The sequence below is a fragment of the Hordeum vulgare genome, chromosome 6H (genome assembly GCF_904849725.1).
Source record: "Hordeum vulgare subsp. vulgare chromosome 6H, MorexV3_pseudomolecules_assembly, whole genome shotgun sequence".
NCBI classification, from domain to species: Eukaryota; Viridiplantae; Streptophyta; class Magnoliopsida; order Poales; family Poaceae; genus Hordeum; species Hordeum vulgare.
The window spans coordinates 558705793-558777881 of record NC_058523.1 but is presented as its reverse complement, the minus strand read 5'-3'; positions in this window follow the sequence as shown (position 1 = coordinate 558777881).

Sequence of the window (72089 nt, the reverse complement as noted above, 5' to 3'; positions counted from 1 at the left end):
AGTTCAAAAACACTGGTCTTGATGATTATCTTGATGAACTTGGTATTACTCACGAATTGTCTGCTCCTTATACTCCTCAGCAGAATGGTGTCGTCGAAAGGAAGAACAGGACTCTGGTTGAAATGGCAAGAACTATGCTTGAAGAATATCAGACTCCTCGTCGCTTCTAGCCTGAAGCAATCAACACTGCATTCCATATCATCAACAGGGTATATCTTCACAAATTCCTCAAGAAAACCTCATATTAACTCCTCACTGACAAGAAACCCAATGTAAGTTATTTCAAAGTCTTCGGTGCAAAATGCTGGATTAGAGATCCTCACCATAGCTCAAAATTTGCACCTAAGCCACATGAAGGTTTTATGCTTGGTTATTGAAAGGACTCGCACACCTACAGAGTCTTCAACAACTATCACAACAAAGTTGTGGAGACTGTAGATGTGCGGTTCGGTGAAACTAATGGCTCGCAAAGAGAGCAATTGCCTTCTGATCCAGATAATCTATCTCCTGAGGAAGCGATAAAGCTTAAGCCTACTGAAGACATTGTCCCCACTGAGGAAATGGGTGAAGAAACGATCCCCATCGCTGATAAAAACCAAGAAGATGCTCCTGAGGAAATTGCAATAGCACCACTTCCTCAGCCCAGACAAAATCCTCAACAAGCACATCCGAGGATTGCAAACGAAGTAGAACTTGACAAAATCCTCAACGACATCAACGCGCCAGGTCCTCTCAGTCGCTCAAAAGCTTCACACTTAGTTAACTTTTGTGGGCATTTTTCCTTTGTATCCATCACAGAACCCTCAAAAGTAGCTGAGGCTTTTCTGGAACCAGAGTGGATCCAAGCCATGCAAGACGAACTTCTTCAATTCAAGCTGAATGACGTATGGGAGCTCGTCAAACGACCAGATCCTCGCAAGCACAACATCATCGGCACCAAGAGGATTTTCCGAAACAAGCAAGATGAAGACGGTCAAGTGGTGAGGAACAAGGCACGACTTGTAGCCCAAGGCTACACCCAGGTTGAAGGAATAGATTTCGATGAAACTTTTGCACCTGTTGCTAGACTTGAAGCTATTCGAATACTACTTGCTTATGGTAATTATCATAACATCACCTTATATCAAATGGATGTGAAAAGTGCATTCCTCAATGGTAAGCTTGAGGAAGAAGTATATGTTGCTCAGCCCCCAGGTTTTGAGGATCCAAAGAATCCAGACAAAGTCTTCGGACTCAAAAAGGCTCTGTATGGCCTCAAGCAAGCCCCTCGGGCATGGTATGATACATTGAAGGAATTCCTCATGAAGAAAGGCTTCAAACCTGGTTCACTCGATCCAACTCTTTTCACAAAATCCTATGATAATGAGCTGTTTGTATGTCAAATATATGTTGATGATATCATATTTGGCTGTACTCACAAAAGATAGGGTGATGAATTTGCCTACATGATGAGTGAAGAATATTAGATGTCCATGATGGTGGAGCTGAAATTCTTCTAAGGTCTTCAAGTTTGTCAACAAAGCAATGGAATCTTCATATCACAGGAGAAATACCTCAAGGATGTTCTCGAGGAAATTCGATATGCACGAATGCAAAGGTGCCAAGACTCCAATGCCTACCAACGGCCACCTCGGCACTGATGAAATGGTAAAGATTTCGATCAGCAGGTATACCGTTCTATGATTGGCTCCTTATTGTATCTATGTGCATCTAGGCCAGATATAATGCTTAGTGTTTGCATGTGTGCACGTTTTCAAGCAAAACCGAAGGAATCACACCATAAGGTTGTGAAACATATTCTTCGATACTTAGCTCACACACCAACACTAGGATTATGGTATCCCAAGGGCTCCAATCTTGATCTGGTAGGGTATTCTGATTCAGACTATGCTGGTGACCGTGTGGATCGCAAGTCAACTTCTGGCACATGCCATTTCCTCGGAAGATCACTAGTTTGCTGGTCCTCAAAGAAGCAGAACTGCGTATCACTCTCCACTGCCGAAGCTGAGTACATTGTTGCTGGTTCTTGCTGTGCTCAATTGCTATGGATGAAGCAAACCCTCAAGGACTACGGCATCAACATGAAGAATGTGCCTCTCTACTGTGACAATGAGAGTGCTATCAACATTGCATACAACCCAGTACAGCACTCGAAGACCAAGCACATCCAGATTCGTCATCATTTTCTTCGGGACCATGTCCTCAAGGGAAATATCCTCATCGACCATGTGAAGACTGATGATCAACTAGCAGATATCTTCACTAAGCCCTTGGATGAGAAAAGGTTTTGCAAGTTGCGGTGTGAGCTAAATATCTTAGAGTCTTCAAATGTTTTGTAAAAACATGCCCACATCCTAACACTTATGCAAAGTTGATGACTTAGATGTGCAACACATGATGAAACGATTTTCTTCAACTGATGAAGAAAGTCACTCTGAATGTGAAGAAATTAACGAAGAAATTGATTCTCAGGGCCCTACGACAATTGTACGCGGCGTCTGTAATCAACATTCTTATATGGTGGGTAACGCCACCGCCCAATGTGAAATTCCTCAAGTTGATTTTCTTCAAATGATCAATTTCCTTACAATGCATTTTTTTTCAAAACAGATGTTCTTCATTGTGATGATCTATTACAAAATCTTCAAAAACACTTGATGACTTTCATTTGCCTAGGTAGACTGTGATTTCTAGTCCTCAACAGCATTCACTTATTGCAATTTCTTCAAGTTGATGTTTCTGCTAAGTGAATGTGATCGGACCCTACTTTCCCTCTATGCTATACTTATCCAGTCTATTCAATTCTTCATATGCGTTCTACTTGAAACTTTGTTCAAAATCCTCACTGCATCCTTGTCAGCTGATGATTTTGTAACGAAAATCCTCAAATCTTCAAAAATTGTTTTCTTTAAAGGCACAGTAACTGAACCCCCACTTCCCACGATCGGATAACCACGATCTCCACTATCTCCACCTCATCGTACGGGAGCTACACGTGTCTTGCGGAGACGTAGAGGTAGGGGCTATCTGGTCCGAAACTTTCGCGCCAAATAGTAACTTCTGGGCTATAAATATGTCCTTATCCCCCTCGGTATCCTCTTCTTCGCCTCATCGCTCTTCTGCCACAGCACACTCCACCAAACCCTAGCGCCACCGCTGGTAGTCTTGTCGCCGGTGAGGAAGAGCTTCACTGCCTCGACCTTTTCGTCGCCAGGATCACGCCGGAGTCGGACCATCTACGTCCACCGCCGCCGTAGACGTCCTCTGCCTCCAAGTTAGGGTGCATTGGACACTCGACCGAAGAGCCTCTCCAACACTACTTTCTGTGTTCTTCGTTCGCACCTTCCAGGGTAAATATATCCCATTTTTACAGCAGATTAGATCTGAAATTTTACCTCTTCTATGTGAAATCTGTTTTTCCTCAAGATACGATGCGCACATGATTCCTCAAACACTACCTATCACCGCAATCATTGATGAACTAGCTAAGCATCTAAGATTTTCACGAGATTCCTCAATTGGGCGAATTTTCGGATCTGTACAACTCTGGAACCCAAGAACAGTATGCTTAGGCAAATTCGTCAACCACTGGCTATATTCCTCTAACTGTCAAACTTTTTCATTTTCTTCAAATCTGAGAACACATATGACCTCTCCAAATTCCTCGCAACTATACTCTGTTCACAGGTACACACATGTCAGCTGATGAATCTCTCGGTTTTCATCACATTAACTCATTTGCAGCATTTCTGGAAGAAACTCTTCAAGGCTCATCAGAATCCTCAAGAGTTCAAAATCATCAGCAAAGTCCTCAACTGAAGAAAATGGAGAAGAGAGAAAACAGAAGGGAGGAAAGAAACTGGAGCAGAACACAGCTGCTGATATCCCTGAGGACATATACTTGGACTATTGTATGCCTCATGAAGAACATGAGACAATGGCCAAGAGAAAGATAAGGTTGCAGAAGATTGAACGCAGATGGGCGAAGGAATGGAAGGAGTACAGGTTTGTGACTCCAAAATATGCAAAGAAATTCGCTTTGAAGCCTCCTGGCAGAAGGGCCCCACTTGAAGATCATCAAGTAGCATATCCCTCAAGTCTTATGACAATTGATGACTACCCAGATGAGAAAGAAAAGCATCTGGCCAAGCTCAAGAAGAAAGCAGAAGCTGCAGTGAGGAAATTTAATGAATCCTCGGCTGCTGCCTTCGGTGCTGCTAATTCCTCAGCGGCAGAAACCTCAGGCTCAGAAATCTCTCACACGCAGTCTGTGCCAACAAAGCAAAGGGCTCCAAAGCCTCAAGAGAAGTCTGTTCAGGCTTTTGTCACAAAACCCTCAGCTCCAAAACCCTCAGCTCCAAAACCCTCAGTTCCAAAACCTTCAACACCAAAACCATCAGCGCCAAAACCCTCAGCACCAATCTCCTCTGCACCAAAATCCTCAGCTCCACCTCCAAAGCCTCAAGAAAAACCAGTACAAAAGCATGTCGTGTAGCCTACGACCGCCAGCTCCAGATCCTCACTACCAGCTGCAACTAGCTCGGAGACAAAGTCTTCAACACCACTTGTGAAGACTTTGGCAACTACTGAACGTGCACCTCTGCCCAGCCACAGCAAAATCATCGTAGTCCCGTCTGCATGAGAGGGAAGTGATGACTATGATGATGAAACCCTGCAAGCCATCATCAGAAACAAGCAAGAAAGGGTAGCACAAGCATCAGGCAGTGTTCTTCCTCTGGCCATGGACCTCAAGGTCATCCTCGACTACATCAATATATGGTATGAGGACCCAAACACACCCATTGATGATTTGAAACTTCCTCCTGGCATCAGCCACATGGTGGCCACCTTCATAAATGAAGCCAAGTGGAAGGAACAGCACGCCAGGTAGGCAAAGGTTGCAAAGGCCAAAAAGGAGAAATTCCTCAGGCAGAATCTCCTCAAGCTGACTCCTGATGCACTGGTGTCCACTCATGCAGAGCTGCAAGTACTGACTGACAAGTATGACAGGCTGTCAGATCGCAAAAGCATCAAGCGCAATTTCATCAAGCTAGCCACTAGTGATGTTGATAAATACAACAAGAAAACCGCACAACCAGCACCAACTCCTCAGCCCCTGGTTGAGCAGCCAGCAGATGTATCTCCTGATGAGGAGGAAACTCCTCAAGCTGAGGAAGAACACCAGGAGCACCGTGCTGATGAACCGGCCATTGAAGAAATCATCACGGAGACTACAACTGATGAAATTGCAACCACTGATGAGACTGCTCCTGATCCAGCTCCTTCATCAAAGCAGGCTGATGACTCTGTTCCAGCTGGTTCCTCACTACCAGCTGAAGAATCTGCAGAAAGAACACCTTCACCAAAAGCTTCAAAGGTGAAGAAGATAATCCCGTCTGCATCAGACTCGAAGAAGACAAGAGCTGCTGAAAAGGAAGCAAAGAAGAGAAAAGCCTCCTCAGCAGTAGAAAAGACAGAGGCAAAGCGCCTCAAAGAAACTGAAGAAACTGCTCCTCTGGATCCAGTGCCTCTTAATGTCGCCCCTTCATATGAGATGGTCGTCATTGATGACCCAACTACAAGGGCTGATGAGGAAATGAAGGATGTCGCCTTTGAGGAACACACTGATGAGGAAATCCAGATTGATGACAGTCCTCAACCTCTTGTTCCTCGGACAGCGACTTCTCAAGCTTCAGCTGCAGCAGCTGATGAAACTGCTTCTGCCACAAAGCCAGCTGAAGAAAAACAAGCTGAGGAAAATGCACATTCTGAGCAGACTCCTCATTCTGAACAGGCTGACCCAACTCCTCAAGCTGAGAAAGAAGAAGAAATTCCTCAGCCTGAAGCTCAGCCAGAGCAAGAAGTACCAGCTGATGAAATTCCTCAACCTGAGGAAAATGCTGAAGAAAATGTTCCCGCCCAAGACAATGAATTCATTGTGCTCAACCCAGAGACTGCCATGGTTGTCTCCCCTCCCATTCCTCAGCAGAATCTTAAGCTAGTTCAGCGCCAACCATTCTCCAAGCGTCCAAAGTTTCAGAAAGAAGATTTCTTTGAAGAACGCATGTATTTCATCGGAGAGAACCCTTATGACAAGCCTCAAATGAGGCATCTGAAGTTTTCGACAAGGACTCAGATGAACTACTATTCTTGAGTGCTCTGTGGCCGCAACAAGATATTCCAGCATAGGCACATTCCTCATGTTGAGCTTGAAGCAATACCCTGCCTGGAACCAGTCCTCAGTGTACTCCATGATGCAGGTTTGCTCCCTATGTGCTCAGACATATCAGACTGGAATAGTGAGCTTATCGTTCAGTTCTATGCAACTCTGCACATCTCTGGCAACGCGGATGACATCAACACTTGGGTGTTCGACTGGATGTCCCAAAATACTCACTACAAAGCTCCGGCTTCTGAACACCTCAGAGAACTGCACGTACCAATTCCCTCAGATGGGGCAGTGAAGCTTTATGGTGAGCGTGAGCTGCCAAATGGAATGATGGAAGTCCTCATGAAGCCTTTGGCTGCAGGAAAACCCTCAAGAACCACATTCCTCGTCCATGAGCTCAAGTACACACCCCGGTCTGTCTACAGAATTCTCTACAGTGTGCTCGCGCCAATCAAAGGCCATGACAATGAAGAAGATGTTGTAGGCCTCATGAAGAATATCCTCTTCAACATCATTCATGGTATTCCTATCAATATCCATGATTTCTTCTTGAGGATTTGGCTGACAATGCCATGTGCCCCTATGATCACAAGATTTATGCCCCATGGATCATGAGATTCATCAGGACAAGGACAGGCATCAACTTCCACGCTGATTTCCAAAACCACATGGGTTATATGCCTCCTATCCGGGTAAACAAGAAGACTTTCGAGCCCATCGAAGGAAAAGGAAAATCAGTGATTGAAGAAGGCAGCAGGCCCCTTGATGGTCAGTTCAAAGAGCCAGAAGCATATTCTTCATGGGATGATACTGAGACTCGTCCAGCAAGCCCTGTTCCTCCTCGCGTGCTAACCACCAGAGAGCTTCTCCTCAGTCTTCACCAGAAGGTGGATCACAACCACAAATGGGTCAAACGCTAGTTTGGCGCCATTGTGAAAACCCTCACTGAAACTCAGAACTCTGTGAAGATTAATCATCACTATCTGCATGAGGTTTTCGATCGCACCTGGGCTACACTTGCACATCTGAAGACTCAGACTGAGCTTGAAGAAATGAACTTTGAGCAGGACTTTGACTGGTCGTGGCCTCCCAAGAGGAAGTTCAGGCCCATTCCAGTGCCAGACCTTGAAGACAGCTCCTTTTCTTCATTCCGCACCGCTGAATCTGATGACGAACAACTCGACACAGCAACCGGCCCAAGGAAGAAGACTACCCCCAAGAAGCGTCACGGCTCATCATCAACCGCCAAGAAATGAAGTCTTCACGGTCGTTAGTCCTCAGTTTGTCCCTTTTTGTCACTTGATGACAAAGGGGGAGAAACTCGAGAGTTAGTCTTCAAGCGGGATATTTTTGGGGCTTATGAACTATATTTAAGTTACAAACTCTTGGCTCTTCTGAAGTTTTGATGTAATGAGTTGTAACTTAAGCCCGATGGTACTGTCACGCTTTTGAACGTTTTTCTTCGCATGCTTATTTCTCAAAGTTTTAATACACGCATGATGGAATTTGTCAGATACCATTTTCCATCATGCATCTTCATTTTCTTCATATGATATGTTATATGTATGCATGATTTACAAGACTCAGGGGGAGACCTCCATGATATAAATCATCAATGTGCATCTGCTATAAAAGCAAAATCCTCAAGGTACGCACATCTTCAGGGGGAGTCTCTCTGAATCTTGTTTTCAAATTCCTCAAATGAGCATTTACACTTCATATTTTCGATCCCTGTTGAAGACTTAACCTAATTGTCATCAACCACCAAAAAGGGGGAGATTGTAAGTGCATCTAGTGCCCCTTAGTGATTTTGGTGGTTTGAAGACTTATAGGTTAAGTATCTAATGTGTTTATAAGTATACACAGGATCTATAAGTCATTGAGGAGTTTGAGATATTTGAAGAATATCGACCCCTAAAAATGTATATCTTCAGTTGAAGAAATTGATCTGAAGCTGAAGAAATGAATCGCGAGGAATCTGCGATGAAATTGATATTCCTCATGAAGATACTGATATTGAGAAGACCGGTGGTTCCTGAAGAAAATTATTCTGAAGAAATTGAAGCGTGAAGATGTACGTTTTCTGTTTTACTTTCTTCGCATTTGATGAATAGGAACACCGTACTGTTAAAGGGGGTCAAATTAACACTATGGAATGGATTTCCTCATGATGCTCAACCCAAGCCTAATCCTACCAAAAGACTCAAGTGAGAAATATGAGTGACATGAGGACTCTCACAGTTGAGGTTCCCGACCGTTTCGATAACCACGCCAAGTCACTGGTCTTATCCACTCCAACGGTAATATTATTTAAGGGCATTAGTGTCAAATCATGTCGGGATGATCCCAGGCTATAAATAGCCACCCCCCACAACCACTAGCTGGTTGGCTGCTCCGTTAGAAACTGACACTTGTCTAAGAGCAACCCAAATTCCTCAGAGCCTTCGAGAGTAATTCATCAGTGAGGAAATACACCACCCACCGAAACCACAAACCAAACCTAGTGATTGAGCATCACTGAAGAAGTTGTTCCTGTGTGGGACTGAAGCCTTTTACCTTTGAGGACTGTGCATCCTCCAGACGGTTAGGCGTGATGGTCTAGAGCAATCCAGCAGTCAATTGTGCATCGCCGGGTGACCGAGTTTGTGAGGGTTTGGAAGTCTGCCCTGAAGACTTACCACGAGTGTTGGGCGAGGCCTGTGTGTCCTTAGCTCAAGGAGAATACGGTAGGGACTGTGTGTCCCGGGACTGGGTGTCCTTTGGTTTCAATACCAAGCCGCTCCAAACCAGATGTACAACTGTCACAGCAGTTGGAACTGGGTCATCAACGACTATCGTCTCTTAGAATCGGGTTCTAACTCCTCAACTCTTTACTTTCTGTGTATTATGTGTTGATGACTTTCACTGTGACTGTTTGAAGAATTTGCTGAAGACTTTCTCTAAATTTCCTCAACCCCAAATTCTTCACAATAGTTAATCAAAATCAGTATTCTGCGTGCCTGCTTACTGTGCAATCTGTTTTCACATTCTTCACTCTGAAATACTGCTGGTGTGAACGTTTGCATGTCTGATGCTTTACTGTTTCCGCTATAAGTTAGTCATCAGTGAGGATTTCCTCAAAAGGAATTTCCTCAGTGATGAAATTCTAAAAATCTCCTATTCACCCCCCTCTAGTCGATATAACGCACTTTCACTATTACGACAAGTTTTCTATGCTATTAGTCACTGATTTTTGGTCCCGCTTTGATCAGAATGTTTCGGGAACCCGTGGTCTAGTTACAGGGAACTCATCAAAACTCGCAGTTTTGGCCTATTCTGGCGAGTTTTGAATGCTATAACTCACTGACTTCGGTTCCTATTGCGATCCGAATGTTTCGAGAACCCCGGAGTCCGGTTACGGGGAACTAGTCAAAACCCACTGTTTTAGCCTATTGTGGCTAGTTTTGTATGCTATTACTCACTGATTTTGGGTCCCGCTGCAATCCGAATGTTTCAGGAACCCCCGGGCACGGTTACGTGTAACTCGTCAAAACATCCAGTTTTGGCCAGTTCTAGCCAGTTTTGTATGCTATTAGTCACTCATTTTGGGTCCTCCTGCGATCCGAATGTTTCGGGAACCCCGGGGTCTGGTTTTGGAGAACTCGTCAAAACTCGCAGTTTTGGCCTATTACGACTAGTTTTCTATGCTAGTAGTCACTGATTTTGGGTCCCGCCACGATCCGAATTTTTTGGGAACCTCGCGGTCTAGTTACGGGGAACTCATCAAAACTCGCAGTTTTGGCCTATTCTGGCGAGTTTTGAATGCTATTACTCACTGATTTTGGTTCCTATTGCGATCCGAACGTTTCAGGAACCCCGGGGTCCGGTTACGGGGAACTAGTCAAAACTCGCTGGTTTAGCCTATTGTTGCCAGTTTTGTATTCTATTACTCACTGATTTTGGGTCCCGCTGCAATCCGAAGGTTTCAGGATCTTTGGGGCCCGGATACGTAGAACTCCTCAAAACATGCAGTTTTCGCCTATTCTAGCCAGTTTTGTATGCTATTAGTCACTCATTTTGGGTCCTCCTACGATCCAAATGTTTCGGGAACCCGGGCGTCCTGTTATGGAGAACTTGTCAAAACTCGCAGTTTTGGCCTATGACGACCAGTTTTCTATGCTATTAGTCACTGATTTTGGGTCCCACTGTGATCCGAATGTTTCGGGAACCGCGTGGTCTAGTTACGGGGAACTCGTAAAAAATCGCAGTTTTGGCCTATTGTGGCTAGTTTTATACGCTATTACTCACTGATTTTGGGTCCCGCTGCGATCCGAACGTTTCGGGAACCCCGGGGGTACGGTTTCGTGGAACTCTTGAAAATTCGCAGTTTTGGCCTATTCCGACCAGTTTTGTACGCTATTAGTCACTGATTTTGGGTCCCGCTGCGATCCAAACATTTCGGGAACGCCAGGGTCCGGTTATGGGGAACTCGTCAAAAATCGTAGTTTTGGTCTATTGTGGCCAATTTTTATGCTATTACTCTTTGATTTTGGTTCGAGCTGCAATCCGAATGTTTCAGGAACCCCCGGGTTCGGTTGCGTGGAACTCGTCAAAACATGCAATTTTGGCCAGTTCTAGCCAGTTTTGTATGCTATTAGTCACTCATTTTGGCTCGTCCTGCGATCCGAATGTTTCGGGAACCTCGGGGTCCAGTTGTGGAGAACTCGTCAAAACTCACTGTTTTGGCCTATTACGACCCGTTTTCTATGCTATTAGTCACTGATTTTGGTTCCCGCCATGATCCGAATGTTTCGGGAACCCCGCGGTCTAGTTACGGGGAACTCATCAAAACTCGCTGTTTCGGCGTATTGTGGCCAGTTTTGTGTGCTATTACTCACTGATTTTGGGTCCCGCTGCGATTCGAAGGTTTCACGAACCTCGGGGTCCGGATACGTGGAACTCGTCAAAACTTGCAGTTTTCGCCTATTCTAGCCAGTTTTGTATGCTATTAGTCACTCATTTTGGGTCCTCCTACGATCCAAATGTTTTGGGAAGCCGGGGGTCCGGTTCCGGAGAACTTGTCAAAACTCGCAGTTTTAGCCTATTACGAGCAGTTTTCTATGCTATTAGTCACTGATTTTGGGTCCCGCTGTGATCCGAATGTTTCAGGAACCCCGTGGTCTGGTTACGAGGAACTCATCAAAACTCGCAGCTTTGGCATATTCTGGTGAGTTTTGTATGCTATTACTCACTTATTTTGGTTCCAGTGCGATCTGAATGTTTCAGGAACCCCGGGGTCCGGTTATGGGGAACTCGTCAAAACTCACAGTTTTGGCCTATTCCGGCCAGTTTCGTACGCTATTAGTCACTGATTTTGGGACCCGCTGCGATTTGAATGTTTCGGGAACCCCGGGGGCCGGTTGAGGGGAAATCATGAAAACTCGTTGTTTTGTCCTATTCCTGAATTTTGGGTCCCGCTGAGATCCGAACGTTTCCGAAACCCCGTGGTGTGGTTACGGGGAACTCGTCAAAAATCGTAGTTTTGGCCTATTGTGGCCAGTTTTATATGCTATTAGTTACTGATTTTGGGTCCCGCTGCGATGTGAACGTTTCGGGAACCCCGGGGTACGGTTACGGGGAACTCGTCAAAATTCGTAGTTTTGGTCTATTGTGGCCAGTTTTATATGCAATTACTCACTGATTTTGGTTCCTATTGCGATCCGAACGTTTCGGGAACCCCGGGGTCCGGTTACGGGGAACTAGTCAAAACTCGCTATTTTAGCCTATTGTGGCCAGTTTTTATGCTATTACTCACTGATTTTGGGTCCCGCTGTGATCCGAATGTTTCGGGACCCCCGTGGTGTGGTTACGGGCAACTCGTGAAAAATCACAGTTTTGGCCTATTGTGGCCACTTTTATATGCTATTACTCACTGATTTTGGGTCCCGCTGCGATCCAAACGTTTCGGTAACCCCGGGGATACGGTTTCGTGGAACTCTTGAAAACTCGTAGTTTTGGCCTATTCCGACCAGTTTTGTACGCTATTAGTCACTGATTTTAGGTCCCGCTGCGATCCAAACATTTCGGGAACCTCGGGGTCCGGTTACGGGGAACTCGTCAAAAATCACAGTTTTGGTCTATTGTGGCCAGTTTTTTATGCTATTACTCTTAGATTTTGGATCGAGCAGCAATCCGAATGTTTCAGGAACCCCCGGGTTCGGTTGCGTGGAACTCGTCAAAACATGCAGTTTTGGCCAGTTCTAGCCAGTTTTATATGCTATTAGTCACTGATTTTGGGTCCCGCTGCGATGTGAACGTTTCGAGAACCCCGGGGTACGGTTACGTGGAACTCATGAAAACTCACAATTTTGGCCTATTCCGGCCAGTTTTGTACGCTATTAGTCGCTAATTTTGGGTCCCTCTGTGATCCAAAAATTTCGGGAACCCCGGGGTCCGGTTACGGGGAACTCGTCAAAATTCACAGTTTTGGTCTATTGCGGCGAGTTTTGTATGCTATTACTTACTGATTTTGGGTCGCGCTGCAATCCGAATGTTTCAGGAACCCCCGGGTCCGGTTACGTGGAACTCGTCAAAACATGCAGTTTTGGCCAGTTCTAGCCAGTTTTGTATGCTATTAGTCACTCATTTTGGGTCCTCCTGCGATCCGAAGGTTTCGGGAACCCCGGGTCCGGTTACGGAGAACTCGTCAAAACTCGCAGTTTTGGCCTATTACGACCAGTTTTCTATGCTATTAGTCACTGATTTTGGGTCCCAATGTGATCCGAATGTTTCGGGAACCTCGTGGTCTAGTTACGGGGAACTCATCAAAACTCGCAGTTTTGGCCTATTCTGGCGAGTTTTGAATGCTATAACTCACTGATTTTGGTTCCTATTGCGATCCGAACGTTTCGGGAACCCCGGGGTCCGGTTACGGGGAACTAGTCAAAACTCGTTGTTTTAGCCTATTGTGGCCAGTTTTGTATGCTATTACTCACTGATTTTGGGACCCGCTGCAATCCGAAGGTTTCAGGAACCTCGGGGCCCGGATACGTAGAACTCGTCAAAACATGCAGTTTTCGCCTATTCTAGCCAGTTTTGTATGCTATTAGTCACTCATTTTGGGTCCTCCTACGATCCAAATGTTTCGGGAACCTGGGGGTCCTCTTACGGAGAACTTGTCAAAAATCGCAGTTTTGGCCTATTACGACCAGTTTTCTAGGCTATTAGTCACTGATTTTGGGTCCCGCTATAATCCGAATGTTTCGGGAACCCCGTGGTCTGGTTATGGGCAACTCGTGAAAAATCGCAGTTTTGGCCTATTGTGGCCAGTTTTTATGCTATTACTCACTGATTTCGGTCCCGTTGCGATCCGAACGTTTCGGGAACCCCGGGGGTACGGTTTCGTGGAACTCTTGAAAACTCGCAGTTTTGGCCTATTCCGACCAGTTTTGTACGCTATTAGTCACTGATTTCGGGTCCCGCTGCGATCCAAACATTTCGGGAACCCCGGGGTCCGGTTACGGGGAACTCGTCAAAAATCACAGTTTTGGTCTATTGTGGCCAGTTTTGTATGCTATTACTCTTTGATTTTGGGTCGAGCTGCAATCCGAATATTTCAGGAACCCCTGGGTTCGGTTGCGCGGAACTCGTCAAAACATGCAGTTTTGGCCAGTTCTAGCCAGTTTTGTATGCTATTAGTCACTCATTTTGGCTCCTCCTGCGATCGGAATGTTTCGGGAACCCCGGGGTACGGTTACGTGGAACTCATGAAAACTCACAGTTTTGGCCCATTCCGGCCAGTTTTTTACGGTATTAGTCACTGATTTTGGGTCCCTGTGTGATCCAAACATTTCGGGAACCTTGGGGTCTGGCTACGGAGAACTCGTCGAAACTCGCAGTTTTGGCCTATTACGACCAGTTTTCTATGCTATTAGTCACTGATTTTGGGTCCCGCTGTGATCCGAATGTTTCGGGAACCCCGTGGTCTAGTTACGGGGAATTCATCAAAACTCGCAGTTTTGGCCTATTCTGGTGAGTTTTGAATGCTCTAACTCACTGATTTTTGTTCCTATTGCGATCCGAACGTTTCGGGAACCCAGGGGTCCGGTTACGGGGAACTAGTCAAAACTCGTTGTTTTAGCCTATTGTGGCCAGTTTTGTATGCTATTACTCACTGATTTTGTGTCCCGCTGTGATCCGAATGTTTCGGGAACCCCGTGGTCTGGTTACGGGCAACTCGTGAAAAATCGCAGTTTTGGCCTATTGTGGCCAGTTTTCTATGCAATTACTCACTGATTTTGGGTCCCGCTTCGATCCGAACGTTTCGGAACCCCGCGGTCTAGTTACGGGGAACTCATCCAAACTCGCAGTTTTGGCCTATTTTGCCGAGTTTTGCATGATATTACTCACTGATTTTGGTTCCTAGTGCGATCCGAACGTTTCGGGAACCCCGGGGTCCGGTTACGGGGAACTCGTCAAAACTCGTTGTTTTGGCCAATTGTGGCCAGTTTTGTGTGCTATTGCTCACTGATTTTGGATCCCGCTGCGATCTGGAGGTTTCAGGAACGTCGGGGTCCGGATACCCGGAACTCGTCAAAACATGCAGTTTTCGCTTATTCTTGCCAGTTTTGTATGCTATTAGTCACTCATTTTGGCTCCTCCTACGATCCAACTGTTTCGGGAACCCGGGGGTCCGGTTACGGAGAAATTGTCAAAACTCGCAGTTTTGGCCTATTACGACCAATTTTCTATGCTATTAGTCACTGATTTTGGGTCCCGCTGTGATCCGAATGTTTTGGGAACCCTCTGGTCTGGTTACGGGGAACTCATCAAAACTCATAGTTTTGGCCAGTTCTAGCGTGTTTTTTATGCTATTAGTCACTCATTTTGGGTCCTCGTGCCATCCGAATGTTTCGGGAACGCACGGGTCCGGTTACGGAGAACTCGTCAAAACTGTTTTGGCCTATTACGACCGGTTTTCTATGCTATTAGTCACTGATTTTGGGTCCCGCTTGATCCGAATGTTTCGGGAACCCCGTGGTCTAGTTACGGGGAACTCATCAAAACTCGCAGTTTCGGCCTATTCTCGCGAGTTTTGCATGCTATTACTCACTTATTTTGGTTCCTAGTGCGATCCGAACGTTTCGAGAACCCCGTCTTCCGGTTACGGGGAACTCGTGCAGTTTTTGCCTATTCTAGCCAGTTTTGTATGCTATGAGTCACTCATTTTGGGTCCTCCTACGATCCAAATGATTCGGGAACCCGGGGGGTCCGGTTACGGAGAACTTGTCAAAACTCGCAGTTTTGGCCCATTAGGACCAATTTTCTATGCTATTACTCATTGATTTTGGGTCCCGCTGTGATCCGAATGGTATGGGAACCCTCTGGTCTGTTTACGGGGAACTCATGAAAACTCGCAGTTTTGGCCAGTTCTAGCGTGTTTTGTATGCTATTAGTCACTCATTTTGGGGCCTCCTGCGATCCGAATGTTTGGGGAACCCCGGGGTCCGGTTACGGAGAACTCGTCAAAACTCGCAGTTCTGGCCTATTATGACCGGTTTTTAGTGCTATTAGTCACTGATTTTGGGCACCGCTGTGTTCCGAATGTTTCGAGAACCCCGTGGTCTAGTTACGGGGAACTCATCAAAACTCGCAGTTTTGGCCTATTCTGGTGAGTTTTGCATGCTATTACTCACTTGTTCTGGTTCCTATTGCGATCCGAACGTTTCGGGAACCCCGGGGTCCGGTTACAAGGAACTAGTCAAAACTCGTTGTTTTAGCCTATTGTGGCCAGTTTTGTATGCTATTACTCACTGATTTTGGGTCCCGCTCTAATCTGAATGTTTCGGGAACCCCTTGGTCTCGTTATGGGGAACTCGTCAAAAATCGTAGTTTTGGCCTATTGTGGCCAGTTTTATATGCTATTACTCACTGATTTTGGGTCCCGCTACGATCCGAATGTTTCGGGAACCCCGGGGTACGGTTTCATGGAACTCGTGAAAACTCGCAGTTTTGGCCTATTCCGTCCAGTTTTGTACGCTATTACTCACTGATTTTGGGTCCCGCTGCAATCCAAACATTTCGGGAACCCCGGGGTCCGGTTACGGGGAACTCGTCAAAAATCGCAGTTTTGGTCTGTTGTGGCCAGTTTTGTATGCTATTACTCTTTGATTTTGGGTCGAGGTGCAATCCGAATGTTTCAGAAACCCCCGGGTCCGGTTGCGTGGAACTCGTCAAAACATGTAGATTTGGCTAGTTCTAGCCAGTTTTGTATGCTATTAGTCACTCATTTTGGGTCCTCCTGCGATCCGAATGTTTCGGGAACCCCGGGGCCCGGTTACGGAGAACTCGTCAAAACTCGCAGTTCTGTCCTATTACGACCAATTTTCAATGCTATTAGTCATTGATTTTGGGTCCCGCTGTGATCCGAATGTTTCGGGAACCCCGTGGTCTAGTTACGGGGAACTCATCAAAACTCGTAGTTTTGGCCTATTCTCGCGTGTTTTGCATGCTATTACTCACTTGTTTTGGTTCCTAGTGCGATCCGAACATTTCGAGAACCCCGGCGTCCGGTTACGGGGAACTCGTCAAAACTCGCTGTTTTGGCGTATTGTGGCCAGTTTTGTGTGCTATTACTCACTGATTTTGGATCCCGCTGCGATCCGAAGGTTTCAAGAACCTCGGGGACCAGATACACGAAACTCGTCAAAACATGCAGTTTTCGCCTATTCTTGCCAGTTTTGTATGCTATGAGTCACTCATTTTGGGTCCTCCTATGATCCAAATGTTTCGGGAACCCGGGGGTCCGGTTACGGAGAACTTGTCAAAACTCGCAGTTTTGGCCTATTACGACCAATTTGCTATGCTATTACTCACTGATTTTGGATCCCACTCTGATCCGAATGTTATGGGAACCATGTGGTCTGTTTACGGGGAACTCATCAAAACTCGCAGTTTTGGCCAGTTCTAGCGTGTTTTGTATGCTATTAGTCACTCATTTTGGGTCCTCCTACGATCCGAATGTTTCGGGAACCCCGGGGTCCGGTTACGGGGAACTCGTCAAAATTCACAGTTCTGGCCTATTACGACCAGTTTTCAATGCTATTAGTCACTGATTTTGGGTCCCGCTGTGATCCGAATGTTTCGGGATCCCCGTGGTCTAGTTACGGAGAACTCATCAAAACTCGCAGTTTTGGCCTATTCTGGCGAGTTACGCATGCTATTACTCACAAGTTTTGGTTCCTAGTACGATCCGAACGTTTCGGGAACCCCGGGGTCCGGTTACAGGGAACTCATCAAAACTCGTTGTTTTGGCCTACTGTGGCCAGTTTTGTGTGCTATTACTCACTGATTTTGGATCCCGCTGCGATCCGAAGGTTTCAGGAACCTCAGGGTCCGGATACGCGGAACTCGTCAAAACATGCAGTTTTCGCTTATTCTTGCCAGTTTTGTATGCTATTAGTCACTCATTTTGGGTCCTCCTACGATCCAACTGTTTCGGGAACCCGGGGGTCCGGTTACGGAGAACTTGTCAAAACTCGCAGTTTTGGCCTATTACGACCAATTTTCTATGCTATTACTCACTGATTTTGGGTCCCGCTGTGATCCGAATGTTTTGGGAACCCTGTGGTCTGGTTACGGGGAACTCATCAAAACTCATAGTTTTGGCCAGTTCTAGCGTGTTTTTTATGCTATTAGTCACTCATTTTGGGTCCTCGTGCCATCCGAATGTTTCGGGAACCCTGGGGTCCGGTTACGGAGAACTCGTCAAAACTCGCAGTTCTGGCCTATTATGAACAGTTTTGAGTGCTATTAGTCACTGATTTTGGGTCCCGCTGTGTTCCGAATGTTTCGGGAACCCCGTGGTCTAGTTACGGGGAACTCATCAAAACTCGCAATTTTGGCCTATTCTGGCGAGTTTTGCATGCTATTACTCACTTGTTTTGGTTCCTAGTGCGATCCGAAGGTTTCGGGAACCTGGATGTCCGGATACGCGGAACTCGTCAAAACATGCAGTTTTTGCTTATTCTTGCCAGTTTTGTATGCTATTAGTCACTCATTTTGGGTCCTCCTACGATCCAAACATTTCGGGAACCTCGGGGTCCGGTTACGGAGAACTAGTCAAAACTCGCTGTTTTAGCCTATTGTGGCCAATTTTGTATGCTATTACTCACTGATATTGGGTCCCGCTGTAATCCGGAGGTTTTAGGAACCTCGGTGTCGGCATACGTCGAACTCGTGAAAACATGGAGTTTTCGCCTATTCTAGCCAGTTTTGTATGCTATTAGTCACTCATTTTGGGTCCTCCTATGATCCAAATGTTATAGCAACCCGGGGGTCCTCTTATGGAGAACTTGTCAAAACTCGCAGTTTTGGCCTATTACGACCAGTCTTCTATGCTATTAGTCACTGATTTTGGGTCCCGCTGTGATCTGAATGTTTTGGGAACCCCCGGGTCTGGTTGCTTTGAACTCGTCAAAACATGGAGTTTTGGCCATTTCTAGCTAGTTTTTTATGCTATTAGTCACTCATTTTGGGTCCCCCTGCGATCCGAATGTTACGGGAACCCTGGGGTCCGCTTATGGAGAACTCGTGAAAACTCGCAGTTTTGGCCTATTACGACCAGTTTTCTATGCTATTAGTCACTGATTTTGGGTCCCGCTATGATCCGAATATTTCGGGAAGCCCGTGGTCTAGTTACGGGGAACTCATCAAAACTCACAGTTTTGGCCTATTTTGCCAAGTTTTGCATGCTATTACTCACTAATTTTGGTTCTTAGTGCGATTCGAACGTTTCGGGAACCCCGCGGTCCTGTTACGGGAACTCATCAAAACTCGCTGTTTTGTACTATTGTGGCCAGTTTTGTATGCTATTACTCACTGATTTTGGGTCCCGCTGCGATCCGAAGGTTTCAGGAAACCCGGGGTCCGGATACGTGGAACTCGTCAAAACATGCAGTTTTCGCCTATTCTAGCCAGTTTTGTATGCTATTAGTCACTCATTTTGGGTCCTCCTACGATCCAAATGTTTCGGGAACCCGGGGGTCCGGTTACGGAGAACTTGTCAAAACTCGCAGTTTTGGCCTATTACGACCAGTTTTATATGCTATTAGTCACTGATTTTTGGTCCCGCAGTGATCCGAATGTTTCGGGAACCCCGTGGTCTGGTTACGGGGAACTCATCAAAACTCGCAGTTTTGGCATATTCCGGTGAGTTTTGCATGCTATTACTAGTGATTTTGGTTCCCAGTGCGATCTGAATGTTTCACGAACCCCGGGGTCCGGTTAAGTGGAACTCGTCAAACTCGCAGTTTTGGCCTATTCCGGCCAGTTTTGTACGCTATTAGTCACTGATTTTGGGTCCCACTGCGATCGGAACGTTTCCGGAACCCCGTGGTGTGGTTACGGGGAACTCGTAAAAAATCGCAGTTTTGGCCTATTGCGGCCAGTTTTATATGTTATTACTCACTGATTTTGGGACCCGCTGCGATCCGAATGTTTCGGGAACCCCGAGGTCCGGTTACAGGGAACTCGTCAAAAATCGCATTTTTGGTCTATTGTGGCTAGTTTAGTATGCTATTAGTCACTCATTTTGGGTCCTCCTGTGATCCGAAAGTTTCGGGGACCCCGGGGTCCGGTTACGGGGAACTCGTGAAAACTCGCAGTTTTGGCCTATTATGACTAGTTTTCTATGCAATAAGTCACTGATTTTGGGTCCCTCTGTGATCCGAATGTTTCGGGAACCCCGTGGTCTAGTTACGGAGAACTCATCAAAACTCGCAGTTTTGGCCTATTCTGGCGAGTTTTGAATGCTATTAGTCACTGTTTTGGTTCCTAGTGCGATCCGAACGTTTCGGGAACCCCGGGGTCGGTTACGGGGAACTCGTCAAAACTCGCTGTTTTAGCCTATTGTGGCCAGTTTTTTATGCTGTTACTCACTTATTTTGGGTCCCACTGCGATCCGAAGGTTTCAGGAACCTCGGGGTCCGGATACGTGGAACTCGTCAAAACATGCAGTTTTCGCCTATTCTAGCCAGTTTTGTATGCTATCAGTCACTCATTTTGGGTCCTCCTACGACCCAAATGTTTCGGGAACCCGAGGGTCCGGTTACGGAAAACTTGTCAAAACTCGAAGTTTTCGCCTATTACGACCAGTCTTTTATGCTATTAGTCACTGATTTTGGGTCCCGCTGTGATCCGAATGTTTCGGGAACCCCGTGGTCTGGTTACGGGGAACTCGTTAAAAATCACAGTTTTGGCCTATTGTGGCCAATTTTATATGCTATTACTCACTGATTTTGGGTGCCGCTGCGATTCAAACGTTTCGGGAACCCCGGGGTACGGTTTCGTGGAACTCATGAAAACTCGCAGTTTTGGCCTATTCCGACCAGTTTTGTACGCTATTAGTCACTGGTTTTGGGTCCCGCTGCGATCCAAACATTTCGGGAACCCCGGGGTCCGGTTACGGCGAACTCGTAAAAAATCGCAGTTTTGGTCTATTGTGGCCAGTTTTGTATGCTATTACTCTTTGATTTTGGGTCGAGCTGCAATTCAAATGTTTCAGGAACCCCCGGGTCCGGTTGCGTGGAACTCGTCAAAACATGCAGATTTGGCTAGTTCAAGCCAGTTTTGTATGCTATTAGTCACTCATTTTGGGTCCTCCTGCGATCCAAATGTTTCGGGAACCCCGGGGACCGGTTACGCAGAACTCGTCAAAACTCGCAGTTCTGGCCTATTACGACCAGTTTTCTATGCTATTAGTAACTGATTTTGGGTCACGCTGCAATCCGAATGTTTAGGGAACCCCGTGGTCTGGTTAAGCTGAACTCGTCGAAAATCGCAGTTTTGGCCTATTGTGGCCAGTTTGGGTCCCGCTGCGATACGAACGTTTCGGGAACCCCGGGGTACGGTTACGGGGAACTCGTCAAAACTCGAAGTTTTGGCCTATTCCGGCCAGTTTTGTACGCTATTAGTCACTGATTTTGGGTCCCACTGCGATCCAAACATTTCTGGAACCCCGGGGTCCGGTTACGGAGAACTAGTCAAAACTCGCAGTTTTGGCCTATTACGACCAGTTCTCTATACTATTAGTCACTGATTTTGGGTCCCGCTGTGATCCGAATGTTTCGGGAACCCCGTGGTCTGGTTACGGGGAACTCATCAAGACTCGCCATTCTGGCATATTCTGGTGAGTTTGGCATCCTATTACACACTGATTTTGGTTCCGAGTGCGATCTGAATGTTTCAGGAACCCCGTGGTCCGGTTACGCGGAACTCGTCAGAACTCGCAGTTTTGGCCTATTCTGGCCAGTTTTGTATGCTATTAGTCACTGATTTTGGGACGCGCTGCGATTCAAACGTTTTGGGAACCCCGGGGTTCGGTTGAGGGAAAATCGTGAAAACTAGCAGTTTTGGCCCATTCCTCACTTTGGGTCCCGCTGCGATCCGGACGTTTCCGGAACCCCGTGGTGTGCTTACGGGAACTCGTAAAAAATCGCTATTTTGGCATATTGTGGATAGTTTTATATGCTATTACTCACTGATTTTGGGTCCCGCTGCGATGTGAACGTTTCGGGAACCATGGGGTACGGTTACGTGGAACTCGTGAAAAATCGCAGTTTTGGCCTATTGTGGCCAGTTTTGTATGTTATTACTCACTGATTTTGGGACCCGCTGCGATCCGAATGTTTCGGGAATCCCGGGGTCCGGTTACGGGGAACTTGTCAAAAATCACAGTTTTGGTCTATTGTGGCCAGTTTTGTATGCTATTACTCACTGATTTTGGGTGCGCTGCAATCCGAATGTTTCAGGAAACCCCGGGTCCGGTTACGTGGAACTCGTCAAAACATGCAGTTTTGGCCAGTTCTAGCCAGTTTTGTATGCTATTAGTCACTCATTTTGGGTCCTCCTGCGATACGAATGTTTCGGAAACCCCGGGGTCCGGTTACGGGGAACTCGTCAAAACTCGCAGTTTTGGTCTATTGTGGCCAGTATTGTATGCTATTACTCACTGATTTTGTTTCCCGCTGTGATCCGAATGTATCGAGAACCCCGTGGTCTAGTTACGGGGAACTCATCAAAACTCGCAGTTTTGACCTATTCTTGCGAGTTTCGAATGCTATTACTCACTGATTTTGGTTCCTAGTGCGATCCAAACATTTCGAGAACCCCGGGGTCCGGTTATGGGGAACTCGTCAAAAGTCGATGTTTTAGCCTATTGTGGCCAGTTTTGTATGCTGTTACTCACTGATTTTGGGTCCCGCTACGATCCGAAGATTTCAGGAACCTCGGTGTCCGGATACGTGGAACTCGTCAAAACATGCAGTTTTCGCCTATTCTAGCCAGTTTTGTATGCTATTAATCACTCATTTTGGGTCCTCCTACGATCCAAATGTTTCGGGAACCTCGGGGGTCCGGTTACGGAGAACTTGTCAAAACTCGCAGTTTTGGCCTATTACGACCAGTCTTCTATGCTACTAGTCACTGATTTTGGGTCCTACTGTGATCCGAATGTTTCGGGAACCCCGTGGTCTGGTTACGGGGAACTCGTCAAAAATCGCAGTTTTGTCCTATTGTGGCCAGTTTATATGCTATTACTCACTGATTTTGGGTCCCGCTGCGATCCGAACGTTTCTAGAACCCCGGGGTACGGTTTCGTGGAACTCGTGAAAACTCGCAGTTTTGACCTATTCCGACCAGTTTTGTACGCTATTAGTCACTGATTTTGGGTCCCGCTGCGATCCAAACATTTCGGGAACCCCGGGGTCCTGTTACGGGGAACTCTTCAAAAATCGCAGTTTTGGTCTATTGTGGCCAGTTTTGTATGCTATTATTATTTCATTTTGGGTCGAGCTGCAACCGAATGTTTCAGGGACCCCCGGGTCCGGTTGCGTGGAACTCGTCAAAAACTGCAGATTTGGCTAGTTCTAGCTAGTTTTGTATGCTATTAGTCACTCATTTTGGGTTCTCCTGCGATCTGAATGTTTCGGGAACCTCGGGGTGCGGTTACGGAGAAGTCGTCAAAACTTGCAGTTCTGGCTCATTACGACCAGTTTTCTATGCTATTAGTCACTGGTTTTGGGTCCCGCTCTGATCCGAATATTTCCGGAACCCTGATCTGCAATCTGTGGCGTTAGCTAGACGAATGCTTATGACAACAAACCTTCTCCTGCAACAGCGCCAGAAGAATGCTGCTAGCACTCCTCGGCAATGAAATTGGAAGAATGTTGTTCATGGCCCCCAGTGCGTGGGTTCGCAGCAGTTTTCGAGGGTAGAGTATTCGACCCAATTTGTTGATAAGCCACAGGAGGTGAGAGAATACTCTCGAGTATTAGCAGCTGAATTTTTTGGATTCAACCACACCTGGAAGATTAGTATCTGGAAGCACAGTAGTAATAGCAAAGTAGTATGATAACAACGGTGTCAGAAACGATCTGTTGATGGCAGACTATTCCTAACGATTGTATCAATGGCGCCTTCGTTGCCGTGTCGACGGAAGTTGTCAATTCTCGTCAACGGTAGGTGAACCAACAGTGTAGCAGGTAGCAGCAATGTAACGAGTAATAGCTATGGCAAGGAATAGCAGTAGTGACAGCAGTAGCAAGTAGCAACAGTAGCAAGCAACACTAGTAGCAACAGTAGCAGCAGAGCAAGACAAGTAACAACAGTAGCAACAGTAGTAGCAGCAGCGGAGCAAGACAAGTAACAAGAGCAGTAGGACAAACTCGTAGGCAATGGGTCGGTGATTTGTTTGGATAATATTCATCATGCAACAACTATAACTCAGAGAGATATGTGGCTAGCTCCCGTTCGTCAATGTGATGTAGGCATGCATTCCGTGTGTCGTCATACGTGCTTAGGGAAAAGAACTTGTATGACATCTATTGTCCATCCCTCCCGTGGCAGCGGGGTCCAAAAGGAAACTACGGGATATTAAGGTTCTCCTTTTAATAAAGAACCGGACCAACGCATTAGCACTTGGTGAACACATGAACTCCTCAAACTATGGTCATCACCGGGAGTGGTTCCGGTTATTGTCACTCCAGGGTTGCCGGATCATAACACATAGTAGGTAACTACAACTTGCAAGATCGGATCTAAAACACACATACATTGGTGACAACATAATAATTTCAGATCTGAAATCATGGAACTCGGGCCCTAGTGGCAAGCATTAAGCATGGCACAGTAGTAGCAACATCAATCTGAGAACATAGTGGATACTAGGGATCAATCCCCATGAAAACTAACTCGATTACATGATAGATCTCATCCTACTCATCACCGCCCAACGAGCCTACGAATAGATTACTCACGAACGACGAAGAACTTCATGGAATTGGAGAGGGGAGAAGGTTGATGATGACGATGGCGACAATTTCCCCTCTCCGGAGCCCAAGACGGACTCCAAATCTGCCCTCCAGATGAAGAACAAGTGGTGGCGGCGCCTCCGTATCGAAAACGCGACGAAAACTTCTCTTCTTATTATTTTCTGTGACGAAAGGCAACTTATAGAGCTGGAGTTGGGGGCGGCAGGTCCCTGTGGGCCGCACAAGCCTGCCCACTGCCACGAGGGGGTGGTGGCGGAGCAGGGGCTTTTGGCCCAATAGCCCACCCCCTGAGCTGGAACTTGGCGCAGATATTTTTGATATTTTCCAAAACTGCTCCCCGTAAATTTTCAGGACGTTTGGAGAACTTTGATTTCTGCACAAAAATAACACCAAGGCAATTCTGCTGAAAACTGCGTCAGTCCAGGTTAGTTCCATTCAAATCAATCAAATTAGAGTCCAAAACAAGGGCAAAAGAGTTTCGAAAAGTAGATACGATGGAGACGTATCAAACCCCGTGGTCTAGTTACGGGAACTCATCAAAACTCACAGTTTTGGCCTATTCTGGCGAGTTTTGCATGCTATTATTCACTGATTTTGGTTCCTAGTGCGATCCGTTCATTTCGTGAACCCCGGGGTCTAGTTACGGGGAACTCGTCAAAACTCGCTGTTTTGGCATATTGTCACCAGTTTTGTATGCTATTACTCACTGATTTTGGGTCCCGCTGCGATACGAATGTTTCTCGAACCCGGGGGTCCGGTTACGGAGAACTCGTCAAAACTCGCAGTTTTGCCCTATTACGACCAGTTTTCTATGCTATTAGTCACTGATTTTGGGTCCCGCTGTGATCCGAATGTTTCGGGAACCCCGTGGTCTGGTTACGGGGCACTCATTAAAACTCACAGTTTTGGCCTATTCTGGCGAGTTTTGCATGCTATTACTCACTGGTTATGGTTCCTAGTGTGATCCGAGCGTTTCGGGAACCCCGGGGACCGATTACGGGGAACTCGTCAAAACTCACTGTTTTGGCCTGTTGTGGCCAGTTTTGTATGCTATTACTCAGTGATTGTGGATCCCGCTGCGATCCGAACGTTTCAGAAACCTCGGGGTCCGGATACGCGGGACTCGTCAAAACATGCAGTTTTCGCCCATTCTTGCTAGTTCTGTATGCTATTAGTCACTCATTTTGGGTCCTCCTACGATCCAAAAGTTTCGGGAACCCGGGGGTCCGGTTACGGAGAACTCGTCAAAACTCGCAGTTTTGGCCTATTAGGACCAATTTTTTGTGCTATTAGTCATTGATTTTGGGTCCCGCTGAGATCTGAATGTTACGGGAACCCCGTGATCTAGTTACGGGGAACTCATCAAAACTCGCAGTTTTGGCCTATTCTGGCGAGTTTTGCAAGCTATTACTCACTGGTTTTGTTTCCTAGTGCGATCCGAACATTTCGGGAACCCCGGGGTCCGGTTACGGGGAGCTCGTCAAAACTCGTAGTTTTGGCCAATTCCGGCCAGTTTTGTACGCTATTAGTCACTGATTTTGGGACCCGCTGCGATTCAAACGTTTCGGGAACCCCGGGGGCCGGTTGAGGGGAAATCATGAAAACTCGTAGTTTTGTCCTATTTTTGACTTTGCGTCCCGCTGCGATCCGAACGTTTCCGGAACCCCGTGGTGTGGTTACGGGGAACTCTTAAAAAATCACAGTTTTGGCATATTGTGGCTAGTTTTATATGCAATTACTCACTGATTTTGGGTCCCGCTGCGATGTGAACGTTTCGGGAACCCCGAGGTACGGTTACGTGGAACTCGTGAAAACTCGCAGTTTTGCCTATTCCGGCCAGTTTTGTATGCTATTAGTCACTGATTTTAGGTCCCTCTGCGATCCAAACATTTCGGGAACCCCGGGGTCCGGTTACGAGGAACTCGTAAAAATCGCAGTTTCGGTCAATTGTGGCCTGTTTTGTATGATATTACTCACTCATTTTGGGTCGCGCTGCAATCCGAATGTTTCAGGAACCCCCGGGTCCGATTTAGTGGAACTCGTCAAAACATGCAGTTTTGGCCAGTTCTAGCCAGTTCTGTATGCTATTAGTCACTCATTTTGGGGCGTCGTGCGATACGAATGTTTCGGGAACCCCGGGGTCCGGTTACGGAGAACTCGTCAAAACTCGCAGTTCTGGCCTATTACGACCAGATTTCTATGCTATTAGTCACAGATTTTGGGTACCGCTGTGATCCGAATGTTTCGGGAACCCGGTGGTCTAGTTACGGGGAACTCATCAAAACTCACAGTTTTGGCCTATTCTGGCGAGTTTTGCATGCTATTACTCACTGGTTTTGGTTCCTAGTGCGATCAAAACGTTTCGGGGACCCCGGGGTCCGGTTACGGGGAACTCGTCAAAACTCGCTGTTTTGGCCTATTGTGGCCAGTTTTGTATGCTATTACTCACTTATTTTGGATCCCGCTGCGATCCGAAGGTTTCAGGAACCTCGAGTACCGGATACGCGGAACTCGTCAAAACATGCACTTTTCGCCTATTCTTGCCAGTTTTGTATGCTATTAGTCACTCATTTTGGGTCCTCCTACGATCCAAAAGTTTCGGGAACCCAGGGGTCTGGTTACGGAGAACTCGTCAAAACTCGCAGTTTTGGCCTGTTACGACCAGTTTTCTATGCTATTAGTCACTGATTTTGTGTCCCGCTGTGATCCGAATGTTACGGGAGCCCCGTGGTCTAGTTACGGGGAACTCATCAAAACTCGCAGTTTTGGCCTATTCTCACGAGTTTTGCAAGCTATTACTCACTGGTTTTGGTTCCTAGTGCGATCCGAACATTTCGGGAACCCCGGGGTCCGGTTACGGGGAGCTCGTCAAAACTCGTAGTTTTGGCCTATTCCGGCCAGTTTTGTACGCTATTAGTCACTGATTTTGGGACCCGCTGCGATTCGAACGTTTCGGGAACCCCGGGGGCCGGTTGAGGGGAAATCGTGAAAACTCGTAGTTTTGTCCTATTTTTGACTTTGCATCCCGCTGCGATCCGAACGTTTCCTGAACCCCGTGGTGTGGTTACGGGGAACTCGTAAAAAATCACAATTTTGGCATATTGTGGATAGTTTTATATGCAATTACTCACTGATTTTGGGTCCCGCTGCGATGTGAACGTTTCGGTAACCCCGGGGTCCGGTTACGGGGAACTCGTCAAAAATCGCAGTTTTGGTCTATTGTGGCCAGTTTTGTATGCTATTACTCACTGATTTTGGGTCGCGCTGCAATCCGAACGTTTCAGGAACCCCCGGGTCCGGTTGCGTGGAACTCGTCAAAACATGCAGTCTTTGCCATTTCTAACCAGTTTTGTATGCTATTAGTCACTGATTTTGGGTCCCGCTGTGATCCGAATGTTTCGGGAACCCCGTGGTCTGGTTACGGGGAACTCGTTAAAAATCGCAGTTTTGGCCTATTGTGGCGAGTTGTATATGCTATTAGTCACTGATTTTGGGTCCCGCTGTGATCCGAACGTTTCAGGAACACGGTGGTACGGTTCCGTGGAACTCATGAAAACTCGCAGTTTTGGCCTATTCCGAGCAGTTTTGTACGCTATTAGTCACTGATTTTGGGTCCCGCTGCGATCCAAACATTTCGAGAACCCCGGGGTCCGATTACGGGGAACTCCTCAAAAATCGCAGTTTTGGTCTATTGTGGCCAGTTTTGTATGCTATTACTCTTTGATTTTGGGTCGAGCTGCAATCCGAATGTTTCAGGAACCCCCGGGTCCGGTTGCGTGGAACTCGTCAAAACATGCAGTTTTGGCCAGTTCTAGCCAGTTTTGTATGCTATTAGTCTGTCATTTTGGGTCCTCCTGCGATCCGAATGTTTCGGAAACCCCGGGGTCCGGTTACGGAGAACTCGTCAAAACTCACAGTTTTGGCCTATTACGACCAATTTTCTATGCTATAGGTCACTGATTTTGGGTCCCGCTGTGATCCGAATGTTTCGGGAACCCCGTGGTCTAGTTACGGGGAATTCATCAAAACTTACGGTTTTGGCCTATTCTCGCGAGTTTTGCATGCTGTTACTCATTGATTTTGGTTCCTTGTGCGATCCGAACGTTTCGGAACCCCGTGGTCCGGTTACGGGGAACTCGTCAAAACTCGTTGTTTTATCCTATTGTGGCCAGTTTTGTATGCTATTACTCACACATTTTGGGTCGCGCTGCAATCCGAATGTTTCAGGAACCCCCGGGTCCGGTTACGTGGAACTCGTCAAAACATGCAGTTTTGGCTACTTCTAGCCAGTTTTGTATGCTATTAGTCACTCATTTTGGGTCCTCCTGCGATCCGAATGTTTCGGGAACCCCGAGGTCCCGTTGCGGAGAACTCGTCAAAACTCGAAGTTTTGGCCTATTACGACCAGTTTTTTATGCTATTAGTCACTGATTTTGGGTCCCTCTATGATCCGAATGTTTCGGGAACCCCGTGGTCTAGTTTCGGGGAATTCATCAAAACTCACAGTTTTGGCCTATTCTCGCGAGTTTTGCATGCTGTTACTCACTGATTTTGGTTCCTTGTGCGATCCGAACGTTTCGGAAACCCCGTGGTCCGGTTACGGGGAACTCGTCAAAACTCGTTGTTTTATCCTATTGTGGCCAGTTTTGTATGCTATTACTCACTCATTTTGGGTCGCGTTGCAATCCGAATGTTTCAGGAACCCCCGGGTCCGGTTACGTGGAACTCGTCAAAACATGCAGTTTTGGCCAATTCTAGCCAGTTTTGTATGCTATTAGTCACTCATTTTGGTTCCTAGTGCGATCCGAACGTTTCGGGAACCCCGGGGTCCGGTTACGGGGAACTCGTCAAAACTCGCTATTTTAGCTTATTGTGGCCAGTTTTGTATGCTATTGTGGCCAGTTTTGTATGTTATTACTCACTGATGACCCACAAGTATAGGGGATCAATCGTAGTCCTTTCGATAATTAAAAGTTTCGAACCCAACGAGGAGCAGAAGGCTCTGGTAAGCGGTTTTCAGCAAGGTAAGAGCTGCAAGCACTGAAAGTAGCGGTAACAAGTGATTGTGTAGCGAGGTGATACGTAGCAAGCAAAAAGTAACAAGTACCAAGTAGTAGCAATGGTGCAGCAAGTGGCCCAATCCCTTTTTTTAGCAAGGGACAAGCCTGAACAAAGTCTTATAGGAGGAAAAACGCTCCCAAGGACACACGGGAATTTCTGTCATGCTAGTTTCATCATGTTCATATGATTCGCGTTCTTTACTTTGATAGTTTGATATGTGGGTGGATCGGCGCTTGGGTACTTCCCTTACTTGGACAAGCATCCCACTTATGATTAACCTCTCTCGCAAGCACCCGCAACTACAAAAGATGAATTAAGACAAAGTCTAACTATAGCATTAAACTAGTGGATCCAAATCAGCACCTCACGAAGCAACGCATAGACTCGGGTTTAAGCTTCTGTCACTCCAGCAACCCATCATCTACTTACTACTTCCCAATGCCTTCCTCTAGGCCCAAATATGGTGAAGTGTTATGTAGTCGACGTTCACATAACACCACTAGAGGAAAAACAACATACAGCATATCAAAATACCGAGCGAATATCAAATTCACATGACTATTATTAACATGACTTATCACATGTCCTCAGGAACAAAAGTAACTACTCACAAAACATAATCATAATCATGATCAGAGGTAATTCTTTCGCCCTGTATTTTTTATATAATCCCAAAAAAATCCATGTAACTTTTCAAGGCATTTGGAGATGTGCAGAATAGTGGACTAAGATTTGCTCCTTTTCCAGTCCAGAATTACACCTGCCTGAATTCTCCCTCTTCAAATAAACTTTGCAAAAATAAGAGAGAAACGGCATAAATATGGTACCACAAGTAATATAACAGCCCAAAAAGAAATAAATATCAACATGAAAGCATGATGCAAAATGGACGTATCAACTCCCCCAAGCTTAGACCTCGCTTGTCCTCAAGCGAAAACCAAGTTCCATAAACATGTCCACATGTTGAGGGACGAAAGTGTCGATAAAACATAATACGGACATGAGGGCATCATGATCACACATAGAACAGCAATACATCATAAAGATTCTTATGGGAAAGTAACAATTCCTTCACAAAGCAAAGCATGAAGCAAAAACCTTACCGAGAAGTAACCAACAACAGTCCAAAGTCATTGAAGAAATTGCAATTTATCACAACATCAGAAAGAGTCAAGTAAGAGCTTGTAAGGCAAATCCACATACTCAATCATCTCTTTTGTTTTCCACAATTGTTACAACTCACGTGGTACTCATGGTGTCGAAGTTTCAGCTGGACACAGAGGAAGATAGGGGCTTATAGTTTTTGCCTCCCAACGATTTACCTCAAGGGTAAAGTCAACAATAACAAAGCATGAATACTCAACTCCAAGTTGATATATGAATATAGATCTTTCCCAAGCATGTGACGGTAGCCAAAACAAAGGCAAAAATACGCAATTGGTGAAGATCACCATGACTCTTACAAGGGCAAAAAGTAAAGGTACAAGATAGGCCCTTCGCAGAGGAAAGCAGAGGTTGTTATGCGCTTTTGAGGTTTGAATGTGTGTCCTCTTAGTGCGGAGGACCGTCACTTTATATTGCCTCTTGTGATAAAGAACTTTATTATGTAGTCTGTCGCTTTTATGTCTTACTCATCACAGGTTCGTACAAAGCTTATTTTCCACACACTAATAGATCATACATATTAGAGAGCAATTTTTATTGCTTGCACCGATGACAACTTACTTGAACGATCTTATTCAATCCATAGGTAGGTATGGTGGACTCTCAAGGCACAACTGGGTTGGAGGTTTATGGATGCACAAGTAGTATCTCTACTTGGTGTGGGAGTTTTGGCTAATATGAGGTGGAAGCAATCGTCACATGCTAAGGGATCTCTAATCATATAACATTGTTTGGAACCAAGAAAACACAATTCATTATGTTGTCTTCCTTGTCCAACATCTACTCCTAAGCATGTAATAGTTTGGTGAGTGCTCACAATTGTAAATAGTTTCTAAGATGGTATATCTATATGTGAACCTCTCTTTCCTTATTACTCCTTATTAATTGCAACAATGACTGAGGTCTATGTTGATTTATTCTCAACAAGTTTCAATCATCATACGTGTCATAAGTGAAGTTATCACTTTCATAAGATCGTCTCATGATCTTTCATGCTATCGTTCTTTTCATACTTTTGATCATGGAACAAAGCAAAGCCCTTGACTAAGACACTCTTTATTATATAGCTCGTAAGCTCGAATACATCGGGGGAGAGACAAAAGCAAAAGACTCCAACTAAAAACTAAAGACTTATTCCTCTAAGAGAAGAAATAAAAACTGAAAAGGAAAGAACTAAAACAAAGGTAAAAGCAAAAGATATAAAGGTGATACGATACCAGGGCAACTCCCCCAAGCTTGGCAGAAGCCAAGGGGATTGCCCATACCAATGATTAGTTGTCTTCCTTTGGCGGTGATGGTGGTGTTGTTGGAGCAGTCTTGAGCTTGTCTAATTTCCACTTGAGCAAAAAGTTCTGCTCCCTTAGATCGTCATTTTCCTCCTCAAGTTTCAACACTCTATGGAAAAGCTCCTGCTTACTCTCCTGCAAGAAACGAGAGGGGATAAATATGGTCTTAGGCTTCTTCCTGGAGTTGGGGAGGCTTGACTTCCTGAACTCCACATGGGTGTTTGGAGGTTGAGGTAGAGGAGCCTCCTTTTCATCGGAACTCGTTTGTTCCTTCCCCTTGGCTTCATAGTCCTCTTCCTCGTCCCCATTGATCCTAGAGTTAGCACGATCATCGGCCACATAGATCTCTTCTTCTGAATCTTAAGAAGACATCTTGACCAAAATCTGCGGCAGACAACAAGCTCAAAACAAAAACAGAGAAAAACTGTGTGATACGAAGATCAAAACCTTCGGGCGAGTATATATTGATTTTTTTTCTGGGCCGGAAGGAATCCTCCGCAAGAAAACGGAGTCCGGGAAGCACACGAGGTGCCCAGAAGCTTTCCCTCCGCCACGAGGGGGTAGGGGGCGGTGGCAGGGCTTGTGGCAGGGCTTGTGGCCGCCTCATTCGCTCTCCGGACTCCTTTTTATTTTTGGAATTTTCCAAAAATTCCAAAACGGAAGAAATTTCCTATTGGGAAAGCATCGGAGTCCAATTTCTTACCGAAACGGATACCTCTTCGTTTTCAGGGTCTGAAACAGGCTGATAAACATCCCTTATGTACTCCTCTAGAGTTATGACATTGATGATATTGGTCTCAACATTTATGGGAGTACCAGAGATATAATGCTTGATTCTTCGCCCATTTACCACTCTAGGAAAATTTCCTTCTGTGTTATTGATTTTGATGGCATGGGAACGATATGCGTCCTCGATAACATAGGGACCTTTCCATTTAGAGAGAAGCTTGCCTGCAAAGAATCTCAAACGAGAATTGTATATCAGTACATAATCACCCATATTGAACTCTCGTTTTTGTATTCGTTTGTCGTGCCATCTCTTAACCTTTTCCTTGAACAACCTGGCATTCTCATATGCCTGGGCTCTCCATTCATCTAACAAGCTGATATCTAACGTCAGTTGTGCTTCCCTGGCAATGGCTCCAGAAAAGGGTTGATCCTGCAATCTCTGGCGTTAGCTAGACGAATGCTTATTACAACGAACCTTCTCCAGCAACGGCACCAGAAGAATGCTGCTAGCACTCCCCGGCAATGAAACTGGAATAATGTTGTTGATGGCCCACCAATGTGTGGGTTCGCAGTAGTTTTCGAGGGTAGAGTATTCGACCCAATTTGTATATCGCCTGAAGGAGGTGAGAGAATACTCTCGAGTATTAGGAGCTGAATTTGTCGGATTCAACCACACCTAAAAGATTAGTATCTGCAAGCACAGTAGTAACAGCAAAGTAATATGATAACAACGGTGTTAGAAACGATCTGTTGACAGCAAACTATTCCTAACAATTGTATCAATGGCGCCTTCGTTCTCGCGTCGACGGAAGTTGTCAGTTCCCGTCAACAGTCGGTGAATCAACAGTGTAGCAGGTAGTAGCAGTGTAACGAGCAATAGCAGTGGCAAGGAACAGCAGTAGTGACAACAGTAGCAAGTAGCAACAGTATCAAGCGACAGTAGTAGAAACTGTAGCAGTAGCGCAAAACAAGTAACAGCAGTAGCAACAGTAGTAGCAAAGCAAGACAAGTAACAACAGTAGCAACAGTAGTAGCAGCAGCAGCAGAGCAAGACAAGTAACAGCAGTAGCAACAGTAGGACAAACTCGTAGGCAATGGGTCGGTGATTTGTTTGGATGATAGTCATCATGCAACAGCTATAACACAGAGAGATATGTGGCTAGCTCACGTTCGTCAATGTGATGTAGGCATGCATTCCGTGTGTCGTCATACGTGCTTAGGGAAAAGAACTTGCATGACATCTATTGTCCATCCCTCCCGTGGCAGCGGGGTCCAATAGGAAACTACGTGATATTAAGGTTCTCCTTTTTATAAAGAACCGGACCAACGCATTAGCACTTGGTGAACACATGAACTCATCAAACTATGATCATCGCAGGGAGTGGTTCCGGTTATTGTCATTCCGGGGTTGCCGGATCATAACACATCGTAGGTAACTACAACTTGCAAGATCGGATCTAAAACACACATATATTGGTGACAACATAATAATTTCAGATCTGAAATCATGGCACTCGGGCCCTAGTGACAAGCATTAAGCATGGCAAAGTAGTAGCAACATCAATCTCAGAACATAGTGGATACTAGGGATCAATCCCCATCAAAACTAACTCGATTACATGATAGATCTCATCCTACTCATCACCACCCAGCGAGCCTACGAATTGATTACTCACGAACAACGAAGAGCTTCATGGAATTGGAGAGGGAAGAAGGTTGATGATGATGATGGCGACGATTTCCCCTCTCCGGAGCCCAAGACGGACTCCAGATCTGCCCTCCAGATGAAGAATAGGTGGTGGCGGCGCTTCCTTATCGAAAACGCGACGAAAACTTCTCTTCTTATTTTTTTTCTAGGACGAAAGGCAACTTATAGAGCTGGAGTTGGGGGCGGCAGGTGCCTGTGGGCCCCAGAAGCCTGCCCACCGCCACCAGGGGGTGGTGGCGGAGTAGGGGCTTGTGGCCCACTAGCCCACCCCCTGAGGTGGAACTTGGCGTAGATATTTTTGATATTTTCCAAAGCTGCTCCCCGCAAATTTTCAGGACGTTTGGAGAACTTTGATTTCTGCAAAAAATTACACCAAGGCAATTCTGCTAAAAACAGCGTCAGTCCAGGTTAGCTCCATTCAAATCATGCAAATTAGAGTCCAAAACAAGGGCAAAAGAGTTTGGAAAAGTAGATACGATGGAGACGTATCAACTCCCCCAAGCTTAAAACCTTGCTTGTCCTCAAGCAACTCAGTTGACAAACTGAGAGAGAAAGAAAAACTTTGACAAACTCTGTTTGATCTTGTTGTTGCAACTATGTCTAACGCATAACCAGAATTTCAGCAAGATCACAAGTTAACCACATAAGCAAATGACACAAAGGTCTCACGGTAAACTAATATCAATGGCATAATCAGCTAACGAGCAAATAATAATGAGTTTCAAATACCAACACTTCAATCAAAACAAGCATGAAGCAATATGAATAGGTGGTATCTCGCTAGCTCTTTCTGAGACTACAAAACATAAATGCAGAGCACTTTCAAAGATCAAGGGCTGACTAAACATTGTAATTCATAGCAACGAAGATCCAGTCATAGTCATACTCAATATCAATCAAAAGCAAAGCATAAAAATGACAGAGGTGCTCTCTAATTGGTGCTTATATAAGAGGAGGATGACTCGACAGGAAAATAAATAGACAGGCCCTTCGTAGAGGGAAGCATTGATTTGCAAAGGTGCCAGAGCTCAAGCTTTTGAAAACAGAGATAATAATTTTGGGTGGCATGCTTTCATTGTCAACGCAATGACCAAGAGTTCTCAATAGCTTCCATGCTACTCATGCTATAGGCGGTTCCCAAACAGAAAAGTAAAGTTTTAACTCCCCCACCACCAATCAATCACACTCCACGGCTAGCCGAATCCTCGGGTACCGTCCATACTAACATCAATCCGAGGGGAGTCTTGATTTACAGTTATGTTTTCGATTTAAGCATGGAACTGGGCATCCCAAGTACCGGCCCCTTTCTCGTGAAGGACTGTGAATAAAGACATGTCGAGGATAACACTCCTAGCATGGAAGATACCAATAGCCCTCTGTCACCACATGAGCGGTTCGGGCATGCAAAACAGATTTATTTCTTGAAGGTTTAGAGAATGGCACATGCAAATTTACTTGGAACGGCAGGTAGATACCGCAAATAGGTAGGTATGGTGGACTCTCATGGAAAAACTTTTGGGTTTATGGAAGTGGATGCACAAGCAGCATTCCCGCTTAGTACAAGTGAAGGCTAGCAAAAGACTGGGAAGCGACCAACTACAGAGCGACAACAGTCATCAAGATGCAATGAGTTTGACTAACATTGAATGCAAGCATGAACAGGATATAAATCACCATGAATATGAACATCATAGAGGCTATGTTGATTTTGGTTCAACTACATGCATGAACATGCGCCAAGTCAAGCCACTTGAAACATTCAAAGGAGAATACCATCCTATCATACTACATCATAGTCATCTCAAAATCTATGTTGGCAATCAAGACAAACCATTATGAGCTCTCAGCTAAATAAGCATGGCATCAGAAACTATGGTCTCTAAGTTGTCATTGCAAACATGGTTCTCTCACAACAAAGCTAAATCTGGGTCGACAAGCTAGTCATATTTACAAGAACAAAATAGATAGAGTTCATACCAGCTTTTCAGTCTCAGACACTTCATATATCATCATTGTTGCCTTTCATTTGCACGATCGAACGATGAAAACGATAATCAGCGCATTGGACTAAGCTGAATCTGCAGGAAAACACAAAGGAGAAGACAAAATAATATGGCTCTTTGAAAGCTAAACAGGTAAGCATGCAAGAACCAATAAACATTGTAACCAATATATTCTACCTTGACACAAAGAAAAAGAAAACTATTTACACGGGAAAGCTCCCAACAAGCAAAAGAAGAAAGAAAAATATTTTTGGGTTTTCTCAAAAGGACACAAAACAAGAAAACAAGAAAACGAAAAGAAACTAGCATGGATAATACAGTGGCAAAGTGTAAACACCGGCTAACAAAGTGAAAGCATAAGCATGAATGTAAAGTTGGTGAGAACACGTACTCCCCCAAGCTTAGGCTTTTGGCCTAGCTTGGTCTACTCCCAAGGTGGGAAATAACCAGCTCCAGGATACTCCGGAGCAGACTGTGGATGCCACTGCTGTGTGAGCTCCTCTGGCTCCCACTGATCAACTGGCGTCTGATACTCGACTGGCGGCTCGGGCACGGGCGCCTGTGGTTGGGCCAAGCCCCAATATGTGTAGAGTTCGCGGGCATAATAGTGTACCTCCCTGCATGAAGATCAAACAAAGAAGGAGCAGGCAAAGTAATAGTCTCCCGAGTACCCTGACTAAATACCAGGTTATAAATCATCCATCTACTAGCATCTCTATCCAGAAAATCATGGCGAACCATGCTGTCATAATCCAGATATCTCTTAGGGAGAAGCATATGTCCTTCCTCTCCCAGTCTAATCGGTATCTCAAAGTGTGTGGCAAGACGGGTAGCATAGATACCTCCATAGACAACACCTTTAGAACGATTCAGGTTCAATCGTTGAGCTACTATAGCGCCCAAGCTATAAGTCTTATCGTTACAAAGGCCTTCGCGCAAAACCGCAAGGTCTGGAGAACTAAGTGATCCAGCCTCCCCACGGCCAATCAAACATTTTCCCACAAATAGTGAGAAGTACCGAAGCACAGGAAAATGTATGCTAGCAATTCTAGCACGAGACACTCCTCTCTCCTCTCCAACAGCAATAGAACCAATGAAATCCTACAAGTCCCGTGGACGAGGGTCACGGATATCCCCAACATAAGGTAATTTGCATACATTGCAAAAGTCCTGCAGGGTCATGCACTAGGGAACATCGTATATCGTGAACTCAACCATGGGAGGATTCTTCCTCAGATAAAAGTTGAAGCTTTGAACGAAAATATTGGTGAGGACGAGGTATTGTGGGCACTTATCTTCAACGAACGCAATAAGACCTGCGTTCTCCACCAAGTAATAAAAGTCTTCATAAAGTCCGGCGGTGCGCAAAAATTCATCACTTGGCCACTCGCACGCTCGAACTTCTGTGACACGAGGGACTACGTACTTGGGGTGGTTCTTCTCATCCTCCTCGTGGTTACCGCTTGAAGAGCCTCTCAAGAACCTCCTCATCTTTTCCCTTTTCAAGCTCTGAAAAATTCTGAAATTTTTAGAGACTTCGAAAGAAAAGTGAATAAGGATTAACCCAACTTGTAGCAACTACTCCTACTAGTGCCTAGAGACCGTATCACGCTCTAAACCTACTTGGGACCAGCTAAAATCAACCTTTCAAGCTCAAGAACAGGGTCACCAAGGTAGCAAGAATTCGCGAAGGATAAAGCACTAGAGAAAAAACTAATTGGACCAATGGAGGAGTCACTTACCAAGGAGCAATTTCCCCAAAACAGTTCGGAGAATGGAGCTTTGAGCAAGGAGATCGAAAATCACAGCCAAATGAGCAAGAACACGGGTTTGAGTTGCGAAACAATTTTTTCTAGAGGTGGAAGAAGAGGCTGGGAGCTGGAACGAGTGGAGGGGATGCCTGTGGGCCCCACAAGCTTGCACCCCGCCACCAGGGGGTAGGTGGCGGTGGGGGGGCTTGTGGCCCACTGGTCAGGGCCCCTGACCAGATTTCTGGCCCAGAAATTTTCAAAAATTCCAGAAAAAATCATACTAAATTTTCAGGACCATCGGAGAACTTTTATTTTCGAGGTATTTTTCTCCGGGACACTAAAACACAAAACAGGATAAAATAAACTAATTCTATTTTTTCTTCTAAGCAACAGAAAATGAAGACTCAAAACAGAGGTATGTGACTCTCTGATTCATCCGTCTCATGGTCATCGAAAGAAATCCGTCAATGGGGTTGATCAAGTCCTTATGACAAAACTTTCTCGAATCGCAAGAGAGAATGGATAATTTTCGAATAGCCACTAAGTCACCTCAATGGGGATATGAATCTCCCCAACAAGCAAATCATACTTCATCTTGACACGAGGAATAGGGCATTCAAAGCTCCCAATGAGAATCGACGAAGTCTTTTCAATAGCATTGATGCAATGTATTGGATATCGTTTCTTCGGAAAGTGCACTGTGTGCTCATTACCGTTGACATGGAAAGTGACATGCATTGCCTTTGTTGCAATCTATAACAGCCCATGCAGTGTTTAAAAAGGGTCTTCTGAGGATGATAGCCATGGCATCGTCCTCGGGAATATCCAAGATAACAAAGTCTGTTAAGATAGTGGTGTTAGCAACCACAACAGGCACATCCTCACAAACGCCGATGGGGAAAGCAGTTGACTTGTCGGCCATTTGCAGAGAAATTTCAGTAGGTGTCAACTTATCCAACTCAAGTCTACGATAAAGAGAGAGCGGCATAACACTAACACCGGCCCCAAGGTCACATAAGGCAGTTCCTACGTAGTTTCCTTTAATGGAGCAAGGTATAGTGGGCACTCCGGGATCACCAAGTTTCTTAGGAGTTCCACCTTTGAAAGTGTAATTGGCAAGCATGGTGGAGATCTCAAGATCTGGTATCTTCCGTTTATTAGTCACGATATCTTTCATGTACTTGTCATACGGAGACATCTTGAGCATATCAGTTAACCGCATCTGCAGAAAGACGGGTCTTACCATCTCAACAAAGCGCTCAAAATCCTCATCATCCTTTTTCTTGGATGGCTTAGGAGGAAAGGGCATAGGTCTCTGAACCCATGGCTCTCTTTCTTTACCATGCTTCCTAGCAGTAAAGTCATTCTTCTCATATCTCTTAGGTTGTGGATTATCAGGATTAACCGTAGGTTCAATCTCCACATCCTCATCATCACTAGGTTGAGCATTATTATGAACATCACTGTCCACATTGTCACCAGGTTCATGTTCATCACCTTATTGTGTTTCTGCATCACACGCAGAAATATCATTAGGTTCTTCAGGTGTGATAGTATTTGGTGAACTGGCGTGCAGGTTTCTATCATCCTTCTTCTTCTCCTTAGGATGACTAGGTGTATCAGCATTGATTCCTTGAGAATCTTTATCAGTTCTCTTAGGATGACCTTCAGGATACAAAGGTTCTGAGTCATTTAGCCTCCTCTAGTAATGACTGTGACATAGTTGTCATTTAATTCATTGAGTAGGTCATTCTGAGCTTTAAGTACTTGTTCTACCTGAGTAGTAATCATACAGGCATGTTTACTCAGAAGCTTCACAGCATTGACATTTCTGTCTACACAAGCACTTAAATGGCTAAGCATACGAGTACTTTGTTCCAAATGTCTGCTAACATAATCATTGAAACTCTGTTGTTTGGCAACAAAGTTGTCAAATTCATCAAAGCATAGGCTAGCAGGTTTATCAAAAGGAATATCACTCTCGTCAAACCTACGCAGAGAATTCACTTCTACTACCTGTATCGGGTTATCGAGACCTTGGATCTCTTTGATAGGTGGTAGATTTTTGACATCTTCAGATTTAGTGCCTTTCTCATGCATAGATTTCTTGGCTTCTTGCATATCTTCGGGACTGAGGAATAGAATACCTCTTTTCTTAGGAGTTGGCTTAGGAGGTGGTTTGGGAATAGTCCAAGCATTATCGTTGATCAAGAGATTATTCAGTAGGGTCTCAGCTTGTTCTACAGTTTGTTCCCTAAAAACACAACCGGCACAACTATCTAGGTAGTCTCTAGAGGCATCGGTAAGTCCGTTATAGAGGATATCAAGAATCTCGTTCTTCTTAAGAGGATGATCAGGCAAAGCATTCTGTAGCTGGACGAGCCTCCCCCAAGCTTGTGGAAGACTCTCTTCTTAGAGTTGAGCAAAGTTGTATATTTCCTGCAAGGCAGCTTGCTTCTTATGGCAGAGAAATATTTCTCACAGAAGTAATAGACCATCTCCTGGGGACTACGCACACATCCAGGAGCAAGAGAGGTGAACCAGGCTTTAGCATCATCCTTTAGAGAGAGAGGAAACAGCTTAAGGATATAGTAGTGGCGGATCTTCTCCTCATTAGTGAAGAGGTTGGCTATTTCGGATAGTTTGGCAAGATGGACTATGACCGTCTCAGACTCATAACCGTGAAAAGGATCAGATTCGACTAGAGAGATTATCTCAGGGTCGACAGAGAATTCATAATCCTTATGGGTGACAAAGATAGGCGAACTGGCAAATTTCGGATCATTTTTCATCATAACTTCCCGAGATTTTTCCTTCCACTTGATAATTAATTTCTCAGCGTCATAGGCATCCTTACACGCAAGCAAATCCTCAGCTATCTCTCCCTCCATAACGTAACCCTCAGGTATATCAGGCAATTCATATCTAGGAGAGCTAGATCTAGGAGTTGCAAAAGCGGGTTCTATATCAATAGTACCGGTAGTTTCAGAAGCATCAGGAGCATTGGCAGTAACTCTAGCAATATGAGCATCAAGGAACACTCTTAGTGGAACAGGCAAAGGAGCATCTCTAGCAGTATCAAGCATAGCATCATTAGGCAAAATAGCATTTCTAGCATCATCAGGCAAAACAGTATCAAGCATAGCATCTCTAGCAGTAGTATCAAGCATAGTATCAAGCATAGTATCATCAGGCATAGTATCAAGCATAGCATCTCTAGCAGTAGTATCACAAGCATCATCAAGCACAAGCGACATATCAAGATTTCTAGCAGGAGGTGAAGTCGCAAACTTACTCATAACTGAATGTGAATCAAGTGCAGAGCTAGATGGCAATTCCTTACCTCCCCTCGTAGTTGAGGGCAAGACTTTGGTCTTCCACTACTAGTAAAAGGCTTGCTAATGGTGCACCTATTTTGGCTACTAATGGCGCACTATAGGTGCGCCACTAGCATCACGACATTAGATTTTTTTACTAATGGCGCACCAGGCAGTGCGCCATTAGTATTGCTCACGGTGCGCCATTAGTATCTGGTATACTAATGGCGCACCACTCATGATGCGCCATTAGTATCTTGTATACTAATGGCGCACCAGGCAGTGCGCCATTAGTATAGCCCATGGTGCTCCATTAGTATGCCTCCCAGGGCATATATACTAATGGCGCACCAGGTAGTGCGCCATTAGTATAGCCCATGGTGCTCCATTAGTATCTGCTTTCTGGCATATATATGTTTTGTTTCAAAACCACAAATTAAACAGCACATAACATATATATATAATACATAATATGTGTTGGGGAACGTCGCATGGGAAACAAAAAAATTCCTACGCGCACGAAGACCTATCATGGTGATGTCCATCTACGAGAGGGGATGAGTGATCTACGTACCCTTGTAGACTGTACAGCAGAAGCGTTATAGAACGCGGTTGATGTAGTGGAACGTCCTCACGTCCCTCGATCCGCCCCGCGAACAATCCCGCGATCAGTCCCACGATCTAGTACCGAACGGACGGCACCTCCGCGTTCAGCACACGTACAGCTCGACGATGATCTCGGCCTTCTTGATCCAGCAAGAGAGACGGAGAGGTAGAAGAGTTCTCCGGCAGCGTGACGGCGCTCCGGAGGTTGGTGATGATCTTGTCTCAGCAGGGCTCCGCCCGAGCTCCGCAGAAACGCGATCTAGAGGAAAAACTATGCAGGTATGTGGTCGGGCAGCCGTGAGAAAGTCGTCTTAAATCTGCCCTAAAAGCTCCATATATATAGGAGGAGGGAGGGGGACCTTGCCTTGGGGTCCAAGGGACCCTCAAGGGGTCGGCCGAGCCAAGGGGGGGAGGACTCCCCCCCCCCAAACCGAGTTGGACTTGGTTTGGTGCGAGGAGTCCCCCTCCCTTCCCACTTCCTCCCTCTTTTTTTTCTTTTCCTTTGATTCCTTTTTCTTGGCACATAGGCCCCCTTGGGGCTGTCCCACCAGCCCACTAAGGGCTGGTGTGTCTCCCCAAAGCCTATGGGCTTCCCCGGGGTGGGTTGCCCCCCCCCCCCGGTGAACTCCCGGAACCCATTCGTCATTCCCGGTACATTCCCGGTAACTCCGAAAACCTTCCGGTAATCAAATGAGGTCATCCTATACATCAATCTTCGTTTCCGGACCATTCCGAAAACCCTCGTGACGCCCGTGATCTCATCCGGGACTCCGAACAACATTCGGTAACCAACCATATAACTCAAACACGCATAAAACAACGTCGAACCTTAAGTGTGCAGACCCTGCGGGTTCGAGAACTATGTAGACATGACCCGAGAGACTCCTCGGTCAATATCCAATAGCGGGACCTGGATGCCCATATTGGATCCTACATATTCTACGAAGATCTCATCGTTTGCACCTCAGTGCCAAGGATTCGTATAATCCCGTATGTCATTCCCTTTGTCCTTCGGTATGTTACTTGCCCGAGATTCGATCGTCAGTATCTGCATACCTTTTTCAATCTCGTTTACCGGCAAGTCTCTTTACTCGTTCCGTAATACAAGATCCCGCAACTTACACTAAGTTACATTGCTTGCAAGGCTTGTGTGTGATGTTGTATTACCGAGTGGGCCCCGAGATACCTCTCCGTCACACGGAGTGACAAATCCCAGTCTTGATCCATACTAACTCAACTAACACCTTCGGAGATACCTGTAGAGCATCTTTATAGTCACCCAGTTACGTTGCGACGTTTGATACACACAAAGCATTCCTCCGGTATCAGTGAGTTATATGATCTCATGGTCATAGGAATAAATACTTGACATGTAGAAAACAGTAGCAACAAAATGACACGATCAACATGCTACGTCTATTAGTTTGGGTCTAGTCCATCACGTGATTCTCCCAATGACGTGATCCAGTTATCAAGCAACAACACCTTGTTCATAATCAGAAGACACTGACTATCATTTGATCAACTGGCTAGCCAACTAGAGGCATGCTAGGGACGGTGTTTTGTCTATGTATCCACACATGTAAATGAGTCTTCATTCAATACAATTATAGCATGGATAATAAACTATTATCTTGATACAGGAATTATAATAATAACTATACATTTATTATTGCCTCTAGGGCATAATTCCAACAGTCTCCCACTTGCACTAGAGTCAATAATCTAGCCCTCACATCACCATGTGAATTACATTGTAATAAATCTAACACCCATACAGTTCTGGTGTCGATCATGTTTTGGCCGTGGAAGATGTTTAGTCAGCAGGTCTGCTACATTCAGATCCGTGTGCACCTTGCATATATTTACGTCCTCCTCCTCGACGTAGTCGCGGATGAGGTTGAAGCGTCGTTTGATGTGTCTGGTCTTCTTGTGAAACCTTGGTTCCTTTGCCAGGGCAATGGCACCAGTGTTGTCACAGAACAAGGTTATTGGATCCAGTGCACTTGGCACCACTCCAAGATCCGTCATGAACTGCTTCATCCAGACACCCTCCTTAGCCGCCTCCGAGGCAGCCATGTACACCGCTTCACATGTAGAATCTGCTACGACGCTTTGCTTGGAACTGCACCAGCTTACTGCACCCCCATTAAGAATAAATACGTATCCGGTTTGCGACTTAGAGTCGTCCGGATCTGTGTCAAAGCTTGCATCAACGTAACCCTTTACGGCGAGCTCTTCGTCACCTCCATACACGAGAAACATCTCCTTAGTCCTTTTTAGGTACTTCAGGATATTCTTGACCGCTGTCCAGTGATCCACTCCTGGATTACTCTGGAACCTGCCTGCCATACTTATGGCCAGGCTAACATCCGGTCTAGTGCACAGCATCGCATACATGATAGAACCTATGGCTGAAGCATAGGGGACGGAGCACATATGCTCTCTATCTTCATAAGTTGCTGGGCACTGAGTCTTACTCAATCTCGTACCTTGTAACACTGGCAAGAACCCCTTCTTGGACTGTTCCATTTTGAACCTCTTCAAAACTTTATCAAGGTATGTGCTTTGTGAAAGTCCTATCAGGCGTTTTGATCTATCCCTATAGATCTTAATGCCTAGAATGTAAGCAGCTTCTCCTAGGTTCTTCATAGAGAAACTTTTATTCAAGTAACCTTTTATGCTCTCCAAAAGCTCTACGTTGTTTCCAATCAGTAATATGTCATCCACATATAATATTAGAAACGCCACAGAGCTCCCACTCACTTTCTTGTAAATACAAGATTCTCCAACCACTTGTATAAACCCAAATGCTTTGATTACCTCATCAAAACATTTGTTCCAACTCCGAGATGCTTGCACCAGTCCATAAATGGATCGCTGGAGCTTGCACACCTTGTCAGCATTTTTAGGATCGACAAAACCTTCGGGCTGCATCATATACAACTCTTCCTTAAGGAAACCATTAAGGAACGCCGTTTTGACATCCATCTGCCAGATTTCATAATCGAAAAATGCAGCTATTGCTAACATGATTCTGACGGACTTAAGCATCGCTATGGGTGAGAAAGTCTCATCGTAGTCAACTCCTGGAACTTGTGAAAAACCCTTTGCCACAAGTCGAGCTTTATAAACGGTCACATTACCGTCAGCGTCCGTCTTCTTCTTAAAGATCCATTTGTTCTGAATAGCCTTGCGGCCCTCAGGTAGTATCTCCAAAGTCCACACTTTGTTCTCATACATGGATCCTATCTCGGATTTCATGGCTTCTAGCCATTTGTTGGAATCTGAGCCCACCATTGCTTCTTCATAATTTGCAGGTTCATTGTTGTCTAACAACATGATTGATAAGACGGGATTACCGTACCACTCTGGAGCAGCGCGTGATCTCGTCGACCTGCGTGGTTCAACAGAAACTTGAACTGGAGTTTCATGATCATCATCATTAACTTCCTCCTCAACCGGCGTCGCAATGACAGAGGTTTCCCCTTGCCCTGCGCCACCATCCAGAGGGATGATAGGTTCGACAACCTCGTCAAGTTCTATCTTCCTCCCACTCAATTCTCTCGAGAGAAACTCCTTCTCGAGAAAAGCTCCGTTTTTAGCAACAAACACTTTGCCCTCGGATTTGAGACAGAAGGTGTACCCAACTGTCTCTTTTGGGTAACCTATGAAGACGCATTTTTCCGCTTTGGGTTCCAGCTTTTCAGGCTGAAGCTTTTTGACATAAGCATCACATCCCCAAACTTTAAGAAACGACAACTTTGGCCTTTTGCCATACAACAGTTCGTATGGTGTCGTCTCAACGGATTTTGATGGTGCCCTATTTAAAGTGAATGCAGCTGTTTCTAATGCATAACCCCAAAATGATAACGGCAAATCAGTAAGAGACATCATAGATCGCACCATCTCTAATAAAGTACGATTACGACGTTCGGACACACCATTACGCTGTGGTGTTCCAGGCGGTGTTAACTGTGAAACAATTCCACATTGTCTTAAGTGAGCACCAAACTCGAAACTTAGATATTCACCCCCACGATCAGACCGTAGGAACTTGATCTTCTTGTTACGATGATTTTCTACTTCACTCTGAAATTGCTTGAACTTTTCAAATGTTTCAGACTTGTGCTTCATCAAGTAGACATAACCATATCTACTTAAATCGTCAGTGAAGGTGAGGAAATAACGATATCCGCCGCGTGCCTCCACGCTCATTGGACCACACACATCGGTATGTATGATTTCCAACAAGTCACTTGCACGCTCCATTGTTCCGGAGAACGGAGTCTTAGTCATCTTGCCCATGAGGCATGGTTCGCACGTGTCAAGTGAATCAAAGTCAAGTGACTCCAAAAGTCCATCAGCATGGAGTTTCTTCATGCGCTTTACACCAATATGACCCAAACGGCAGTGCCATAAAAATATGGTGCTATCATTGTTTACTCTAAGTCTTTTGGTCTCGATGTTATGTATATGCGTATCGCTATCAAGATTCAATATGAACAATCCTCTCACATTCGGTGCATGACCATAAAAGATGTTACTCATAGAAATTGAACAACCTTTATTCTCAGACTTAAAAGAGTAATCGTCTCGCAATAAACAAGATCCAGATATAATGTTCATGCTCAACGCAGGCACTAAGTAACAATGATTTAAGTTCATCACTAATCCCGATGGTAGCTGAAGTGACACTGTGCCGACGGCGATTGCATCAACCTTGGAACCGTTTCCTACGCGCATCTTCACTTCGTCTTTCGCCAGCCTTCGTCTATTCCGCAGTTCCTGCTTCGAGTTGCAAATGTGAGCAACAGAACCGGTATCAAATACCCAGGCATTACTACGAGAGCCGGTTAAGTACACATCAATAACATGTATATCAAATATACCTGATTTTTCTTTGCCCGCCTTCTTATCTGCCAGATACTTGGGGCAATTGCGCTTCCAGTGACCCATACCCTTGCAATAGAAGCACTCTGTTTCAGGCTTAGGTCCAGCTTTGGGTTTCTTCGGCGGATTGGCAACAGGCTTGCTGCTCTTCTTCGAATTGCCCTTCTTGCCTTTGCCGTTTCTCTTGAAACTAGTGGTCTTGCTCACCATCAACACTTGATGCTCTTTACGGAGTTCAGACTCTGCGACTTTCAGCATCGCAAACAACTCGCCGGGAGACTTGTTCATCCCTTGCATGTTGTAGTTCAACACAAAGCCTTTATAGCTTGGCGGCAGTGATTGAAGGATTCTGTCAGTGATAGCTTCTTGCGGGAGTTCAATCCCCAGTTCAGCTAGACGGTTTGAGTACCCAGACATTTTGAGCACATGTTCACTGACAGACGAGTTTTCCTCCATCTTGCAAGCATAGAATTTATCGGAGGTCTCATACCTCTCGATCCGGGCGTTCTTCTGAAAGATAAACTCCAACTCCTGGAATATCTCAAATGCTCCATGATGCTCAAAGCGACGTTGAAGTCCCGGTTCCAAGCCATACAAGACTGCACATTGAACTATTGAGTAGTCCTCCTTACGTGCTAACCAAGCGTTCTTAACATCCTGAACAGCCGTAGCGGGTGGTTCATCTCCTAGCGCAGCATTAAGGACATAATCCTTCTTCCCAGCTTGTAAGATTAGCTTAAGATTACGAGCCCAGTCTACAAAGCTGCTTCCATCATCTTTCAACTTAGCTTTCTCTAGGAACGTATTAAAATTTAGGATGACTGTCGCGTGAGCCATGATCTACAACACAAATATATTCAAAGTGGACTTAGACTATGTTCAAGATAATTAGAGTTCAACTTAATCAAATTATATGCTAAACTCCCACTCAAAAAGTACATCTCTCTAGTCATTTGAGTGGTTCATGATCCACTTTAAACTATCCCAAGTCCGATCATCACGTGAGTCGAGAGTAGTTTCAGTGGTAAGCATCCCTATGCTAATCATATCAACTATATGATTCATGATCGACCTTTCGGTCTCATGTGTTCCGAGGCCATGTCTGCACATGCTAGGCTCGTCAAGCTTAACCCGAGTGTTCCGCGTGCGCAACTGTTTTGCACCCGTTGTATGTGAACGTTGAGTCTATCACACCCGATCATCACGTGGTGTCTCGAAACGACGAACTGTAGCAACGGTGCACAGTCGGGGAGAACACAATTTCGTCTTGAAATTTTAGTGAGAGATCACCTCATAATGCTACCGCCGTTCTAAGCAAAATAAGGTGCATAAAAGGATTAACATCACATGCAATTCATAAGTGACATGATATGGCCATCATCACGTGCTTCTTGATCTCCATCACCAAAGCACCGACACGATCTACTTGTCACCGGCGCCACACCATGATCATCCATCAACGTGTTGCCATCGAGGTTGTCGTGCTAATTATGCTATTACTACTAAAGCTACATCCTAGCAAAATAGTAAACGCATCTGCAAGCACAAACGTTAGTATAAAGACAACCCTATGGCTCCTGCCGGTTGCCGTACCATCGACGTGCAAGTCGATATTTCTATTACAACATGATCATCTCATACATCCAATATATCACATCACATCGTTGGCCATATCACATCACAATCATACCCTGCAAAAACAAGTTAGACGTCCTCTAATTTTGTTGTTGCATGTTTTACGTGGTGACCAAGGGTATCTAGTAGGATCGCATCTTACTTACGCAAACACCACAACGGAGATATATGAGTTGCTATTTAACCTCATCCAAGGACCTCCTCGGTCAAATCCGATTCAACTAAAGTTGGAGAAACCGTCACTTGCCAGTCATCTTTGAGCAAAGGGGGTTACTCGTAACGATGAAACCAGTCTCTCGTAAGCGTACGAGTAATGTCGGTCCAAGCCGCTTCAATCCAACAATACCGCGGAATCAAGAAAAGACTAAGGAGGGCAGCAAAACGCACATCACCGCCCACAAAACCTTTTGTGTTCTAATCGAGAAGACATCTACGCATGAACCTAGCTCATGATGCCACTGTTGGGGAACGTCGCATGGGAAACAAAAAATTTCCTACGCGCACGAAGACCTATCATGGTGATGTCCATCTACGAGAGGGGATGAGTGATCTACGTACCCTTGTAGATCGTACAGCAGAAGCGCTAGAGAACGCGGTTGATGTAGTGGAACGTCCTCACGTCCCTCGATCCGCCCCGCGAACAATCCCGCGATCAGTCCCACGATCTAGTACCGAACGGACGGCACCTCCGCGTCCAGCACACGTACAGCTCGACGATGATCTCGGCCTTCTTGATCCAGCAAGAGAGACGGAGAGGTAGAAGAGTTCTCCGGCAGCGTGACGGCGCTCCGGAGGTTGGTGATGATCTTGTCTCAGCAGGGCTCCGCCCGAGCTCCGCAGAAACGCGATCTAGAGGAAAAACTATGGAGGTATGTGGTCGGGCAGCCGTGAGAAAGTCGTCTCAAATCTGCCCTAAAAGCCCCATATATATAGGAGGAGGGAGGGGGACCTTGCCTTGGGGTCCAAGGGACCGTCAAGGGGTCGGCCGAGCCAAGGGGGGGAGGACTCCCCCCCCAAACCGAGTTGAACTTGGTTTGGTGGGAGGAGTCCCCCTCCCTTCCCACTTCTTCCCTCTTTTTTTTTCTTTTCCTTTGATTTCCTTCTCTTGGCGCATAGGCCCCCTTGGGGCTGTCCCACCAGCCCACTAAGGGCTGGTGTGTCTCCCCAAAGCCTATGGGCTTCCCCGGAGGGTTGCCCCCCCCCCCCCGGTGAACTCCCGGAACCCATTCGTCATTCCCGGTACATTCCCGGTAACTCCGAAAACCTTCCGGTAATCAAATGAGGTCATCCTATATATCAATCTTCGTTTCCGGACCATTCCGGAAACCCTCGTGACTTCCGTGATCTCATCCGGGACTCCGAACAACATTCGGTAACCAACCATATAACTCAAAGACGCATAAAACAACGTCGAACCTTAAGTGTGCAGACCCTGCGGGTTCGAGAACTATGTAGACATGACCCGAGAGACTCCTCGGTCAATATCCAATAGCGGGACCTGGATGCCCATATTGGATCCTACATATTCTACGAAGATCTCATCATTTGAACCTCAGTGCCAAGGATTCGTATAATCCCGTATGTCATTCCCTTTGTCCTTCGGTATGTTACTTGCCCGAGATTCGATCGTCAGTATCCGCATACCTATTTCAATCTCGTTTACCGGCAAGTCTCTTTACTCGTTCCGTAATACAAGATCCCGCAACTTACACTAAGTTACATTGCTTGCAAGGCTTGTGTGTGATGTTGTATTACCGAGTGGGCCCCGAGATACCTCTCCGTCACACGGAGTGACAAATCCCAGTCTTGATCCATACTAACTCAACTAACACCTTCGGAGATACCTGTAGAGCATCTTTATAGTCACCCAGTTACGTTGCGACGTTTGATACACACAAAGCATTCCTCTAGTGTCAGTGAGTTATATGATCTCATGGTCATAGGAATAAAGACTTGACACGCAGAAAACAGTAGCAACAAAATGACACGATCAACATGCTACGTCTATTAGTTTGGGTCTAGTCCATCACGTGATTCTCCCAATGACGTGATCCAGTTATCAAGCAACAACACCTTGTTCATAATCAGAAGACACTGACTATCATTTGATCAACTGGCTAGCCAACTAGAGGCATGCTAGGGACGGTGTTTTGTCTACGTATCCACACATGTAAATGAGTCTTCATTCAATACAATTATAGCATGGATAATAAACTATTATCTTGATACATGAATTATAATAATAACTATACATTTATTATTGCCTCTAGGGCATAATTCCAACATGACTATCATTGATCAACTGGCTAGCCAACTAGAGGCATGCTAGGGACGGTGTTTTGTCTATGTATCCACACATGTAAATGAGTCTTTATTCAATACAATTATAGCATGGATAATAAACTATTATCTTGATACAGGAATTATAATAATAACTATACATTTATTATTGCCTCTAGGGCATAATTCCAACAATATGTGCCCAATAGTTTTACTGATCCACAACACATAACATATATGCAAAGTTGCATAACAAATTTCATGATCCATATATCAAAATTCCATAGCATGCATACATCCAAAATTCCATAGCATCCATATATACATATAGTTCCATAGCATCCATACATACATAGCTCCATAGCAAATATAATACACAACGATACAACCCAAATCTATAGGACAGTGACAACAGTAATCCCAGCCTATAGATCTTTGACCCCATCCAGAAAATGGGTTCAATTTCATTGCTTGTTCTTTCGATACCTACCAGGCTTGTTCAGATCGTTCTATGCCACTGCATATGCTGCTCAAAGGTCAAAAGTGTCGGAAATGACCGAGGACCAGCATGATTCCGAAAGACATCATTTTCCAATGCAGAATTTGCTGAATATGTTGCTCAAAACTTCTTCAGATATGTCCTCTCCACTGATTGTTGCCAAAGCCAATGCAGCGTCCCTCAAGTCAATAGTCCAAAAATCCAAGGGCAGTTGCTCATTGATCGACGACTTAGTCTTTTGAAAGCTTCCTGGGTCCTCATGAGCTGTTCGAGTTGTCTCTGGACAACACAATGTAATTGGATATAAGAAGTCAACAATCTTTCATGCAACAACTGAAGCAATAATTCTAAGAGACAAAAAAAGAGAATAGTCACTCTCTAATTTATTTACACACGACGAGAAGGGACAGAGAGGACTTCAAATAGAAGGCATGAAAACCAACAACCAGGCAACCAGACATCATCAACAAAATTGTTGAGAAAATGAAACTGATGGTACAATAGCTCTTTCACTCTGCAAGCTAAGCATTTAAGCTCCAGTATCAACTATTATGGCTGCAACACCAAATAAATCAAACTATCCAATTGGATATGTGATTCATATGAAGTATGTAGAATTATAGATTACAATCAGTATTCATATAAGAATATTATACTGCGATATCGTTCGATGTATAAACTTAGGGCATGACACACAACGGAGAAGCAGGATACAGTATGAAAGATGGGTACGTGCTCTGGACGGGAGTATGAAAAGTGGATGGTATCCCTGATGTTTTCTTGCTTAATTAATCTCGATGTCAAAAAACATCTTACATTTTGAGACAGTTGATCAATTATATATCTTTGGGATGCAATCCTAACTAATCTATTTTTAAGAGAGCTGCCGTCATGCTGCCTTGTGTGCTGGTTAATGACCCCATGCCTTAAGTAGCCTTGAACCCATAACAATAAGATAGAGCATATAAGGTGTGCTAGTTTCTATCTGTGCCTTCAAAATGTCAAACCAGAGGGTTTGTGCTGGAATGACCTTTTTCGCTTTGCCCTGAAACTAGAAAGTGGATTATTGAAGCGTGTTCCTTTCTAACTCGCTGTATATGGGTAGAGTTTTGAACTTACTGCTTTCTCATATTTCTTGTACAATTCCTCAAACTTCTCACCCCAGCAATCAGCCAACCCCGGAGCTTCATTAGGAAAAACAGGGACCAACATGGGATTAGAATTTACAAGGGGGAGGAATGATTTTTGAAACAATGAATGGAACTCAAAAATAACCCCATGCCTTAAGAAGGCAAAATAGATGCAAATTTACCCTCCACATTGACTGTGTTCCATCCCCAGCATTCAATTGCATGTCTCAAATTTCAAAGCATGCTATCTACTGGAACTTGCGATTGATTTTTTCAGTCTTTAAAATTTAAACTGGGAGGTTGTGATAGAACTTCAGACTAGTGCAAATAAATACTTTCAATTTCAACTAAGAGGGGACAAACCTTTCACCAAAAACTTGTATAAAAAATGAAACAGAAACCATACTTTCACCTACATGTATCAAGCATCTTTCAATCAGCTACTGACCACAGTGCAGAACAGCAAAGATATTGGCTATCAATTGGTTGGGAAACTGACAATGTTTGAGAACAGCAGCCAACAACATCAGCAGTTCAGCACAACCACCCAACTATCCATGGCACAACAGAACAGTAGCACACGCAAGCAGTAGCACGATGCAATGAACTGGTATAGCGTGAATGGATGACACTAAGTTATCAGAATAGATATGGCGAACAACGGTAGTGTATACACCAAGTGAAACATCCAGCCCCAGTCAAAGGTCTTTGTCCAGATGGTCTTTCCATTCACAATATTCAGCTGTGATGTATGTATTATTGTTCTAGATAGAAGTATGAGTAAAGAATACATGATACAGACCTGTTCAAACTATTAGCACCTCCTTTCAGCATCATTTTGGCAGTTGAGGGTTTCATTTTTGCATCTACCATCAATATGCAGACACCACGCTGATCAATGCCTCGACGACCAGCACGGCCACTCATCTGAATGTACTCTCCACTTGACAACCATCTGAATCGATCTCCGTCAAACTTATGTACATTGGTAAACACAACAGTCTTTGCAGGCATGTTCAATCCAATATTGAATGTCTCTGTGGCAAACAGACACTACAACACCCGATTTCAGTGTCAGCAAGAAATTATTGTCACAAACACAATTTTCACTTCCGATTCAAATAAAATAAATACTCCAAAGCCATCAGTTCAGAAGTCATGACACAGAATAAGATCAATAAATACTTGGCATAATTTAGACCTCTCACTTTCTTTCAGTCCAGTTTTACAGTGCTATTGGTCATATAAGAATATCGTAACAAAAAAAACTAACATACACATTTTTGAATTTCGAATTCAAGAGAAATACTCCATCTTGACTATGAAACTGCAATACAGCAGCAACTATCCTAATGACCTGAATCCACCATGTGTTACTTTGGTGTGAAACACTCAAACCAAGAACCATAACCTTAGCTTTTAAGGCGCATAGTTTCAGCTCAAGAGAGAAGCTAATAATAATGTTTTTCTTCCAACTACAAAGTAATAGGACACTAGGGTATACTACTACACTTCCAACAATATGCTAGTTTGGAGGCTAGGAAACAGTCAGTCCAAGAAGCCATGAGATCAGTAACATTTACTAACCTTGATGAGGCCCTCTTGGAAAAGTATCTCAATCACTTCCTTTAAAATGGGTAACAGACCAGAATTATGCACTCCAATGCCGCGTTTCAATAAGGGAAGCATACTTGAAACCTGGGGAAGCTTTTTGTCATCGTCTGAAAGCAAATCCATGGCACTCCAAAAAATGGTTTCAATGTTCACTTTCTCATCATCCCCATTCAAGTCCATGCAAATCCATGGCACTCCAAAAAATGGTTTCAATGTTCACTTTCTCATCATCCCCATTCAAGTCCATCTTGGCCATCTACAACACAAGCAGGACAGTCAAAATCAACCAAGACATTTACTTCCTTGAGCCAAAGAATATTACTATCCTGCAAAGTGACCATCAATCTAGAAAAGGAACTTATCTGCATGGCAAGAAATTCACACTCTATTTTGCTAAAGCTGAAAAGTATCACAGGGTCATATTGACGTTGAATTATCATTTTCACCATCTTGAATATGTCGCTTTCTTCATTAGTTTTGCCTGCCGAGACAACGCCTTTTTGCCGCTTACCGTTTTCCCTCTTCTTGTCATTGCCACTAGTAGGGGCAAGGACATTCAGAGATTTCTGAAAACTGTCCTCTCTGAACTTGCCATTTTCATCAACGACCAGGCATAAGCCATCGCCTCAAGTAGGAAATACATAGTGCTGGAGAGGTATAGGTCGATAGTCGGTGTATACTATATGACAAGGTTGCTTATGTACCTGAGAAATAAAATCATACTGTTGTCATTATGCAGACCACATATATGCTGAAAATATAGATGGATGGTTGACCATGTAGTGCATTGTAGCAAACAGATATTTATGTGCATCAACAGAATGATATTTATGTGTGTGTCCCTTAGATTTGCTAAGCAGAGAACTTTCTTATGAACTATCAAAGTCAAGGTAAGAACAGAAACAGGGGAAATGCAGACAAACCTTACCTACCCAATCAACAAACTCCTTTGATTTACATTAACAGAATGGCACTAGTATGCATGTCCCTTTATTTAACTGAGCAGAGAACTTTCCTATTCTGAAACAGATCACTTGATAGTTACTTTTCAGTTACATTAACACAATGGCACAAATACAATGATCACCAGTTAAAATAAGACACAAATAAAGATGGAATAAGATCACTTGACAGTTACTTTCCTATTCTGAAACCAGCCCACTGAATCGACGAATCCCTGCCCCGCTAACCAAATCAACTGGATCTATAACAATTAGAGCAGGCGGAATACGCACGGGGGAGAGCGAAGGGAATGGAAGGGGGGAAGGGGGGGTGGGGTGGTACGTGCTGACCGGTGTCCCGGACGATGGCGCGGACGGTGTAGCCCCGGTGGAGGAGGAGCTTGATGAGCCAGGAGGCGATGTAGCCCGAGGCGCCGGTGACGCACACCACCTTCCCCATCCCGGAGCTCATCTCGCCGAGTTCCTGGAGGCGTCCCAGAGCCGCAGGGCCGCCTCGCAGGAGGCGGGGCGGAGGCGCTGCAGCAGCGATCTCCGCCGTTGCCGGGCGGTGGCCAGACACCGTCCACGAAGCTACGGAGCACCGCGGGGAAAGTGTCCTCGCCACCGGCGACCTCGATGGTGCGGCCGTTGTCGTCGGAGACCTCGCCGTTGGCCATCTTCCCGGCCGCTGCGTCGGATTCGGCCATCTCCACGCGCGGCGAGAGGTCGTCCATGGGAGAGGCGAACGGGAGGGCGGGTCGGGGGGTGGAGCGGTGCGGTGATGTGCTCGTAGTGGTGGCTTACTAATCACGCACCATTGGCTGGTGCGCCATTAGTAACCCTTGTTACTAATGGCGCACCTCCTCTGGTGCGCCATTAGTAGTTCTGCAATAAAAAAAAGTAGTGGCGCACCACCAACAGATGTGCCATTAGTAACACTGGTTACTAATGGCGTACTAGCTGTGGTGCGCCATTAGTAGTTTGCAAAAAAACCAAAAAAATTTATAGTAGTGGCCCACTACTAACAGATGCGCCATTAGTAACCCTGGTTACTAATGGCGCACCAGCTCCTGGTGCGCCATTAGTAGTTTTGCAAAAAAAATAAAAATAAAAAAAAATATAGTAGTGGCGCACCGAGTGTGTGGTGCGCCATTAGTGTCCATCACACTAATGGCACACCTCACATGGTGCGCCACTACTATATAGTAGTGGCGCACTGCTTGTGTGGTGCGCCATTAGTATCTATATCATCTATAGCCCTTTTCCTTTGCATCCTTCAGATTCTTCATAGTGATCAGTAGATATAAATCCCAAGTAACTCAGAGAATATAGCAATACCTCCCTGGCAACGGTGCCAGAAAAATGCTGACGTCGGTTGTGCTTCCCTGGCAATGGCTCCAGAAAAGGGTTGATCCTGCAATCTCTGGCGTTAGCTAGATGAATGCTTATGACAACGAACCTTCTCCTGCAACGGCACCAGAAGAATGCTGCTAGCACTCCCCGGCAATGAAACTGGAAGAATGTTGTTGATGGCCCACCAGCGTGTGGGTTCGCAGCAGTTTTCGAGGGTAGAGTATTCGACCCAATTTGTAGATCGCCTGAGGGAGGTGAGAGAATACTCTCGAGTATTAACAGCTAAATTTTTCGGATTCAACCACACCTAAAAGATTAGTATCTGCAAGCACAGTAGTAACAGCAAAGTAATATGATAACAATGGTGTCAGAAATGATCAGTTGACAGCAGACTATCCTAACAATTGTATCAATGGCGCCTTCGTTGCCGCGTCGACGGAAGTTGTCAGTTCCCGTCAACGGTCGGTGAATCAACAGTGTAGCAGGTAGTAGCAGTGTAACGAGCAATAGCAGTGGCAAGGAACAGCAATAGTGACAGCAGTTGCAAGTAGCAACAGTAGCAAGCGACAGTAGTAGCAATAGTAGCAGCATAGCAAAACAAGTAACAACAGAAGCAACGGTAGTAGCAGCAGAGCAAGACAAGTAACAGCAGTAGCAACAGTAGTAGTAGCAGCAGCAGCAGAGCAAGACAAGTAAGAGCTATAGCAACAGTAGGACAAACTCGTAGGCAATGGGTCGGTGATTTGTTTGGATGATATTCATCATGCAACAGCTATAACACGGAGAGATATGTGGCTAGCTCCCGTTCGTCAATGTGTTGTAGGCATGCATTCCGTGTGTCGTCATACGTGCTTAGGGAAAAGAACTTGCATGACATCTATTGTCCATCCCTCCCGTGGCAGCGGGGTCCAAAAGGAAACTACAGGATATTAAGGTTCTCCTTTTAATAAAGAACTCGACCAACGCATTAGCACTTGGTGAACACATGAACTCCTCAAACTATGATCATCACCGGGAGTGGTTCCGGTTATTGTCACTCCGGTGTTGCCGGATCATAACACATAGTAGGTAACTACAACTTGCAAGATCGGATCTAAAACACACATATATTGGTGACAACATAATAATTTCAGATCTGAAATCATGGCACTCGGGCCCTAGTGACAAGCATTAAGCATGGCAAAGTAGTAGCAACATCAAATCTCAGAACATAGTGGATACTAGGGATCAATCCCCATCAAAACTAACTCGATTACATGATAGATCTCATCCTACTCATCACCGCCCAGCAAGCCTACGAATAGATTAGTCACGAACGACGAGGAGCTTCATGGAATTGGAGAGGGAAGAAGGTTGACGATGACGATGGCGACGATTTCCTCTCTCTGGAGCCCAAGACGGACTCCACATCTGCCCTCCAGATGAAGAACAGGTGGTGGCGGCGCCTCCGTATCGAAAACACGACGAAAACTTCTCTTTTTTATTTTTTCTAGGACGAAAGACAACTTATAGAGATGGAGTTGGGGGCGGTAGGTGCCTGTGGGCCCCACAAGCCTGCCCACCGCCACCAGGGGGTGGTGGAGGAGCAGGGGCTTGTGGCCCACTGGCCCACCCCCTGAGGTGGAACTTGGCGCAGATATTTTTGATATTTTCCAAAAGTGCTCCCCGTAAATTTTCAGGACGTTTGGAGAACTTTGATTTCTGCACAAAAATAACACCAAGGCAATTCTGCTGAAAACTGCGTCAGTCCAGGTTAGTTCCATTCAAATCATGCAAATTATAGTCCAAAACAAGGCCAAAATATTTTGGAAAAGTAGATACGATGGAGACGTATCAATATCAACCAACCGCTTCTCATCGGCAAGTTTGAAATCAAAGTTGAGCTCTTTGATTGCCCAATAAGCTTTGTGTTCCAGCTCAAGAGGTAAATGACAGGCCTTACCGTAAACCATTTTATACGGTGACATGCCCATGGGATTCCTATAAGTAGTCCTATAAGCCCATAGTGCATCGACAAGTTTGCTAGACCAGTTCTTTCGAGATCTATTGATGGTCTTTTGTAGGATCAACTTGATCTCCCTATTACTCAACTCCACTTGACCACTAGACCGAGGATGATAAGGAGATGCAACCCTATGGTTGACATCATACTTAGAGAGCATCTTGCGGAAAACACCATGAATGAAGTGTGAACCGCAATCAGTCATCAGATATCTAGGGACTCCAAATCTTGGGAATATGACTTCTTTAAGCATGTTAATAGAGGTGTGGTGATCAACATTTTTATTGGGGATAGCTTCTACCCACTTAATTAGTGACATAATCCACAACAACTAAGATGTGAGTGTACCCAATGGAACTCGGGAAGGGTCCCATATAATCAAAGCCCCAGACATCAAATGGTTCAATGCCAAGTGAATAGTTCATAGGCATTTCCTGACGCTTACTGATGTTCCCTATTCTTTGTCATTCGTCACAAGACAAGACAAACTTACGGGCATCCTTGAAGAGAGTGGGCCAATAGAAACCTGATTGCAATACCTTATGGGCAGTTCTATCTCCAGCATGGTGTCCTCCGTAGGCTTCAGAATGACACTTCTACAAGATCTGTCCCTGTTCATGTTCAGGCACACAACGTCTAATAACACCATCTACTCCTTCCTTATAAAGGTGAGGATAATCCCAAAAGTAGTGTCTCAAATCAAAGAAGAATTTCTTCTTTTGCTGATAGGTGAAACTGGGTGGTATGTATTTGGCTACGATATAGTTTGCATAATCGGCATACCACGGTGCACTATGTGAAGTGCGGATGACATTTAATTGCTCATCAGGAAAGCTGTCATCATAGGTAGTGGGTAATCAAGGACATTCTCTAGCCTAGACAAGTTATCTGCTACAGGGTTATCAGCACCCTTTCAGTCAACGACGTGCAAATCAAATTCCTGTAGCAGGAGAACCCGTCTGATTAGCCTAGGCTTAGCGTCCTTCTTCTCCATAAGGTACTTAATAGCAGCATGATCAGAGTGAATAGTTACTTTGGAGTCAACTATGTAAGATCTGAACTTTTCACATGCAAACACGACTGCTAAAATTCCTTTTCCGTAGTGGCACAGTTTCTTTGGGCACTGTCTAGAGTTTTACTAGCGTAGTGAATGACATTCAACTTCTTGTCAATTCTCTGTCCTAGAACAGCACCAACAGCGTAATCACTAGCGTCACACATGATTTCAAAGGGCAAGTTCCAGTCACGTGGTTGAACAATAGGTGCGGTTATCAAAGCCTTCTTAAGTATTTCGAAGGCTTCCTCACAATCCTCATCAAAAACAAAAGGAACATCCTTCTACAAGAGGTTGGTAAGAGGCCTAGAAATCTTAGAGAAGTCTTTAATGAACCTTCTATAGAAACCAGCATGACCTAGGAAACTTCGTATACCTCTGATATCTGCGGGGCAAGGCATTTTCTCAATTGCATCAACCTTAGCCTTGTCAACTTCAATGCCTCTCTCAGAAATTTGTGTCCTAAGACGATACCTTCATTAACCATAAAGTGGCACTTCTCCCAATTCAAGACGAGGTTCGTTTCTTCGCATCTCTGTAAGACTCGATCAAGGTTGCTGAGGCAATCATCAAAGGAAGACCAGTAAACGGAGAAGTCATCCATGAAAACCTCGACAATCTTTTCACAAAAGTCAGAGAATATAGCCATCATACATCTTTGGAAGGTGGCAGGTGCATTGCATAAGCCAAAAGGCATACGTCTATAAGAAAAGGTACCGAAGGGGCAAGTGAAAGCGGTTTTCTCCTAATCAGATTGTGCAACAGGTATTTGCGAGAAACCTAAATAACCATCTCGAAAGCAAAAGTGTGTGTGTTTTGATAGCCTTTCTAGCATTTGGTCGATGAACGGCAAAGGATAATGGTCTTTCCTGGTTGCCTTGTTCAGTTTCCGAAAGTCTGTCACCATCCTATAGCCGGTAATAATCCTTTGTGGGATTAGTTCATCCTTATCATTAGGAACGACGCTGATACCTCCCTTCTTAGGTACGCAATGTACTCGACTTACCCAGTCACTATGAGCAACAGGATAAATAATTCCTGCTTGCAGAAGCTTTAATATTTATTTTCTAACGACGTCTTTCATCTTAGGATTCAATATCCTTTGAGGATCAGCAATTGGTTTAAAGTCAGGATCGGTTTTAATCTTGTGCTGACATAGAGTAGGACTAATACCCTTAAGATCATCAAGAGTATATCCAATAGCAGCACGGTGCTTCCTCAGAGTTTTTAGTATCTTCTTATCTTCATGCTCTGAGAGGAGAGCACTACTAATAACAGGATATATCTCCTTCTCATCAAGATAGGCATACTTAAGAGTATCAGGCAACTGTTTAAGCTCGAACACAGGATCACCCTTTGGTGGGGGAGGATCCCCAAGCAGTTCAACAGGCAGATTATTCTTGAGAATAGGATATTGTTCTAAGACAATTTTATCTATCTCATCTCTCTCCTCCATATGCATATCATTTTCATGCTCAAGCAGATATTGCTCTAAAGGATCCGTAGGAGGTACGGCAATAGAGGCAAGAGCAATGATTTCATCCCTACCAGACGACTCTCTTTCATGGGGTTGTCTTCCAAACTTGGAGAAGTTAAATTCATGAGACACACCCTCGAAACTAACTGTGACAGTCTGCTTAGTGTGATCAATGTGACCATTGAAAATGTTGAGAAAGGGTCTACCGAATATGATGGGACAAAAGCTATCTTGTGCAGTACCAAGGATGAGGAAATCAGTAGGATACTTCGTCTTACCACACAGGACTTCTACGTCTCTCACAATTCCCAGACGGCAGATAGTGTTTCTGTTAGCTAACGTAATAGTGACATCAATGGGTTCTAACTCAGTAGGTGCAATCTCATCTTTGATTTCATCATATAGAGAACGGGATATTGCACTAACACTAGCTCCCATATCACATAAACCATGGTAACAGTGATCTCCTATCTTGACAGAAACAACGGGCAGGCCAACTACAGATCCGTATTTGTCTTTCATGTGAGGTTTAGCAATTCTATCGGAGTCCTCACAGAATTTGATAACATGCCCGTATATGTCTTCGGCTAAGAGATCTTTGATAATGGCAACACTAGGTTCAACTCTAATATCCTCAGTGGGTGCAAGTGGTCTAATGTAACCCCTACGTGTCACAGTTGGAGCTTTAGAATAATCCTTTATCCTAGCAGGGTATGGTGGTTTCTCAGTGTAAGCACAAGGAACAACAGGATCACTAAAAGCAATGATTTTCTCCTCAACTAGATTGGTTTTGGCTATGTTGCTTTCTACAGGAGGATGATATTTAAACCACTTCTCTTTGGGAAGATCAACATGAGCAGCAAAAGATTCACATAGAGAAGCTACTATCTCAGAGTCAAGTCCATACTTAGCGCTAAAATCTCTAGAAGTGTTTGTCTCAACAAAAGATTTAACGCAATCAAACTGGAAATTCATACCTGACTCCTTACCTTCCTCCAGCTCCCAATCTTCAGAATTACGTTTGATTCTCTCCAATAAATTCCACTTGTGATCAATATCCTTCTTCATAAAAGAACCGGTACAAGAAGTGTCAAGCATGGTACGATCTTCGTGAGAAAGCCGAGCATAAAAGTTTTGAGTGATGATTTCTCTCGAGAGGTCATGATTGGGGCATGAATATAGCATTGATTTAAGCCTCCCCCAAGCTTGAGCTATGCATTCCCTGTCACGAGGCCAAAAGTTATAAATAAAGTTCCGATCACAATGTACTAAATGCATAGGATAGAACTTTTGATGAAATTCCAATTTCAACAGATTGTAGTCCCATGATCCAGTATCATCACATAGCTTATACCATGTCAACGCCTTACCCTTCAAAGATAAAGGGAAGACTTTATTCTTTACCTCAACCTCGGGCAAACCTGCAAGCTTAAATAAACCACAAACTTCATCTACATAGATTAGATGCAAGTCTGGATGTGAAGATCCATCTCCTGTAAAAGGATTAGCAAGCAGTTTCTCAAGCATACCCGAAGGAATTTCATAAAAGATTTTTTCAGTAGGTACCTCAGGTTGAGGAACAACTCCTCGTGCTTCCGTTCGTGGTGAAGATACCCCGAACAAACTCCTCAAAGGAACAGTTTCCATAGTGACAAGTGACAATAAATTTCAGCACAGTATAAAAATGTTTCCTTACCAATTTCCACTTACCAAAGGCGCTTCACTCCCCGGCAACGGCGCCAGAAAAGAGTCTTGATGACCCAAAAGTATAGGGGATCAATCGTAGTCCTTTCGATAAGTAAGAGTGTCAAACCCAACGAGGAGCAGAAGGCTCTGGTAAGCGGTTTTCAGCAAGGTAATAACTGCAAGCACTGAAAGTAGCGGTAACAAGTGATTGTGTAGCGAGGTGAAACGTAGCAAGCAAAAAGTAACAAGTAACAAGTAGTAGCAACGGTGCAGCAAGTGGCCCAATCCCTTTTGTAGCAAGGGACAAGCCTGAACAAAGTCTTATAGGAGGAAAAACGCTCCCGAGGACACACGGGAATTTCGGTCATGCTAGTTTCATCATGTTCATATGATTCGCGTTCGTTACTTCGATAGTTTGATACGTGGGTGGACCGGCGCTTGGGTACTGCCCTTACTTGGACAAGCATCCCACTTATGATTAACCTCTCTCGCAAGCATCCGCAACTACAAAAGAATAATTAAGACAAAGTCTAACCATAGCATTAAACTAGTGGATCCTAATCAGCCCCTCACGAAGCAACTCATAGACTGGGGTTTAAGCTTCTGTCAATCCAGCAACCCATCATCTACTTACTACTTCCCAATGCCTTCCTCTAGGCCCAAATATGGTGAAGTGTTATGTAGTCGACGTTCACATAACACCACTAGAGGAAAAACAACATACAGCATATCAAAATACCGAACGAATATCAAATTCACATGACTATTATTAACATGACTTATCCCATGTCCTCAGGAACAAAAGTAACTACTCACAAAACATAATCATAATCATGATCAGAGGAGTAATGAATAGCATCAAGGATCTGAACATAAACTCTTCCACCAAGTAATCCAACTAGCATCAACTACAAAGAGTAATCAACACTACTAGTAACCTTACAAGTACCAATCGGAGTCGTGAGACGAAGATTGGTTACAAGAGATGAAGATGCCTCCCCTCCAACGAGAGGACTGTTGTTGATGACGATGGCGACGATTTCCCCCTCCGGGATGGAAGTTTCGCCGGCAGGATCGTCCTGCCGGAGCTCAAGATTGGATCTGCTCAAGTTCGGCCTCATGGCGGCGGCGAAACCACGAAAAAGCTCCCGTATGATTTTTTCTGGACCAAAACCCTTCATATAGCAAAAGAGGGGGGCTAGTGGGCCGTCAGGGAGCCCACAAGCCCCCACTCCGCCACCAGGGGGTGGTGGCGGTGGCAGGGCTTGTTGCGCCCTGGCAGCCCCCCTCTTGTAATTCTTTCACCCAGTATTTTTTATATAATCCCAAAAAAATCCACGTAACTTTTCAGGGCATTTGGAGATGTGCAGAATAGTGGACTAAGATTTGCTCCTTTTCCAGTCCAGAATTCCAGCTGCCTGAATTCTCTCTCTTCAAATAAACCTTGCAAAATAAGAGAGAAAAGGCATAAATATGGTACCACAAATAATATAACAGCCCAAAAAGCAATAAATATCAACATGAAAGCATGATGCAAAATGGATGTATCACTCACTGATTTTGGGTCCCCCTGCGATCCGAAGGTTTCAGGAACCTCGGGTTCCGGATACGTGGATCTCGTCAAAACATGCAGGTTTCGCCTATTCTAGCCAGTTTTTTATGCTAAATCACTCATTTTAGGTCCTCCTACGATCCAAATGTTTCGGGAACCCGGGGGTCCGGTTACGGAGAACTTGTCAAAACTCGCAGTTTTGGCCTATTACGACCAGTTTTCTATGCTACTAGTCACTGATTTTGGGTCCCGCTGTGATCCGAATGTTTCGGGAACCTCGTGGTCTGGTTACAGGGAACTCGTCAAAAATCGCAGTTCTGGCCTATTGTGGCCAGTTTTATATGCTATTACTCATTGATTTTGGGACCCGTTGCGATCCGAACGTTTCGGGAACCCCGGGGTACGGTTTCATGGAACTCATGAGAACTCGCAGTTTTGGCCTATTCCGGCCAGTTTTGTACGCTATTAGTCACTGATTTTGGGTCCCGCTGCGATCCAAACATTTCGGGAACCCCGGGGTCCGGTTACGGGGAATTCGTCAAAAATCGCAGTTTTGGTCTATTGTGGCCAATTTTGTATGCTATAACTCTTTGATTTTGGGTCGAGCTGCAATCCGAATGTTTTGGGAACCCCCAGGTCCGGTTGCGTGGAACTCGTCAAAACATGTAGTTTTGGCCAGTTCTAGCCAGTTTTGTATGCTATTAGTCACTCATTTTGGGTCCTCCTGCGATCCGAATGTTTCGGAAACCCTGGTGTCCGGTTACGGAGAACTCGTCAAAACTCACAGGTTTGGCCTATTACGACCAGTTTTCTATGCTATTAGTCACTGATTTTGGGTCCCGCAGTGATCCGAATGTTTCGGGAAATCCCGTGGTCTAGTTACGGGGAATTCATCAAAACACGCAGTTTTGGCCTATTGTGACGAGTTTTGTATGTTATTACTCAATGATTTTGGCACCCGCTGCGATCCGAATGTTCCAGGAACCCCGGGGGCCGGTTACGTGGAACTCGTCAAAACATGCAGTTTTGCCTATTCTAGCCAGTTTAGTACGCTATTAGTCACTCATTTTGGGTCCTCTTACGATCCAAATTTTTCGGGAACCCCGCGGTCCGGTTACGGAGAACTCGTCAAAACTCGCAGTTTTGGCCTATTACGACCAATTTTCTATGCTATTAGTCACTGATTTTGGTTCCCAGTGCGATCTGAACGTTTCGGGAACCCCAGGGTCCGGTTACGGGGAACTCGTCAAAACTCGCTCTTTTGGCCTATTGTGGCCAATTTGTATGCTATTACTCACTGATTTTGGGTCGCGCTGCAATTCGAATGTTTCAGGAACCCCCGGGTACGGTTACGTTGAACTCGTCAAAACATTTAGTTTTGGCCAGTTCTAGCCAGTTTTGTATGCTATTAGTCACTCATTTTTGGTCCTCCTGCGATCCGAATGTTTCGGGAACCCCAGGGTCCGGTTACGGAGAACTCGTCAAAACTCGCAGTTTTGGCCTATTACGACCAGTTTTCTAAACAATTTTGGGTCACTGATTTTGGGTCCCGCTGTGATCCGAATGTTTCAGGAACCCCGTGGTCTAGTTACGGGGAACTCATCAAAACTCGCAGTTTTGGCCTATTCTCACGAGTTTTGCATGCTATTACTCACTGATTTTGGTTCCTAGTGCGATTCGAACGTTTTGGGAACCCCCGGGTCCGGTTACGAGGAAGTCGTCAAAACTTGCTGTTTTAGCCTATTGTGGCCAGTTTTGCATGCTATTATACACTGATTTTGGGTCCCGCTGCGATCCGAAGGTTTCAGGAACCTCGGGGTCCGGATACGTGGAACTCGTCAAAACATGCAGTTTTCGCCTATTCTAGCCAGTTTTCTATGCTATTAGTCACTGATTTTGGGTCCCGCTGTGATCCGAATGTTTCGGGAACCCCGTGGTCTGGTTACGGAGAACTCATCAAAACACGCAGTTTTGGCATATTCTGGTGAGTTTTCATGTTATTACTCACTGATTTTGGTTCCTAGTGCGATCTGAATGTTTTAGGAACCCCGGTGTCCGGTTACGGGGAACTCGTCAAAAGTCGCAGTTTTGGCCTATTCCGGCCAGTTTTGTACGCTATTAGTCACTGATTTTGGGACCCGATGCGATTCAAACGTTTCGGGAACCCCGGGGTCCGGTTGAGGGGAAATCGTGAAAACTCACAGTTTTGGCCTATTCCTGACTTTGGGTCCCGCTGCGATCCGAACTTTCCGGAGCCCCGTGGTGTGGTTACGGGGAACTCGTCAAAAATCGCAGTTTTGGAATATTGTGGCAAATTTTATATGCTATTACTTACTGATTTTGGGTCTCGCTGCGATGTGAACATTTCGGGAACCCCGGGGTACGGTTACGTGGAACTCGTGAAAAATCGCAGTTTTGGCCTATTGTGGCCAGTTTTGTATGTTATTACTCAATGATTTTGGGACCCGCTACGATCCGAATATTTCAGGAACCCCGGGGTCCGGTTACGTGGAACTCGTCAAAACATGCAGTTTTAGCCTATTCTAACCAGTTTTGTATGCTATTTGTCACTCATTTTGGGTCCTCCTACGATCCAAATTTTTCGGGAACCCCGAGGTTGTTGGAATTATGCCCTAGAGGCAATAATAAATGTATAGTTATTATTATAATTCCTGTATCAAGATAATAGTTTATTATCCATGCTATAATTGTATTGAATGAAGACTCATTTACATGTGTGGATACATAGACAAAACACCGTCCCTAGCATGCCTCTAGTTGGCTAGCCAGTTGATCAAATGATAGTCAGTGTCTTCTGATTATGAACAAGGTGTTGTTGCTTGATAACTGGATCACGTCATTGGGAGAATCACGTGATGGACTAGACCCAAACTAATAGACGTAGCATGTTGATCGTGTCATTTTGTTGCTACTGTTTTCTGCGTGTCAAGTATTTATTCCTAAGACCATGAGATCATATAACTCACTGACACCGGAGGAATGCTTTGTGTGTATCAAACGTCGCAACGTAACTGGGTGACTATAAAGATGCTCTACAGGTATCTCCGAAGGTGTTAGTTGAGTTAGTATGGATCAAGACTGGGATTTGTCACTCTGTGTGACGGAGAGGTATCTCGGGGCCCACTCGGTAATACAACATCACACACAAGCCTTGCAAGCAATGTAACTTAGTGTATGTTGCGGGATCTTGTATTACGGAACGAGTAAAGAGACTTGCCGGTAAACGAGATTGAAATAGGTATGCGGATACTGGCGATCGAATCTCGGGCAAGTAACATACCGAAGGACAAAGGGAATGACATACGGGATTATACGAATCCTTGGCACTGAGGTTCAAACAATGAGATCTTCGTAGAATATGTAGGATCCAATATGGGCATCCAGGTCCCGCTATTGGATATTGACCGAGGAGTCTCTCGGGTCATGTCTACATAGTTCTCGAACCCGCAGGGTCTGCACACTTAAGGTTCGACGTTGTTTTATGCGTATTTGAGTTATATGGTTGGTTACCGAATGTTGTTCGGAGTCCCGGATGAGATCACGGACGTCATGAGGGTTTCCGGAATGGTCCGGAAACGAAGATTGATATATAGGATGACCTCATTTGATTACCGGAAGGTTTTCGGAGTTACCGGGAATGACGAATGGGTTCCGGGAGTTCACCGGGGGGGCAACCCACCCCGGGGAAGCCCATAGGCTTTGGGGAGACACACCAGCCCTTAGCGGGCTGGTGGGACAGCCCCAAGGGGGCCTATGCGCCAAGAGAAGGAAATCAAAGGAAAAGAAAAAAAAAGAGGGAAGAAGTGGGAAGAGAGGGGGAGTCCTCCCACCAAACCAAGTCCAACTCGGTTTGGGGGGGGAGTCCTCCCCCCCTTGGCTCGGCCTACCCCTTGAGGGTCCCTTGGACCCCAAGGCAAGGTCCCCCTCCCTCCTCCTATATATATGGGGCTTTTAGGGCAGATTGGAGACGACTTTCTCACGGCTGCCCGACCACATACCTCCATAGTTTTTCCTCTAGATCGCGTTTCTGCGGAGCTCGGGCGGAGCCCTGCTGAGACAAGATCATCACCAACCTCCGGAGCGCCGTCACGCTGCCGGAGAACTCTTCTACCTCTCCGTCTCTCTTGCTGGATCAAGAAGGCCGAGATCATCGTCGAGCTGTACGTGTGCTGAACGCGGAGGTGCCGTCCGTTCGGTACTAGATCGTGGGACTGATTGCGGGATTGTTCGCGGGGCGGATCAAGGGACGTGAGGACGTTCCACTACATCAACCGCGTTCTCTAACGCTTCTGCTGTACGATCTACAAGGGTACGTAGATCACTCATCCCCTCTCGTAGATGGACATCACCATGATAGGTCTTCGTGCGCGTAGGAAAATTTTTGTTTCCCATGCGACGTTCAACAACAGTGGCACCATGAGCTAGGTTCATGCGTAGATGTCTTCTCGAGTAGAACACAAAAGGTTTTGTGGGCGGTGATGTGCGTTTTGCTGCCCTCCTTAGTCTTTTCTTGATTCCGCGATATTGTTGGATTGAAGCGGCTTGGACCGACATTACTCGTACGCTTACGAGAGACTGGTTTCATCGTTACGAGTAACCCCCTTTGCTCAAAGATGACTGGCAAGTGACGGTTTCTCCAACTTTAGTTGAATCGGATTTGACCGAGGAGGTCCTTGGATGAGGTTAAATAGCAACTCATATATCTCCGTTGTGGTGTTTGCGTAAGTAAGATGCGATCCTACTAGATACCCTTGGTCACCACGTAAAACATGCAACGACAAAATTAGAGGACGTCTAACTTGTTTTTGCAGGGTATGATTGTGATGCGATATGGCCAAAGATTGATGTGATATATTGGATGTATGAGATGATCATGTTGTAATAGAAATATCGACTTGCACGTCGATGGTACGGCAACCGGCAGGAGCCATAGGGTTGTCTTTATACTAACGTTTGTGCTTGCAGATGCGTTTACTATTTTGCTAGGATGTAGCTTTAGTAGTAATAGCATAAGTAGCACGACAACCTCGATGGCAACACGTTGATGGATGATCATAGTGTGGCGCCGGTGACAAGTAGATCGTGCCGGTGCTTTGGTGATGGAGATCAAGAAGCACGTGATGATGGCCATATCATGTCACTTATGAATTGCATGTGATTTTAATCCTTTTATGCACCTTATTTTGCTTAGAACGACGGTAGCATTATAAGGTGATCTCTCACTAAAATTTCAAGACGAAATTGTGTTCTCCCCGACTGTGCACCGTTGCTACAGTTCGTCGTTTCGAGACACCACGTGATGATCGGGTGTGATAGACTCAACGTTCACATACAACGGGTGCAAAACAGTTGCGCACGCGGAACACTCGGGTTAAGCTTGACGAGCCTAGCATGTGCAGACATGGCCTCGGAACACATGAGACCGAAAGGTCGATCATGAATCATATAGTTGATATGATTAGCATAGGGATGCTTACCACTGAAACTACTCTCGACTCACGTGATGATCGGACTTGGGATAGTGTAAAGTGGATCATGAACCACTCAAATGACTAGAGAGATGTACTTTTTGAGTCGGAGTTTAGCATATAATTTGATTAAGTTGAACTCTAATTATCTTGAACATAGTCTAAGTCCACTTTGAATATATTTGTGTTGTAGATCATGGCTCACGCGACAGTCATCCTAAATTTTAATACGTTCCTAGAGAAAGCTAAGTTGAAAGATGATGGAAGCAACTTTGTAGACTGGGCTCGTAATCTTAAGCTAATCTTACAAGCTGGGAAGAAGGATTATGTCCTTAATGCTGCGCTAGGAGATGAACCACCCGCTACGGCTGATCAGGATGTTAAGAACGCTTGGTTAGCACATAAGGAGGACTACTCAATAGTTCAATGTGCAGTCTTGTATGGCTTGGAACCGGGACTTCAACGTCGCTTTGAGCGTCATGGAACATTTGAGATGTTCCAGGAGTTGGAGTTTATATTTCAGAAGAACGCCCGGATCGAGAGGTATGAGACCTCCGATAAATTCTATGCTTGCAAGATGGAGGAAAACTCGTCTGTCAGTGAACATGTGCTCAAAATGTCTGGGTACTCAAACCGTCTAGCTGAACTGGGGATTGAACTCCCGCAAGAAGCTATCACTGACAGAATCCTTCAATCACTGCCGCCAAGCTATAAAGGCTTTGTGTTGAACTACAACATGCAAGGGATGAACAAGTCTCCCGGCGAGTTGTTTGCGATGCTGAAAGTCGCAGAGTCTGAACTCCGTAAAGAGCATCAAGTGTTGATGGTGAGCAAGACCACTAGTTTCAAGAGAAACGGCAAAGGCAAGAAGGGCAATTCGAAGAAGAGCGGCAAGCCTGTTGCCAATCTGCCAAAGAAACCCAAAGCTGGACCTAAGCCTGAAACAGAGTGCTTCTATTGCAAGGGTATGGGTCACTGGAAGCGCAATTGCCCCAAGTATCTGGCAGATAAGAAGGCGGGCAAAGAAAAATCAGGTATATTTGATATACATGTTATTGATGTGTACTTAACCGGCTCTCGTAGTAATGCCTGGGTATTTGATACCGGTTCTGTTGCTCACATTTGCAACTCGAAGCAGGAACTGCGGAATAGACGAAGGCTGGCGAAAGACGAAGTGACGATGCGCGTAGGAAACGGTTCCAAGGTTGATGCAATCGCCGTCGGCACAGTGTCACTTCAGCTACCATCGGGATTAGTGATGAACTTAAATCATTGTTATTTAGTGCCTGCATTGAGCATGAACATTATATCTGGATCTTGTTTATTGCGAGACGGTTACTCTTTTAAGTCTGAGAATAATGGTTGTTCTATTTCTATGAGTAACATATTTTATGGTCATGCACCTAATGTGAGAGGATTGTTCATATTGAATCTTGATAGCGATACGCATATACATAACATTGAGACCAAAAGAGTTAGAGTAAACAATGATAGCGCCATATTTTTGTGGCACTGCCGCTTAAGTCATATTGGTGTAAAGCGCATGAAGAAACTCCATGCTGATGGACCTTTGGAGTCACTTGACTTCGATTCACTTGACACGTGCGAACCATGCCTCATGGGCAAGAAGACTAAGACTCCGTTCTCCGGAACAATGGAGCATGCAAGTGACTTGTTGGAAATCATACATACCGATGTGTGTGGTCCAATGAGCGTGGAGGCACGCGGCGGATATCGTTATTTCCTCACCTTCACTGACGATTTAAGTAGATATGGTTATGTCTACTTGATGAAGCACAAGTCTGAAACATTTGAAAAGTTCAAGCAATTTCAGAGTGAAGTAGAAAATCATCGTAACAAGAAGATCAAGTTCCTACGGTCTGATCGTGGGGGTGAATATCTGAGTTTCGAGTTTGGTGCTCACTTAAGACAATGTGGAATTGTTTCGCAATTAACACCGCCTGGAACACCACAGCGTAATGGTGTGTCCGAACGTCGTAATCGTACTTTATTAGAGATGGTGCGATCTATGATGTCTCTTACTGATTTGCCGTTATCATTTTGGGGTTATGCATTAGAAACAACTGCATTCACTTTAAATAGGGCACCATCAAAATCCGTTGAGACGACACCATACGAACTGTGGTATGGCAAAAGGCCAAAGTTATCGTTTCTTAAAGTTTGGGGATGTGATGCTTATGTCAAAAAGCTTCAGCCTGAAAAGCTGGAACCCAAAGCGGAAAAATCCGTCTTCATAGGCTACCCAAAAGAGACAGTTGGGTACACCTTCTATCTCAAATCCGAGGGCAAAGTGTTTGTTGCTAAGAACGGAACTTTGCTCGAGAAGGAGTTTCTCTCGAGAGAATTGAGTGGGAGGAAGAT